Genomic DNA, 64,672 nt, shown 5'->3' on the forward strand with positions numbered 1-64,672 from the left:
GCACCTTCACAGCGCCGCGCGTTGTTATTATTGTATTAATATATCGCATTTGCGCGTATAAATATCTCAAATTAGTTTATCAACGAAATAGTTGTGATAATTAGTTTTTTTATTCGTCGTGAACGCAAACCACCTAATTGCTGATCGATTGGCTTTATCTCGCGGCAACAGCTGTTTAAATCAGTCGCGGTGTATACCCTGTCATCTGTAGTGTTAGTTTGATGACATCTCTTTTTTTTCCTCGAAATTGATATTGATTAACCTCTGGCATGAATAGTGAATAAAATAAAAAAATACAGATTATTTAAAAACCCATTTTATTTTATCGATTGACAGATCATCGAGATATATCGTGATATTATTTATTTGATATCATATACTTAACGAAAAATTTAGAGGAAAGTAATTTAATTATTTCTGCAAAATTATCAGTTTCCTCGTTTTTTGAGTCGCTATATACAATTTGTGAAGACGCAATGCTGTAAATTTCTGCATTGTAGACGATGTTACGTTATTTCGAAAAATGAAATTACGTCTAATGAAGGGGATTTCTCTGCGCAAGGTGCAATTCTCGTGCCGCTTATTCAGAGTAAAAAATGTGTGGATGTGTCTTAAACAGCGAAAGTAAACGGCCCGCGCTCGAGCTCTCGCGAGTTCTCGCGAGTTTTATCGACGTGGAGACGAAAGCGTATCTCGCGTATATAGGAGTAGACGATGACCGCTTGCATGTTACATAATTACATGTAGTAGGAAACTCTCTGATCTGGGCAGTCGAGCGCAATAATGGCGTAAGTCTACTTACATTGTTATTGCATCAAAAGGCCTTTCTAAATTCGAGATTTATTTATCTTCATGCAATTATCCATCTGTTGCTGTTCTCTTTCCAAGAATTACGAAAACCACATGTCATACAAAAGATTTTATTATTTATAGAATAATGATTTATGTATGACAATATTAACCAAACTCTGTGTGTTGAGGACCTAATGCTATTGGCATAGTAAATATTTAAAGGAAGTTAGTCTTCGATCGCTATCTTTATTGCGAAATAGTAACGAAAATCGTTCAATTTAATAAAGTATTAAGATTTATTTAATTATATGTGTGTATGTACACACGATTATTGTGATCCGTTATAAATATTAAAATATGTTATTCCGTATTGTACATAAATTTTGTTCTCATCTGAAAAATAAGAGAGTTGTAAATGTTATCGAAATTACTTACTTTAACGAACTTATTTCTCTCGAAGAAATATCAACTACTCGTATTTTGCATCGCTTAATGATAAATATGACAGTCGCATGTTTCTGACTGTTAAATAATTAATCAGTGATTAACGTCAGCTCTGTATTCTTAATCGCGTGTGCTAAACTACCTATATCTAGCGTGAATTTTACTATGCCAAGTATGCTTATGTTTGACGTAAACGAAGGCTCGGGGCAACCGTGTTTAGCATTAAATCCAAGTCCAGCTCGCGAAGATAAACGTGCGCAAATCGCGGGAAATTTCTGGTGCGTATCGGACAAAGTTTCGATACAGAGGCCGGACAGCCTTATAAATCTGCCATTGTCATCTGTTGTTTTCAGCGAAAATAGCTTAACAGTTAACAGCATCGAAAATGAAACGCGCAATTGCATTATGTGTCCATCGAGGCGCGTCGTGTCCGTTCGAAAAATCACGAAAATAAAGGTGGCGTTTCATTGAATATTATCTTTCAACCGTAAAATGCAATAAATATCCAAATATTCGTGAAATATAAAATTTATTCAATTTATCTACACGTAATCGCATTTATCTAAGCAAGATTATTTCTAAAGTTATATATTTGTTATTTACCTTTATCGAAACTTCGATGCAGTATTGATTTGTTCGAAAAAATGAGATTTTGTTTATAAAGATAATATGAGAAAATTGAAAGAAAAATTTACATTATTTTTTTACTTACTTTAGCTTTATCTGTGCAGTATAAACATTAATTAAAAGATTCCATTATACTAATCACATAATTGACATAATTATTGTGACTCGAGAGGATACACGTGACGGATAGTATCTAGCTGATAAATAACATATGGATAACTTGTGATTACCGTTAAGTCTAAGCTTTTTTTTTTTCATTACGTTGCATAAGTAGATGTAGAGCATAACCTTCTTGACGTGCATTTATCGTGCGCCATTATCAACACGTGCTTGTTAGAAGCTACTGACTTATTAATGTTTTAGAGTAAAGTACCGTTGGTAAGGTCCTTAACTAAATCACTTTTCTCTGCGTATGTTATTACACGGAATGTGATCTGCAAATGTGGTTAGGAGTTCGCACAATGACTATGTTCTACAAGTTTGTCGGTATAACTGTATCACTGCATCTAACGATGATAAATCCTTTCCACTATATATAGCATTTCCCCTTAACATTATATACCGTCATCTCAATCTATCTCGATCAATCGATATTAGAAAGTTAATCGGTAGATTACACCGAGCCTATCATTTACGAAGAGCTGTAGGAAAATATAGCTGTAGGAATCATTCGTAATTAGCTATTTATCAACTACAAAACTATTGTAAGATTAATAAAGAGGAGGGGGAGATTTGTTGTGCTTACGTGAGAACGAGAGTCTCGGATTTAGACGAATGACGTCACGAACATTATGAAAATCACCGGGCTTATCCGCAGTCTCGTGTTCCGTGTATTTCGATACTTTAAGCCTTTCTAATAGTTAATCTTTCACGAGACAGCCTTGCTTTTCGTCGCGAACGCGACACACGAGAGCAATTCAACGCGGATATAGACCCACGCGCGTATATCCGTTGGCGCAAATCGATATTTTAGACGCGGACCAAAAACCGCAAAAAAGGTTAAAAATAAATCATTCTAACGTTGTGTCCTTTAAAATAAATTGTTCACAACTACACGGCTTTGATTAATTTAATTATAGTTTCCGTTTATTTATATATAAATTTATTTATAAACACATTTTGTTTATAAGGAAAACTGATTATTTCAGGCAATACAGACTCACATAAGAATTGATTCCCGCATTTTAATTAAGCGATATTCATATGCGATTATGAAATACCTAAGTGCGGTTGCATAGTTTGTTAAAATGTAACGGAAAGATTGACAGAATAAGAATATTCAGCGATAGATGCGACAACAGCGGCTTTATTTGCTCCATTTTGACGTAATCGTATGCGACTTTTCCACTGTCACTTTTTACACTTTCGCCCGCTGTCGTCGACTCGTGCCATCTCGACAGCTTCTCGATCTCGCGAGAGTGAAATGCCAAAGTGAAAGGGTATGTCTGCCCGTGCGTGCTGTTACCTCACAACTCGTCGCGCCGGCTGTAACTGCGATTCGAGAGGAAGTTGTTAAGCCGCATACACATCGCGTATCCGCCCTGTCGAAATGCTATAGTGCCACAGCACAGCATCTTTCTCGATCTGTTCGGTTTATCACTCGCGTTACTATAAACTTTTGAGAACTGAAGCACTGCAAAGAACATATATCTTAAAGAGATACAAATGCTTTGTAGCTCAAACAATTTGACGTTAAAGAAGGTTGAGTTTTTCTTTAATAATAAATCCGATAATTTTGATTAACGTATTTCTATAACATTCACTAATATATTTTAATGACGAGATATAGGAGCATCTTGCAGAGGAAATGCAACATTTCAAAAAACATTTCTTTCTCTTGCTTTCTCTTGCGCACAGTTGCATAGTATTATGCAACAAGAAGATAAATCATCGTATATCTCAAGCCAGTAGCATAAGAGTTCGTTACGTCTCATTAAAGAGACTTTCGCGTAATTTTATTCAGTTTTTTCAAATTTCTAAAAATAAATATTTTATTTTCCTTGATCCATGATGTCACGTAATAAGCCTTTTGATGACTTCAGGGGTTCGGAATCGCGAAGTTAATGTCACACATAAATTCCATGATGTGCATCGTACAATGCAACTGCGCATAAATGTTAAATGTCGAGAGTTACATAGTTCGTTGATCGGCCTGACTGATCGTCCCTCGCTAGATCGACTCGGCTCGTCTCAGAGTGTTCGTAATATCGCGTGCGCGTTGGCGTGAAAGGGGTCTTGCGTTTAGTCGCCCGTCGAGGGCACGCTGCTCCACGCGTGTTCCACATCGGCCACGTGACGTGTGCGGAGCCGATTCGCTCGGCGCGAGATCGATATCACACGCACGACTCGCGTTTGCATGGCGGTCTTTAACCCTCAGCGGCACGAATCGCTTTAACTAAAAGGTTAATAAAACCGCAGCTTCCGGCGCGACATATAGAACCGCGTGGAATTTGCGAGTGACGTTTTTCTTTTCAAAATTAATATATTTTTAGCAATAACGAGTATTTTTAGTTTTATATTTTTAAGATTAAAACTAACAGTGAGCAATGTAACGCGGAATTTATAAGAAAATGTTCGAGAAATTATGGAGAGAGGAGTATATTTTTCTTTAAAGCTAATTTCAAAACTGAGAGAAATTTCATAAATTATATTACATGCCTATTTTTATTTTAAAAAAACTAGGTTTGAAGCATTCAGTATATTCAGTATGACGCATTTATCGTTCCGCGGACTTTTACGCGGGTATGTGTAGTGTCATAAACGAGTAATTTATCAGACACATACGCGATAAGACTGGAAGAGACTTTACTAATAGCGTGACGAGCGAGATTGCGATGCAACGCTATATCTGTCGTCCAGATATTCTAGGATAGTAACGATAGCTGAATTTATGACGGGGTTGATTCGCGCAGACAAGAACGATCGAAGTGCTTGCCGAGAACGCCTGTCACTTTATTATGTTCACCGTACTTTTTATATGCTACCATTTTCTTAAGCTTTTTATACGCTAATTTCACTTGCCGCACAAATGGACGCAACCTTTTTCGCCTCGCGAAAATATATGCGTAGGTTTTTCGTAAAAACCAAGATTGTGATCGAGTTACTCTAGATGCATCAATAATTACGCAATATGTAAATGTTAACGTTATGCATTTGAATACGTACCGCGCTCTCGAGAGCAACTCTCGATGACTGAGAACACTCTTCAATGAATAGAGTTGAGAATGACTCTCAATGAGAGGATAAAAAAGTTGGAAGTCTATAGAAATAAGAACGACTCTCTTAATGAGTGTACGCTCGAGGATTTTGCCGTGTAAGTATGATTCTTAACAGTGAAATTCTCGAGTGAACACGAAGTTAAGAACTGTCTTCAATAGCTGTGTGCTTTTGAATCGTTGAGAATGGCTGTCAATATATATAGTAGCGGTCTCAAAGGAAACGTCTAGTTTTGTTCTTATTATATTTTTGAGAATTTTATTTTGTAAGTAACTTTTTATAACAATTCTTTCTTTCTTTTTTACAATAGGGAAAGGTCTTAACCATGTCTTTCAATAAACATCTATTTGAAAGTTTATTCTTTAGAAGCAATCCCGTCTTTAAATATACTTTATTATGAAAAAAGGTTATCCGTAAATATATTTGCGTTATTAAAGCAAAGCTTTTTAATTTGTGTAAAGTTTACGCGTATAATTACGTGACGCCCACACTGGTTGACTTTCATTTTTTCCTCGCGTAACTTCGAGATTGGTTAGACAATCCCTGTATAGCAGCAGTAGATGTCAAGAGTGAAAGTATAAAAGGCATTCCAGCCTCCTATGTCTTTCCTTCTTTCAAATTCCTGTAACCGACTTCGCTTTCGTAGATCTACTCTTGGCCGCGACGAGGGATCGTATTATAGTCACTCAATATTTAATTTTAAATACGATCTTCTGTTTAATCTTTAATTTATATTGAAATATTATTTTATATATGTCACATCTTTGGAATCAATATCCAAAATTAGACATCTATCTGCGAGTTTTGTTCTTCAAATGTAGGTATATGATAGGGCGAACTAACAAAATTCTTATGTATGCTACATCTATAAAAGAGTACATGAAAGATCGATGTATCATAGCTATTATCACTGATTTATTAATATTACGCTTTAAAGTGGATCAGGATCTCTTATTAGGAATCTCGGCGAATCTCGAGGAACGACAGATCGCGATTTTATGGTTGCGAAAACTGGGTTAAGAATGAACGCATCGAGAATCGATCAGCTAAGTCAGCCGATTAATCGCGAACCGGTCCTTTTTAGTCGTCCGGCGAGGCCACTGTGGATAAAAGGTGTTCACGCGCGTGTAGGATTTACGCGCTCCATGATCCCATGAATGTATCGCGAGAACTGGAATAGCAGACTATTCCCGAAGACTATCAAACCAGTCAAGCACGGCCCGTCATTTTTAACAGTTAGCGTCTGGAGCAATTTAAATTCTCCGCCGGTTGCCGGGCTAACGTTTTACGCATGTGGAAGAAAAATGGTACCTTGGCCTCTAAAATAAGAAGCTCCGATCGATAGTTATATAGTCTTCTTACAATAAGAGCTTGATTCCCGTAATATGTGTAACGCGGTATTGCTATCTTCGACGGGTAAATAATTTTCTTAATTCTTATCTGATCAATCATAATGAATGAATATACCAAGGATTTTAATAAAACTTTTAATGAATAAATCGCTATCGTGGATATATTTGCTCTCATATTATTAATTATTCTAAAAAGGAGAAATAAATCAGGGAGTTTTAGAACTTGGCACAATTTCATGACATTAAATCAGAATTACGTTTTTATTGAAATACAGGATTCTATTGAAGATATTTAAGTTGAAAAGGATTAAATATCAATAGCACTGAACTACTGCACTAAATTACTGCACCTTAAAATATTAATGAGCTTTAATAAATATCTGTAAAGAGACTGCGTTTGAGCACGATAATGAATGTAATAACAAATATGCAGAGATTGCGTCACTTTTATTCAATATTCCTAAAACTACAAGTATTCTAAATAACGTTTCACTGCACATTGATGTTCTCGGAGAAAAAGTACATTTCTTCTTCCTATCAACTGCTGCTCTACTTTCGAAACGTCAAATATTGTTAAATGCACAAAATACTTTGTCTTCACAGCCGTAGCTTTTCTTCGCGCAGGTAAACGTATGCCAGGAGAATGCGTATCCAATTCTTGATTTGTTGAGAAAGGAACGCGCTTTGTGTTAACAATCTTAATGTAGAACGTTTCTGAAAGGACTCGAGCCAAGGAAACGGAGATTAAAGCGCTCGCGGCATTGTATCTCCTTGCTCTATTTTACTTTGTATATAAAACTTCACTCTTTTACTCCATTCGGGCATTTTTCTTTCCAGTTGTCAAGTGTAAAGGAAGTAAACTATTTTCTTGCAGCAATTTACAGGTTTTGATTTTATATACGGGAGATTCGTAGTAGTTATTCGTTCGCGATTGTCTCGATAGATCATTCGTCACAATACTTGCTAGACCTTCACGCTTCGATATGCGACCTTGACACGCTTTCTCTTTCTCTTATAGAGTATCTGCCCTTTCGCACTTTTCAACCTGAAATGAAATTTCTACTTTAACATATGCTGTTGCATTGAAGATTTAGCATCAAACAATGTCATTTTAACTTTAAAGTAGACAGTCCGAATTTGTGATTTATTTCATTCTTTTATATCATGAAATATCGTACCTATACTGCGCTGTTGTAATATATTATGAAAGGACTTTAATTAAAGCAAATGAAAGTTGAAGGTCGGTAGTTAATTATATAATTTTTGTAAAAACGCGACTTTTTATAATTTATATATACATATAATCAATGATAAAGGAAAAAGTAAATTAATCGGATAAACATCTTTTTTTATTGCACGCATCTACGCTCTCGTAACCGGCCTTTATTTTTCTTTTATTCAATATAGTGCTGTGTATAACAAGTCGTCGAAGTTTGCTTTCATTGATGTTTTTCATCGCTGCCGTTGCTGCTGACGATAAATCGGATGAAGCACAACGACTTTCGGAACAGAAAATAGCAGCGTTGATCAATTTGAAATTATTGCGATACGCGATACGAGTGTTGTTTTAGAATTTTGACGCAGTTGCGACGCACTCTCCCTCACAATACTTGAACACTGGTACCTTTTTTGTTTTATAATATATGTATTTACTATATGTAAATACCGCGTGAAACAAAAGTTTTATCGAACAATCGTGATTTTATACATTGTTTTGCGAAATACAATTCTCATGCATTACAGCTAGTTTTCATGATTGATATTTGCTAGTTCACGTTACATATTATATATAGTATATATGCTTTTTTTCTAGTTTAACTTATTTTAAGCAATTCCATTTATTACATTGCAAATTGGCAAATGTCACTAATTTCTGCAGCAAAGATCACTGAATTTTGTAATCTATTAATTATGTTACATTACATCCTTTTGCAATTTTATATGATTTACGTAATAACTGCACATAATAAAACTTTTATATATATATTAATGATGTTAAGTGTAATATTAAAGTCGCCAATGACATTAAGCAAGAAATTAATTCTCTATAATAAATCAAATGTTGATTATTTGGATAAGTTAAATTCTCTCTCTTCTGACGTCATCGCGTCATAATATTTTTGTTTACTCGAAAATGATCGAAGAGCCCATGCGTCACATATTTCTCATATAATTACAATATGTTGATTTTATCAATAAACAAAATTTTTTTGGAAACAGTTCAAGAGAGAATGACATTTAATTTTTTATTTTTTCCTGTGACATAATTTGATTCTCTTTCTCGAGTACTGCAATAGAGTAATTTTAATATTATCATTGAGAGATACTTAAGAAAAATAACGTTTCAACAAATCTCGAGAGCGATTTTGGCCCGTGTAAGAATCGATAGCAGTTCAATCTCTGTAATAGTGTCCGCGCGCAAAATGCGAAAGGAAACACGATTTGAAAAATGTCCACGAAATGTCAGACACTCGCTTCACCGCGGATGAAAATTTAAACTATCCTGCGGCTGTAACTCGAGGTTACGGACAATTACATGTGGAATTCTCGTTCCACTAACACACACGGAAAGTCTGCGAACACGTCATCACGTCATACTAACAGTGAACGGGTCAACCTCTTACCATACAGCGTGCAATATACAGGGTGTTTCACGCGCCTTTCACTCTCTGCATTGTGTTGCACGATGTGCGGATTCTTCCCACGCAAATATATACTACTACATAAATTTTTAATTCACTTTTTCAACTTTTTTAATTAAATATCTCGATAACGAGACCTAAGATTATAACATTTTTCTAGCATAAAGTCTATAAGGTCCGTATTTATAGTCGGTTCTTGTATTTAAGACCGTCTTAAGTAATGTCTTAAAATGTTAATACGACTCTGTGATTGGTTCATAACACTTTAATATTGTACTTAAGACGGTCTTAAATATAAGATCCGATTATGAATACCGGCCTAAGACTTTCCATGTTATTTCTTTGTTACATCATTGTTTCGCTCGTCAACTATTATTCTTATAGCAACGAAGTATCGACAATTTGGGTTAAAACATATTTTAGTGACATGATGCAGTTGGAAATATAGTAGGGAATATAACATCACGTCTCCTCTCTCTCTCTCTCTCTCTCTTTCCCTCTCTCCCTCTCCCTCTCCCTCTCCATCTTTCGATTCTAAATAGAAAACGCGTGTCGCGTTCATCCGGCGCGACACGCCGCTCCAGGTGGCCGATATATCGACAGAAGTGTCGATTTAATTCCCATCGTTATTCTTTATCTAGCACCACCCCGATAGATAAGAGTGTGTTCGCTCGATACACATTTATCTCTTGTGAGTTTCTTTTTCATCGCAACAAACGATGATCGTTAAAAGTAATAAACCGACACGCCGGCTCTGCGCGCAGTCAGACGCGAATTTATCGCCGGAAATGGCCTCCACATTTCCCGAGTCCTTGAGTGCGGCTTTATCATTTGGGCCACGCACGCAGAGAAAGAACGTTCCTGTCATTTGCCACGCAACACGACTATAAAGTAACCATTATTCAAGCTTATTCTTTAAATTAAAAAGTTTTAATGCGAAAGTCGAGCAGTGATTAGACAAATACTGAAATAAAATTTTATTGTGGGGTACGTATATATGGATAGTATGAGTAATTTAGTATAATGAATAAAATTTTAACATATTTTAATACGCTTTAATATGTTTTAATACGCTCTGAAAATTTTAAATTGATGAAATTGTCTATCTAAAGGGTTTTTAACATTATGATAATATAATAATATATACACTGCACTGAGAAAAAAAAATCGTAGATTCAAAGAAATATTATTTGATTCAACTAAATGCTGCGGTCACGGGCTGTCAAGCTAACATTTGTTAATTCAAAAAATATTATATTTAAATAGATTCAGAATTTCTTGATATTACTCACGTATATTTGATTTAAATATATTAATATTTGCATTAAACAAATTACTACAACTAAACGAGTTTAGTCAAATTTACATTTTTTTCTCAGTGTGAGAGAACAGTATATTAATAGTTAATATACATGCTTTGTCGTTAATGTAAGAATTTTTTATGTCCGTCCCTAATAAATATTTCTGCATAATTAATATATGCTATATTGCGTATCACTGAATATAACTACATTTATCAGTATAAAAATAATATTACTGCATACCTTTATTAATAATAAAGATTATTAGTAATAATATAACATTGACTTTCTTTGTCATAAATAAATGTATGTTTGCGTAAAATATTTTATCAATTTCGACAAATGAAATAATTTATTTGAGATTATTGATTATACTTATATTAATAATTAATATAAATTTGTTAATTACAAAGACATTACATTTAATATACATAAAATTTCATTTAAATTGATGGTATTTTTACTATACAGTTACGTATATTATTATTAAATATTACGAATTTACATTGACATTTGTATATTTCTGACAAAGATATCAAGTCTAAACTCATGGTATATTAATAATTAAAAAAGTATTTTTCTCAGTGTACAAAATGTAGCAATATAGACAGAATTTTGATTATCGCGATTCGGTTACTTCCAACGGCAAGATATGGGAAATTCGTCTGGCTTATAATTCATGTTAGCAGAAAATTGATATTCTCAAAGACGCGCAAAGTCGTAGACGTTACAAAAAATCGACTGTAGGAAATTTTTTACGAGTCTCACGGGACATCGGAATATATCCTTACAACACGGACGTCACGAGATTGGAATTTAAATCGCCACACGAGCGCCTCGATGAGATATTTCGTGTCATGGAGCCGCGAATGTGTGGCGGCTCATTAATGCGGAAGGCCGTAGACGAGTTGATGTCTCGTTTTAACATTCGGAGGATGTTCTCACGTTTCCGGTTAACCAAAAGTGACGACTACCAAACGTTTCCTCGAACAGATAGTGGCCTCTCTGTCCCTTTCATTCTCTCGCTCTTCCTCCTTCGCGCGAGTCGATTGATCGAAGACACACGCGTTCGCTAACGTCATCGAGGACTTGTCCAAGTTTGTACAATTGCAATTTCAACTTCCGTGAACGCGATTACGGTGGAGTTGCGTCTTACGTTTGAAACAATACGTGCTCCGAACATTTAACCTTAGATGCGTTTTGTATCAGTGTGAAGAACATTCTGAATAATTAGCGTTGTTAAACTAAAAACTTTGATATTATTTCTATATTATTATAAAATTAAACTTCCGTTTCTTATTCTTAGTTTTTTTAATGTGCTACATAGACATAATTATTGCCATTTGGCAAAATGATATATTTAAAAGTTTAATTTTCACATTTTGACAGAAATCTAATTTAAAGTTTGATAGCCAGGAAGTTCAGTATTTGAAGATAGACTTTTCGAAAAGATAATAATATATCACTCAATTGTCGTTAGAAGAGAAGCTCACTCGGCACAAAATCTAAGATATGACCGGAAGCGTATTCGCTGATGGTGATGGTAGAATATTAAGACGTAAAACGTGACGATCGGGGACTCTTGGATCTTGTGGTGCAACGAGATGCAATCAGGTCGGGGAGCACGACGCAGATTTCGAAGAACCGGTTGGTCGAATTCCCGACAACCCCAATCGCGATCCTAATCCCTGGTGCACTTCGCTCTTGACGCCGCTCTTGGTCCTCGAGCTGCCATCCTTAATCGAATCTCAACGGAGAGATGCTCTCACAGCCCGTAATCTCTCCGATGGGGCTAGCGCGGCAACGCGTAAACATGAGCGCACTGGCCCGGGATATACCTGCTCTCGAATATGCAATAGTTAGCCCCGCTCGTCGTTACACGCCCGCGTGTTGTATTCGGCTGCCCGTAACAGCCTCCTTGAGATGCCTAACTTCTCCCGGCTCGATAATCGCCGGCAATCCCACTGGTTATCGCGTGTTCGTGGAGAAACCGTCGTACGGCCAATGGCGCGTGAAATAATCCTCGGCAAAAATATTCGTAAAAGAAGTTCAAAATTCGGCATATAAGGGAGGGAAAATTTGTATACTTGAATTGCCCTTCGTCGCATAACCTAGCGATCAAGTTTTCAACCTGAACGTTCCATGATAACAATAACAATTTTGTTCACATACGTAGTTGTAGATAACTATCGTATATTTTATTTATTTTATTAATTAATTTTGTACCTTTATGCGTATTTCTTTTTTCTAACACAAGACATATATAACTTCTTCACATAACAATTAATATATTTTTAATTTTATTGAAGTGATAATAAAGATAACTATAAAGATAAAGAAAAGTTATCATCAACTGAAATTACAGATTTATTTTTGGACTTTTCTGGCGTTTTTATTCGTCGTTTATTAAACAGACTTGAAGCTTGAAGCATTTTATAAATATAACTACAATCGACAAATTATATTTGCTTGAAATTTTGTATTTGTGCAAAGACCCAAATTGTCTTTAAATTCACACATTACTACGTTCCTCTTACCGTTCTTACTAAGAGGCGGTTTCGACTTTACATTCTACTGGGTTTAATCAGTGAATGTGACCCATTGCCGATCGTGAGAACCGAGGTGGAGATCGGCGTTCGCGGCACATGTCGTGCGGTCCTTTCCAACGACTTCTAATTTGTGGCCATAATATATATATATATATATATATACACACTCGTATGGATAAAGTCTTGCATTGCTCAGAAGCAACACCTGTCTGTCGTTCTTTTTCCGTTTTTTTCCTTTTTTTTTTTGAAACCTGGGAAAGAACGAAGTGAAGTAACGGTGCTTTTAAAGCCACTTCCGCTTTACGACATCAGCTGCAAATTTCTTTCTCGTGACGTAACATATAACACAGAAAAAAAACGGGATTAATACAAAAATATGATGAAATGCAACTGTAACTTTGGTAAAAATTATTCGCGAAATTATATTGATATGATAATTCTATGAAAGAGATATGAAAAAGAAAAGATATTCGACAATAACCGCCGCTTGGAAATTAAAACTTTAGGGAACTTGCAGAAAAAGTCCGTAAATAGCTTCGCGTGAATGAAAATTGCGATGATATCTCCTGTACTATATCAGAAACGCCTCTGTTGCCATCGTAAGAATAAGCGAACAAAAGCGGTATAGCGCTCAACGATAATTTCGTACCACTCTAGGACCAAAAGGACTGAAACTTAATGGCATCATAAATTTCAATCTCCGAGAGCGGATGTTGCTATTAAATATCTCTTCTTTTCGAGACATCTCCTTCTTGCGATCGGGAGCACAATTTTGCAGACCTTCTGTACAAGAAGGTTTTTATTTCATCATATTTATATATGATTCTAAACTTAAGGCTCTTTCTGAGAATTTAACTGATGTGTTTTTTTTTTCCCTTTATCTTGGTCGTTCGATGCGATTTCGAATACTGGGTCATTTGCTAAATATCGTGGAAAATCGAAGACTGTGACGATTTGTGGCGCGAATACACACGCAAAGAGACTCGCGTTTCTCTAATGAATGAGGGCGATATTCCCACGTCGCCGGTTATCGCTGTTTCGTTTAGGGGTCGTCCTATCGAGCTGCGAAGGAAAGTCACCGGCGGCATATGATAAGAGTATTGCGAAATCAATGGCAGAAATGGGGGACGGTGAGGAAGGGCGAAAGGGCGCTCACATCGTCGACGTCGAGGTAGGTCGAGAGGTCACTGACTTCGTGAGAATTTTCGCGCGACCGATGCGCGATGCGAGCCGAGATCGCATTGTCGTCGTCTCGAAGAACATAATCGAGCGTGTTTGAGATATTATCCAATCTCCGGCGTGTTGAAATTTACACAATTCTAAGCGCGTCGATTTAATTTACGCTTAGTCGTGAATATAATACATATTACGATGGCAATCTCTAGTTGCAACAATCAAATATACTTTATATTTGGAATCATTGGGGAAATCAGTTAGTGCACTTGGAATTTCACCGTTATTCATTAATATATTTTTAATTAAATTGATTAAGAAAATTCTGTGACAGTTATAAAAAAAAACTATATTGTGTAGAAATCAGTGCAGTTTGGCGTAATTCACAGGCAGCATTTCAGCGAGCGGTGGGATGAAAAAAACATTAGCGCATACAGTTGATCATGAAATTGGAAAGAACTTGATAGATCGGCAAAATGCCGTTCGAGCGACGATACATTTGCCGCATTAATTTCTAACGAAACTGGTGAAAATGATCACGCGAAGGTCAACAGCGCGCGTTAGGCGACAAAAAAAATACAAAAAAAAAGGGGACAAATTTCGCCCTCGTGAATTATTCAGCGGACATGATTTTACGCATTAACTCCCGCTCGTAACTCTCACTAACACGATCGATCGAATTGTCGCTTTTTGTGCTGCTCGATTCTCGAGCGGCGTAAAGCCGACGGCACACCGCACCAGCCTTGTCAAACAATTTGCAGCACGGGATGCGGAATATATTCATGCGTTGCATCGGATCGATGCGGAACGAAAATCGAGTCCTACCTGATCGACATAACTTTTAATTAGCTCGTAATAACAATGACTGATCGCCCATAATATCGCTCGATCGCATGGCTGCTGTCGAGAATGTTGCAGCATATTGCTCGATCTGTTTTTCGTCCGTGTAAGCGTAATCCGCTTGTTACACATTAACGAAATTCTAATTGAATTGGGAGAGCGAGAAAGAGAGAGAGAGAGAGAGAGAGAGAGAGAGGAAGAAAAAGCACGGGAGAGAGAGAGAGTGCGCACGCGCGCATGTCTATGTGTTCGATATCGTGTTAATTATAATATAAACTCTTGTAGCGAAAATTAATTTTGAGAATTGCGTGATGACGTAAATTCTCAAATTTATAGTGAAATTGCATAATTTGCGTAATCAACATTAGCGGGATTGTCGAGCAGTCAGTTCAATGAATAAATACATTTTATAGGTATTAAAAGACGGTCTAATTAAAACGAACATATATTTCTCGAGAAGAAATGATCATTGTCGCTGAATCATCACAATGCGACTTGTTGTTAGAAACTTGCTCATTCTCGTTTAATTTCACGAGACATCCTTGTTACTAAGTACGTTTTAAAAATTTTAATTTTAAATTAAAGAGAACCCAACAGAAGCAGCGTAACTATTTCTCGTATGAAAATTAAGGAATTAAATATATGATTACGTACATAATTTCTTCTTGAAAAAGTGAATTTTGCCATTATTGCAGTAATTTTGGTCGTTTATTTTTTTTTATGCTTTTTATTGCAATTTTTTAAATAGATCTAGGGATTTTGATAATTTTGTTTCTATTCTCGCGGATTCCACAGTGGCATGTGACCTTGGCTTACTGCCAGACCATGTCGCGTCGTTTCTAAATTCCCTATTGAACGATCACGATGCGCGATTGTTGTTTTACGACTGCGATGTACGTCTCCTTTCCTCTCACTCTCTTGTGCCAGGTGCGTCAAGTAAATTGATGGGAATGACGACGATTAACTTACGCAACGTTCCCCCATTTGCTCGCCCTTTCAAAAGTTTCGACTCCACCGTTACACATTCCATCGTAACGATCGACGGTATCGTTCCATTTTGGCTGGGAAAGAATGTCACTCGGTTTGCTCATAAAAACTTTTCTCGCTTGAAAGTATTATATAAGTGTGTGAATAATGGAAGAAATGACAAAATAATGTGGATAATTTATTCCATTGCGCATTATATTTTTAGATTCTGCGGAGAAGGTCTACTATTTTTTGCGCCCTTTTTGTTGATGTTAGTACGTGGCGAGATAATAATATATCGCGGTAGAAAAGTCGCTAAATCACTGCTAAAATTACCGAGAATGGAAATAACAAGAAAGGGGGAGGGGACGCTCGTTAAAATACCGACAAATTGTTTCGTACTCGTTAGTCGTTTGCATAAATGTATTAACATCGGCTCGCGAAGCAATTTTGCACGAATGCGTCGTATTTCTGCCGCGTGTTACTTCACCGCTTAATAGTATCCTCGTCGCGAACGCGTATCGACCGCGGTGAGTTCTTGTGCGGTTTTGTTGCGCACACCGCGTATGCCACATGGGTGTCGGTTTCGCCGGAAGTTTCGCTTCGTTGCGTGTTTCCGGCTATCTGTTGAGATCCGACAATGGGTATTGCGCGATGCAAAACATTTCGTCCCTGTCCCTCCTCCTTATTTCTTTCGCTTTTCGCGCATACATTTAGATCAGAAGTCATTAACGCCGCGGGAAAGGCCAACGAAAGGCGCGAGAAGAAATTAGTTTAGCAATATCAGGAACAATGGTCTTTTTAGAAAAAATAACATTTTTTTATCACTTGAAAAAATTTTTTTACAATTTTTTATATAACTTAGAATTATAGGTTTTTTTTTACAGGCAATAATTTCAACAATATTTCCATTAGTCCGTGAATTCGCAACTTTGCTGTTCTCGTTTCTCATCGCACGCACGACTTCTCCCATGTACAAAACTGTTTTTCTGGCGGCGGGAAAAACCTTATCAATTCGCACCTTTTGCGATTTTATGTCAGAAGATAACGTATTAAATGGAAAAGTTCTTTGAAGGACAAGAAAGCTCATTATACATCCTTTCGGGCGTCATTGATCCAGCCGCCATTGTAACGTCAATCGTGTGTCACGCGGGCATCGATTATTCAACTCTCGTTTTTCGTCTTTGCAATATCTCTTGAAATAGGTATTATGTATTTTTCAGCATGTGTCGGGAAAAATGATATTCGCCAAAAACAAGCATCTTTTCTGATAGAAATTCGTTGTAGATGATTCGTCAATATTTCTCTTTCCCTCGAGCGATTCTTTAGTCATTTGATTATTTTTACACGAGGCATCTTTAACAGCAAGATATTTATTATTCTACTTATCGGGAAAAGTTGCTTGTCTCAAAAACAATTGCTGACAAGTTTACAAAACATTTTATTCTGCAATATTTGCAGAAAAAGGATAACTATGATTTTCCTTATAATTTTATTTCTTATCTCTCTCTTGTTTCTATATTTTTTAAGCACGAAACATTCCGTGTGATAAACGTTACGGTAAACAATGCTGCAATTATTTTGAGATGTACGATATTAAAGCTTCTGTCGCGAATGTTGTTAATCTAGTAATTTATATCTTTGCACTAAACGAAATTTTCTTTTTCTGCTTTCAGGTGAGTATTGTGGTGTCTCGGCAGCGTACCGTGGAGAAGTCATAAATTTTGCGAATACGAGATTACCGAGTATTATACCTAGAAGGTAACGTATAGGCTTTTACGCTACTTGTCAGTACGAGCTTATTCTTTATGACTTTGCATCATAATCTCGAAGAATGTACCACAATTTCTCTAAGAGCAACCTGAGAAAGCTTTATAAACACCATTCTCGTTCTGTACATTGTAATAATGTTTATATTGCGAGATATCTTTGATGTTACAAAAAAAAAATTATTCTTACAATTCTCTCGCAATTCAATATTCCGATTTCGCTTACGTTACAGTCCGATCGTGAGAAATATTTCAATAAAGGAAAGGAAAATATATTCCAGACAAACAACAAGATAAAATTGTCATAATGATCATTGTTTGCTTGTTTGCAAAATATCGTCGCGAGATTATAACACGAGTCAGTAAAGGACAACTAATTACTTAGATTTGCATTGACTTACCACACTTATTGTTCCGCATCCTATGTAAAATGAGAATTTTGTATGTTCTTATAAAAGAAGTTTTCAATCGCGAAGATCTCTCGGACATTTGGAGAGTTTTATACGAAAGTTTATTACTTGTTTCTATAAATCTAGCATTCCATTTTCAAAATTGTGTTATAATTGATAGAATATAGTCGTTAATAGATAATTCTACGGAGATTAAATATAAAAAATATATATAAAAACATTCGTATTTTTATTATAAATACACTCTAAGAAATATGGGTGTGAATTTAACACCAATGGTGTGAATCGTAACACCCATACCGGTGTGTATATAATTCTCACCGTGATGGGGTGAAATCAACACTGTCTGCTTGGTGTGGAAAATTCACATTGTTGCGGTGTGAATTTCCTCACAGAAGACGGTGTGAATCTTGACACTACTGGCGGTGTGATTTTTTCATGAAATATGGCGTTACTTTGTTTGCTAGGCTATTACCATCATTAAAAGAAATTTTACAAAAACAAAATGTACTAGTCAAAAAGCAAATATTAATTTATTAAGCAGTGGAGCGTAAAAATAAATCTGATAGCAAACGAACATAATACAATAAATCTTAGAATATCAGTGATCTTTACTGTTGCAAAATAAAAGAAATGAGATGTTTCTTTATTTGTAATGAAGCAATTAATCTCAGAACCCATACAGCACACATGTCCAAAAGCGGAACGTAAGACGTCCCGATTTCGGACATGGTATGCTGACTAGGAAACATTCAACTGATGTATATCACGTGAAGATTCTGATTGCCATGTTTTTGTGTTACACTGCTTAATATTATTAATATATATTTGTAACTTGAAACACTGTATAACTTTACCTCTAACGATGAATTCTTCTGCTGTATCACTCGTATTTAAGTGGACGAACTTCTTCACGTTATGGTACTTTACCTTAATAAGCATATTGTCGGGCTGATATATCCTCTTCGATAATACACTGATTATTACAAACACTTGAATAATTCGACGAAAAGGAAGTCCTATACACTTTCCCGTATGTAACGATGACGCGAACACGAACTAATAACCTGGTACACGATACACGATAACCTAAACGTGTAGTCGCGTGTCGCCTCGTCACACCGCACGTTGTGAAAACAAAACAATATAGCATCAAAGTTTGACATCGCGTTTTCGGTGTGAAAGATTCTCAACAATTTCGGTGTTAAAATTCACACCGAATTGTTTAACTACATGGGTGTGGTGAAATTTCACACCGATATTTTTTAGAGTGTATGATAGACTTCCAAAGCTACACTTTACAAAAGATTTTATAATAATCACAACTATATATCTAATCCTACTCTGCCTTTCTACTGATATATCTGCACGTCATAGAGGGCAATTAATCTCGCAATTAATACCGCGCACGTTATCCGCCGCAGGGGTTATCCAAGGGGTTATTCTTCAGGAAAATAACGCCGTTAGATAGATCTCTAACGAGCATCTTCGGCGATATGGCAGACAGGGATATGTTAATAAATTCGCTGGCAATACTGTAATCCCGCGCGCGACGTGAGCTTCAAGTAATTTATCGCATCTCTCGAAGTACCTGTAACATGTAGATTTTTATGTATCAAAACGGTCTTTCGAACATTAAGTGTACGGTCGTAATCCAGTTCAACGCATCGAGCTGAAGATTTTATGACGCTCGCTGTGTTTGAGAACCGCCGCGATATAAACGCGGCGCCAATCGAATCGACTACTAATTTAAGAAATCGTAAATGACGGGAGCTGCTGCGATGCTGCCTTTCTACGAGGCGTGTAAGATCGCGGAATAGCGGAATAGCGCTGCCGCTCGTGTTCGACGCGTGTGGTTAGAATCAAGCTATTATTTCCCTCGCAGATCTTCCGGAATCCGAATAACTCCGATCTATTCATCGGGAACCCACCTTTCCGCGAGGCTCGCGCGGCTATACGTATGTATTATAACTTATTACCGATCGGCGTTACTCGAGTGACTCACGCGATCCCTCGCGTCGTCCGGCGATAATTCATCGCTACGAGTTGTCGGTTGCAAGGTGCATGCCTTCTCCCGCAGGCGCATAAATACGTAAATCGCCGCGCTGCTGCAGTATTTCCGGATTAATCTCGCGCTCGACGGTTAATACACGCTTAGGATACCGTGGCGAATGCGGCCCGCGGGCTGTTCTTTACACAAATTATACGATAACGCAGAAAAGTGAATGGAAGAGCTGACGGACGCCCCGAAGATGAAAAACTTCGAAAAGTTTTTTCCTTCTTGCTGTACAAAGACTTACGTGCGAAATAAGAAGAGGCGACTCGGTCGATCTCTTTCGCAATTCGAATCTAGATATTAAAATTTATACATGTCATCGGCTCGTATAATTTGCATGTCATTTTTGTAACGTTTGACAAATTAATTTTATATTACTTAAAAATTATATTACGTGATCCTTTCTTGCTGTGTCTTATTACTTTTAGTTTAGCGAAGAAATTAGATTGCATAACAATGTTTCCTCTCCTTAATATGTCCATCGTTCACCGTTATCGAGTTAAGATAACCAGATGGGACAGGAAATTCGCGCGTGGGTTTCTCAATACGGTAAATTTTCTCACGGCGGTTTTCGTGATCAAGAGGTCCGTAGGCGGGCGGGGAATGAAGAAAATCGAAGGTCGCGTAGGGAGGTGAATATAATGTCTCCGGACACGAGAGTGGCGAGTGTACAGGGAAAGCAGCACCTACGCGATATGTGCCGACGTTCTAAAAATACGGGCTTATTTTAGCGAGGAGAGGGATGTACCCGCGTGAGAACGACATGCAGCGGCCGAGTATACGGGCTGCTGCTTAAGCAGGAAGGTCACAAGAGCGAGCTGCGAGATTGCGCTTTCATCCGAAAGAAAGCACGAACACGAAAGATATTGCCTGTCAATGAAGAGATTACATCTCGTGTAGACTTGACGAGCGCGATGCATCGTAAGCAGGAACGTCACGAGTTTATTAGATGCGCTTCTCTCGCATGTTTGAGGATTTTTGAATGTTATCTTTAAATTTAGAACTTTATCGATTAGCGTGACTTGTCAATCCTTTTCGAGTTATTCAACTAAAAACTAAACAACATTTCCTAATAGAATTATGTTTTATCATTGCAAAGAAACTAATGTCTAGGAGAGATTTCGAGGCTATCACAGCCGCCGGTATCACAACCATCTCTCCGAGTCCGACGATACTCACTGACAATGATATCGATCGTGTGGATCGCGTGCGTTGCGCGATTCTCTTGTCCCCGCGTAGGGTAGGGACATTTGTCAGCGCGTGTGGCGCCGGGCGTCGGGCGCCGCGACGCCCCCTCCGACAGACGATGAAGAAAGAAATAATGGAAAGTAGACGAGCGCGTCGCAGCGTTTAATTATTTCTACCACGGTCCCAGACGTGAGCGACCGCAAAAAATTAAAATTTTCCCCGACAACGCATGGCTGTCCTCTGTAATAAACGTGATAGGCCGAGGGCAAAATTTTCGTTTTCCAACATAATTACATTTCTAGCAATAAGAGAAAGGAGACGTAAGTTTTGCCGAAAAACATTTATGCTGAATTTGCTTATTTGTTTACAAACTTGAAGTTCAACTTAATTAGCTTTATTAAAAGAAGATATTAAAACCTATGTATTATTTTGTTATATATATTCTTGTAATGCAATATATAAATTTTTTTATAGGAAATCTATAAAATCTATTTTTTATTTTTTATTTAGAGACACTTCTTTCACACACGAACCGTTCAATTGCGCAAAGATCGAACTTTTTGAAAGTACGGTATAACTGCTCATCCAATTTTCGATCGTCGGAATCCCGTGCTGTTAACGGACGCTGATCTCGTTTCCGGCTGTTCGGCTTTCTCACCAATCAGTACGTCAAGCTAATTTTAGCCTCTATCGATTCCCACCTGGTAGAATTCGGGCTGGCCTTTCGTCCAAACGCGATGGATGATACCGCATTTAATATTGGCGAATGAATTGTGCATCGCGGAAAATCGGCTAGGGCGAGGAACCTAATTGCATTATGAATACTTCTCTCGAAAATGGAACATTCTCTTGGTAACAGTATCCTTACTGTAAGAATACTGTCGATATATTGATTGACAATTAGAAATTATTGTACGCAAAATTAGCGCACATTATTTTCTGCGGAATACAAGCTTAAGAATGCATGAATTCTCGTCCAATATAACATCAGATGCTGTAAAGAGCAACGTATGCTTACATCTTACAAGTACGAAATTCTAGAATATTAAATCGTAAATAAATCGCGATTGCATCCTGGAGTCTTGGAATTTTCGAATTTTGAAATTTTAATATGAATCTTGTATCTTGTGGAAACTGTAGAACTTTAGAACTTCACAAAAGCTTGGTACTTCAATAGGTTTCAAAGGTTACGGCACTTTGAAACGATGTTCGGGACAATACTAACTTTACAATTTCGAAATTTTCGATATAGCGCATTCCGCGTGTATAACAAAGAAACAAGATGTCTCTTTCGATAGAAGGGATAAATTGCATCATCAATTTTTGTTAAGAAAGTCATCCCAAATTTATTTGAAAATGATATTTTTTTCTTTAGTTTGTAATATACTCGGCGCTGAGAAAAATAATCCAATGTTATCGAATCTTTTTTTAGTAATAAATATTGTGTATAATATAATCAGCATTTCTGCAACGGATTGCGTTAGCGTTAATAGTTGCTTGCGGAAAAGGACGTGTCCGTTGCAGTAACGTCATTTTCACGGTGAAAACCGTCTCGTCGCACGAGCAATCTAGAACATTGCGTAACGTCATAAATAAACAAGCTGGACTCTCGTTTAACATTATAAATATCGTATGTACCCGGTATATCGATCGATGTCTCTGACACAACGTGCGTCGTTGTAAACAACCTCGCAGCAGTGAAACGAGTCAGAAATAATTTCCTCTCTTTTCACGACGCTTTAGAAAGCTGAATATCATAAATAGCACATCAGCGTGTTGCTCACTAATATGTGACTAGTAATGCTTGAATTGCCGATGATTGATCGCAGTGTTGGCGATTGTCGTTGTAATGCGATTTTGTTTTTATGAGATGCCATAAATTAAATTAGTTACAACAAAGCAAAAAAGTTAATTGAAGATAATAATTCTTATTTCAAATAAAATATGTATTGTTCTATGACACGCTTGTCGTTTCCGATGTTTTACCATAGCCTGAAGACAATTTTTTTAGTATCTCTAAGATGAAGCTAAATATAAACTAATCTTGAAAATTTACTTGTGTATACAAAATAGTATCGTAATAAAGATTGTCTTTATTATTCTCTATATATTTAGCGCAAGTCATCTTACAGCAAACTGCATCGACTATAGTACCATTACATGCATAACGATTATACCGCTAATGCATAAATAAGTATAGTTAGACACTTCGATACCTCCCCGTCACGTGAACAAGGTAATTAAGAAAGTTCTAACGGGGAGGTTTCCTGTGTGCTTTAAAATAGCTCCGGGCGCGATCTCCTGTCTTCAATAAGTGGAACGAGCTTCCATAAATTAATAAACCTTTGGAATTCAGCACGAAGAAGCGCAGCGGCGCCGCGCCGTGCGCAGCATGTCTTCTCATTAAAATTGCATCCCATGTTTATGTTCCCGCAACCGTTCGCCCCGTTTCGTTACGTTCCGTTTTACATTGTAGCCGATGGTGTGTAACGTAACACGAAAGTAAATTTCAGGGGCCGCCGGCCATCGCTGAAAGATTGATCGCAAGGCCGAGAGAGCTTCGACGTAGCATTTCCTACTCGCGGCTCGCCGCAGCCATAAATTTCTCACCGCGTTCGCAAAATGCGCCTCGTGTCGTGAAACGAGAAAAATGCTCCGAAATTCTCATCAGTGAGAAATAATACGTGATAAATGTAATAAAAATGCTAATAAATGTGTCTGTCAGTCCTACTAACGGTTGGGACGGAAGAAACAAGAAACTGTCTGAGCGCTTAAAATGGAAAACGTGAATTATAAGAGGGCTAGGAAATGAAAAAGTGAAGTTAATGACGAGAAAATATATGTCTTGTGCAAGGATCTTTTAAGATCATTCTTACCGCATTTAGTCTCTTGTTTTATTTTCAGTCTTCAATTCTTTCTTCTCTCATTTACGCCAACCACTGAAGCTTGAAGCCATTTACTTGTTTTTGCCACATTTAATCGAATTTCTTTATAAGAATTTTTAACTGGAATCGCGTTAAAATATAACCGATTTAAAATAAAAGGGAGAATAGATTGGAATAGAGAAACGGAAAGGGTTTTGCTCGCAACGTTTGGCATATTAATCAAGAAATAATCGATAGACTCTTGTCAAAGGCTTCATTATCGTTTGGCTCGTTTATTCCTTTATGTGGCAAATCGTATAATTCGCGAGTAGTTTATATAAACTACTCCGCCCTTAGGCTTTTCTCGGAACTGGCTGCAGACAGTATAATGCAGGTAATCCTAAATGCGAAGTGTGCGGATCGCTCTTTACTACTTCACCGTGAGAAACTGTTCGCGCAACGAACCGCATTACAATTAGCAATTAACATTGCGGCGGCCGTATGTTAATTGGAGTAATAATCATGATACGCTCGGCTTACTCCGAAGTCCGGAGCACCTTAATCGCGTTTCACGACCCGGAAAAATATGCATGATGATAAAACTTGTTATTGTTATCTTCAGCGAGAGAATTGCTGTTATGGGCGAATATTAAAATTCTCTGCAATTGCATTATAGAATCATGCTGCGCATTACGTAGTATCATTTTTCCTGTCTCTCTCTCTCTCTTTCTCTCTCCCCCGGCTTCCTCTTTTTCTCCCTTTTTCCGCTCTCTCTCTCTCTCCTCACATGTCTATCACTGAACGTGCTGAAATTGTAAAAGCGAGTTTTTAATTGTGTTATAAAATACACAAAGGAAATATGCGATAGAACAAACGTGCATAAAAATATTTTATTCATGATTTTTATTCAGTGATACACGTAGAACACAATATTTAGAAAACATATAATAATTCTTTGAATAAAAAATGTAATTATATTACATGTTCATACACTTACAAACTTTAGGATTATATGAATTTAATTTTATTTGAAAATAGATTACAGATAAAGATGATAAAAGAGATATATCGTACAAATATATTCTTTAAAGTTAAAATTAAAAATAATATTTTAAAGTCATCTCTATACGAATTAGTAGATGCATTGTACGATTAATTTCTTTATATTTAATACAGATTAGCAGAAATGTAAAAACGTATTTATCGTGTTTCGATTATTCTACACTCGGGTTCGTGGTTCTGCTGCGGGTCGCATTGTATAAGATTTTCGAGATTCTCTTCAAGACTCTCGAACACTCTCGATCATATGGTACAAACATAAGATGACGCCGCATGCGGGTGACAGCACAATGTTGCCTGATGCTTCCGTTAGACGTAATTGTTTCTACAGCTATTAAGGAGGCCTCGGGTATCTTCTTCCCTTCTCGTATTTCACGAAGCATTAGAGAGTGGAGCTTAATGTTTCACAGAGATTTCGATGTAAAACATTATAAAGTTATACTAAATTAGAATGATGAAAATTTTATGGAGCCTTAAAGATGTAGTTTTAGTGCGCTATATAAGACGCTTCATTTTATACTTCGAGGAACGAAATTAAATGTATGTAGAAGTGCATCTCATGTAAGCTCTGCAATCTGCATATATTACTTACATAACGATTTGTGATTTTATATATTTTTTTATTACAAGTAGGAAAGACGTTGATGATATATTCAAATTATAGTTTTTATTTTCTAAAACATTAATTAAGTCAATTATGTGTTCTTGCGTGGTACGCAATTCTTATGAATTAATCTTTATTTTGATTGTCTTAGAAATCGATTTAGAATACCATGTATTAACTTGTTCCAGGAACAAATTAATACAACTCATCGTTGTTCAAGACTTCGCGAGTATGGTTAAATCTTTGTCGCTTATAATCATTAGCGTTCTACAGGTGTGCGCTTTTTGCGATGCCTCTTGTGAAGCTTCACATCTCTTATTTGTCCTCTTAAAACGCCTATCCTTGTGTAAAGCTTTCACGTGTTAACACACAACGTCCTAAAATGCCATTATGCCGTAAATTCGCATATGAACGAGTCGAACGACCAAAATTGGAATCCATCTCTGCTGCATCTCTAATATGTACTTTCGGATGGCTATTATTCGTCGTTTATCTCATTCATGACAAATGTCAACGTCGAAATATTTAACGTTATGTGTGTTATCTCAGAAATGATACATGTGTATATATTATTTTTGCTCATCGAAGAATAATTTATAGAAGCTAATTTTAAAGAAATTAAAATTTTAATAACCACGAACTAGTTTGAAAATAGCAGTACCACCTGATTTCTTACATTTGAGAAAGCCTGAAATTCTTTTACGTACATGGCATTTTAATCCTTTTCTAAAAAGGAGATGTGAAGTTTATTGTTGCCGCTTTTCCGCGATGCCGATTGGTTTTCTTGCTGCGCTTACTTCATTTGCAGCTGTCATTGTATATTTTGACAGTTGTGTATAATAGGGTTAATAGTGAAATGTTAAAGATAAATAGCGCGCGCGTAGCGCGCGTCTGTAGTGTCTAGTGTAATTATATTATTGATATATCTATTTTAACATTGTTTATCAAAATTTTATTTACTTTATTTTTAAAAAAGTTACTGCAGCTTTAGCTTTTCACCAATTTTCTATTTCCTTTCGTGTAAACAGCGCGTTGTTTGCATCTATATAAAAACAATGGAAACAAAAACATTCACGTAATTACAATGGCATTTTAAATAATCTTGTTTGGTATATCCAATATAAACAGTTGCTAATTTAATAAGTTTCTCATATATTTAATGGTCGCAGTTTTCTGATCTATCTCGAACACGTGCATCTAATCGTTGTACACATATATCTAGCAACTTAATCGTTGTACACATATATCTAGCGAGCATCGACTTGCGTGCTCCTTGAGAAAGTGTCGCGTATAAAGCAGATATATCCGCCTTTCTTCTTCCTCATTTAAATGGGTGCCGACCCAAGCGTATCGATTCTTCAATTATGACACGATATTATGTAAATAGTTCCGCGTTAAGCGTAAGAATCGTCGATGATTACATGTAACTAATTTCCACGTTCCGTAATGGCACGATGCGTTTTTACAAACGTACTCTAGCTGGTAATTGCGATTGCTTGGAGGGTCAACGAAACGCTACGCGTACAACGGAACTGATTATATATCTGTAAAATGTCCATAGAAAGTAGTGTCTCCTACACATTATTACGCACACCGACGTAGAGACTAATCCTTCCTTAATTAATGCAAATTATTCCACATACCTGAAAATAGGATTCCCGGAACGCCATTTATATAATAAGCTTAAAATGTAGAAATGTATTTTTAAAAAATGATGATGTTTCGTTACCTAATAGCGATATAGTGAACTACGCGACACACTAACCGTTAACCGGTTGAGACCGATCCGAGACTTTTAAAGTAACATTAATTACTTGATGGTCTTAATTGAAATCTTACTTAAGAGGAGAGCACTTCGGGCTTGTTTTTGAAATTAGTAGCTTCCGTTCTCCCACGTCATACGTTCACATATCACCCCAATGTCGTCACAATGATCGATATAGCACTATTGCATGTTTTGGAATGCTTCTTATTCATCGCATGAGTTAGGTCAACAGATAAATCATTCATCGAGACAATCTATCACGTATATCCTAAATATTCCGCAATCTAAAACTCTAAAAGCATCTCGCAGGGACACATATTTCGTAAATTCGTCAATATATACAATGACTTTATTTGTATTATATAAATTATTTCTTCGATAAAAATACGATGACGATCTGATAACGATAATTATAATGATTCAGAGTGAAAAAACTTGGAACTATTATTTATTTCTTTTTTTATTTATGAATTTTTTTAAAATCAAAAGTTTAAAAACTGAGAAGAGGGGGGGGGAACGAACGAATTCTTTTAATCGGTCTGGGAAAGTTTGTGTCCAGTTGTGTTTATATATTGTTAATGATACATCGAAGAAAAGGTTGACCAAAGTTTCAAGAGCAAGGCCATGATCATGGTGAGAAAAATCTCAAGCGCTGTTTCGCCGCGCGCGAAAACAATTTTGCGAATGTAGCTCTCCTTAGACCTACGATTTATCCGACCCACCCACTGCCGTGCGATTTAACGAGCCATCGTGTAACGGTCGCTTAACGATGATTCAGAGACCGGTCAAATGGTGCTTGAACCTCTCTTCCACTCATCCTCCCTTCCGTTCTTTCTCTCTTCGCCTTTAATATACACGTCACTCGCTTGTTTCCACTCTCCGGCCTCCTCTAGGTACACCGCTCTCGAGCGCTGGTCTCACCAACTAAGAACTTCGAGAACGATGCTACTGGCGAGAAATGACTGTAGCAACTTCCTTGCTTTTTCACGTTCGTTAATATAATCAATGTCCTACCGTCACGTCGTTTCTTTTTCAGACATGTTTGCGAATAAATTGAAAATTGATTATTTTATTTATTATTGCCCTTTGACGCACGTTAATACATAGATTTTTTTGTATACAAATATAAGCGGCAGTTGTTTAATTTTTATGTTACTTATAGATATGGAATATAGATAAGTACTGAAATTATTTTTTAAGTAGGATAAAATATTTATCGGAAACATTGCTCTTTAGTATTTTCACGTGACAGATGATATAAAGTTGCTTATGCGTTTTCACAAAAATATTCCTTCACGTTACAAGACCGCTTAATAAATACAATTACGTCATTTCTTATACTGCTGATATAGAATAAGATTAATTTCATACTTGCGCGGAGTACTGACATATTTCCATACTTTGTTCACTTGTCGACATTCTACCTCGCTGTATAATAGCGGTCGTTCACCCTTCTTCATTGTTGCGAGATTTAAGTGCATTTCGCAAATGCATTCTGATGGAATTGTCAGGATGTCAACGCTCATATACAAAATCGATCTCACGATTCGCGCGACCTTCTGCCGACGAGAGGTTGGGTTCGCAAGTGCAGTGACCTCCTCCTACGTATTCCGCATGCGGAACGGAACGTCGTCCGCGTGGCGTCATAACCACTCCGCGCTCGTAAACCACCGGCGGCGAAACGACCGGCACTTCCGGAAAGCGTGACGCTGATGCACTTTAACGTTCAAAACGCACCGGCGGATTTAAGTCGCGACAGCGAAGAGGATTCGACGCTTCCACTCGTCAAAAGTACTCCCTCGATTTAACATTTAACAGAAATATAATTGAGCACAAACACACATTCCACTTTGTGAATTGCTGACAAATCGAAGCCGTAAAATGTCGGACGAGACCTCGGACGAGACACAACCAATGTAATTTATTTTTTCAGCATTATATGAATTATTGATGTCGCATGTGTTTCCATCAATGCGTGTGTATGTTTGTCATGTATTATTAATTTCAATAACATTAGTTGATGAATTACAAAGCTTAATAGATTAATACTGTTTTATAAATTATCAATTATACGAAGAGATATAGATTCTTTTATTATATAATTTTATTAGATACCTATTATATTTAATCTTGAAATATTACATATTAGTGATGGTAGCTAAAAAGTTGCAATGTTTTTTTTTACATTAAAGATTAAAAATAAAAATTGTATGAAAATCCATTCGTCAGAATCTTAAAACGAAAATTTTTCATTCGTTAGAAATTCTTCGGCGTATTGGGACCTAAACGATCTCGTTACAACCATTTTCGTTTCCTTTGTCGATGCCGGCACGCAGACGCGATCGATCTGACGTCTGGCAGGCTTCCGTTTCACTCTATATCCTTCTCTCGAGTCTAGAATATTTTCTCCCTTTAGGAATAAAATATTTTATTCTGTTTAAAGTACACACACATACACGTACACGCACACACATGAAAACTTTATATATCTTTTGTATATTTTTTATATGTTACACACATATATAATTTATATTATAATTTTGATTATTTTGTTATAAGTATTTTGTGCTTTTCTTTTATTTATACATATATTTGATATTGTTAACTTACTGTTTTGACTGAGGTCAAAATAATCAATAGTCAACACACATCCGCGCACGCGTGTTGTCTCTCTCTCTCTCTCCCCCTATATATATATATATATATATATATATATATATATATATATATATACTATATAATTAAAAGAGTAGAAATTAAATAAAAAGCAAAAAATTAGACACTAACAATGAGAGTCGATTTGCGTTGTCAAATGAAAATGCCCTCATTCCGAAGCCGGGAGTATCAGCGGGAGACGAACGTTTGGACATAAAACGAATATATCCGTGTCTGTATTTCTTTGGTTGTGTCGTGTGCATCGCGCGTTAATATTGTTAAATATATATAGATATATAGCCTGGGGAGTCTCGGGGCTTCAAGGTATAATAAATTTCTCCCTTCCTATCCGTCCATCACGCTCGCTTCGCGTTCGCTCGCCTACCTTTCCCATAACCGCAGCGGCGCAGCCGTTACCAATCCGTCTGCGGCGCAGGCCGATGGCCTTTTCGCTCGGCTCCGTCTGTCTCATCTCGTTTCTCGTTCCTTGTTCCTCGGCTCGCAAACGTGACTACACCGCCGCCGCCGCCACCGCTACCGCCACCGCCGCGCCGTGTATCGATCGCGGTCGATGCTCGCCCGTCGAGCAAAATAACGTTAATCAAACGAGAGAGGGTGGAGGGGGCAGGTGGCGACCGCTCCCCTCGTTTGGGGCTGAAGAAACATCCGGCAGTGACATTGAAATTACCGGCCGGAGTACATACACGCGAGAATGTACGGCCCGCGTTGTACATTCGATGCGAATCTTGCTGATATTACGGACATCTTTGACATTTAATGTTTTGTGAGCGTAGATTTTCGATTGGCGTGAATAGTACGATTAATTTGAAAGCGATTTTTTAAAAATGTTCATCGAGACTATGTTCTAAAGTTTTAAGAAGAGTTAAGCTCTTGGAATATTAAAGTCGAGAGAGAAGAGAGCGCCACTCTCAAACTTGTAAATAAATTTACGAAGCATTACTTATTAAGTTGCCATCGAGAAACGATCCAACAAAAAAAATCTGTAAAAGTGTACATTGTTCGGCAAGCGCTGTAGAATGCTTTTACAAAGAATATTACAACTCCGCAATCTTTAAATTATCGATAATCGATATATACATCGTAAAATCTTGATTGTATCAATAATTATTGCCGTGGGAAATCGAAAAACTTTAGCAAAGTCCTCTTTTTCTAATCGTATTTCGCGATTACTCCCGTATATCCTGGGAAGGTTCTTTTCGATCACCCCGTAGAGAAGCACGCACTACCGCTGCGTCGAAGGGCGATGCACCAACGGTTACCGTTCCCGAAGGGCGGTTGCCATCCCCCTTGGTTCCCGCCGCACCACCGTCGTTACTACCACCACCATCACGAGCGGCAACGGACTCGACCCTCGTCGGAACAACTCCGGTTCGAAGGGTTGGGGCGGTCGATGCAGCGTTACTATGGAAACCAGACGCGCCGTCCGCCATCCCTTCCCACGGTGCATTCAACCGTGGGGTTGCGATCCGCGTTCGCGAAAATGCAACAGTGGGGTTGCAGTGCTTCGATAACGGGAATTATCCTCGCCAAGGACACGTTCCTGCATCCGTTTCTCCCTGCGATCCCCGTCGCATTTTTTATTCAGACGCTTCATTTCCCTCGCGGGCGAGAAAGAATTAACTCCTCCCTCTTCCTCCCTCGTTATATCCCGTCGCGATTTGTCATATGTATACGATTGTTGGAAACGTTCTCTATTCTTTCCTCAACGATTCCCGACAATTGAGGAGTGCATATTCAAAGACAGATGATAAGATGAAATGAAGGAGAGAACTGCGTAACGCATAAAGTAATAAATTCTTATATACAAAGTCATAAATTTTTCTACGTATTTCAGATTTTATTTCAAAAACCAAACACAAATGAATAAACGGGAAACGTGATCGTTATTTTCATAGCTCACCAGTTTCAGTTATATATAATGGCTATTGAGTTGCATTCAATATATAATATACGAACAGATTTAACTTCAATATTTCATAAAATATTTTAACAATTTGCCTCTTTCATCGTATACTTCACATTGGCTTCTGACCAAAGTTATCCATGATTATTTCTGTTAATAAAATTGTATCTTGATCGATGAATCTTGTCTAAAATCTACTTCTATCTTGCAGCTTCAATGGAAAGTTAAAAGAGCTGACTGTGTACATCAACGCAAATAATTTGTCTTATAAAATACGCGTATTTAGGACATTCTTGGCGTGAAGTTATTTTATTCAGCTGGAAGATATACATATACATACATATATTGTGTCTATATGTATGTGTATGTACACATACACACGATTTTTATACGTAAACTTCACAATGGCGTGAATTCTCGCTTTCGGTGAGTTCACCACGCGTTCCCCGCGACTTCCTTGGTCTCGGTATGTTAAACACAGCTTTCCGGCGACCTCGGGCTCCACGGACACTTCCCTCAGGAGCGTTCACCTTTTATCTCGGGAGTTAATCGAAATTCTTGCACGAAGACGGCGCGGCGCGCCCGGTCGCGCTAGCGAGCGAGGACTCGCTCTCTGGTGCAGTAACTTCAGAAGCATTTCCTGGAGCGCGCGAGCAGATGCTCTTTGTTCTCTTCGCCTCTGCGGTTTCTTCTCTCTCTTTCTCTCTTACTATGCGGCTTTACTATCTCGTTTCTATTCTCCCACGTTGGGTCATTTCTAATGATGTCATTTAGTTTTTGATTACTCATTTAAATTAAGAAATATGAAACAACCCGAATAAAGGCGATTTTAAAGGAAAAGAAAATCTCTAACGTCATTTTCTTTATTAAATCTTTCTGCGTCGATGGAACAGGATAATGTCAGCCGGTTGAAGCATGAAGCTTCTGAAAAATGATATTTTCACTTAGCACGTTAAAAGACTTTCTTCCTCTTTCTCTTTTTCTATTCGTTCTCTCTTTTTCTTCCTCGACGTTACCTTTTACTCTTTGCTCCTCCTCTTCCATCTCCTCCTTCCGAGCGTGGAAAAGCGAGTGTCGTCGCACGGTATCCGATAAATTTGCTCGACCGGGTGGGAGAGAAGTACGATAACCTTCGCATTCATGACCTTGGACTCGCGGTCTATACCAGTCCTCCCTCGTTCTTCCTTTTCCTTTGCCGCCGGCGCGCGTCGTTCCCTTTCCTCCGGCCGATCTCTCTCCTCTTCTGACTGCCAGGTGAAACATGGCCGTCCGGCTCGAGCGATTTAATTAGAGGGACCGAAGCCTCCTGCTCGTCGCGCGAGCCGCGCGAATAACCGCTGCGCCTCGGGGGTGCAGAGGAGAAAAGGTGGAGAGATAGCCAGACGTGCGCGTGGGAATCGCAATAAAAGAGACCTTTAAGATAGGAAACGCCGTAATAACGATTAATCGCTACGACAACGGCGGCTCTCTCGAGGAACAGCCGAGGAGAGCGCGTGATAGTTGAACGTTACGACATTATTATATTATACTGTTATTACAGTAGATACTATTACCAATGAGACGCATAATGTTATGATATTCTTTCGTTATCACGAACTCTATCGTGGAAGATATAGAAATGTACGTATAAATTCGCTTATTACTTTTAACAAAGCGCCATTATTAAAATTTCATTTTATGTAAGCGTGCTTTACATAATAGAAAAAAATATGGCTATATTGATTATATCATTATGTTGATGCGGTGTTAATAATTAATAATATTTTAATAAGGGTTAATCATCAATTTGGTGGAAAATTATAAGTTATAAGAAAAAGAGTCACATAAACGTGAGTAGAAAAATATTTATTTAAAGTGAACACATAATTGTCGAAATCTTTCAAATAGCAACAGTGAATTTTTATTGTTGAAAAAATAATTTACAATGTTACGACGTTCTATGAAACAAAATGTAGTAATACATGATATAAATATTAGTTATTTTCTGCTTGCAGGGATGCCGGTTGATTGAAGATGGCCTCGCCGACACCCTCATTGGAATCGCGCGCAAATTCCCTCGGGTCCCCGGTTTCGCTGTCCCCAGTAACGGTGAGCGGCAGCTCGCCGCCTGCTAGCGACTCGGCGATCTGCGACGTCGACAGCTGCGACTTGTGCCTCGACGCACCAAAGTCGGGCGAAGATCCGTGCCCGCGCTGCCGGCTAGGTAGCACGAGTGGCACTCCCATTCACATCCGTTGCACCGGCTGCAAATCCGCTGAAGGCGTTGTAGCTGGCGCTGTATCGCGTTGTTACGATTGTGATCAGTTTCTCTGTCCAAATTGCGTGATGGCACATCAATACATGCTCTGTTTCGAAGGCCACCGGTTATTAAACTTGGCCGACTCCAAGCTGGAGACCGTCGGCAGCGGTGGTGGCGGCGGCGGCGGTGGCGGCGGAAATGGTGGTGGTGGAGGAGGAGGTGGCGGCGGTAACACGATCACCGCGACGACGGAACTGCCCAAAAGCGCCTGTAACGGTAGCAGCGGCGGCGGCGGAGGTGGCAACAATCTGGTTATCAACGGCACCGGGAACAGCAACAACGGAGGAAACGGGGAGAAGATACACTTTTGTGGACGACACAAGCAGGAGATAATCAAGTATTTCTGCCGGAGCTGCAATGTGCCGATTTGCAAGGAGTGCACGTTGACAGAACACGCAGGACCGCTACATGACTGTGCCCACGTCTCGGAGGTAGGCACACAACAACTGGAGGCGTTGTCGCGGATCGTTCAGGAGTGCCGCTCGAAAGCGGCGGACGCGCGTGCGGCGGTCAAAGCTACAGACCATAACACCGCGATACTACAGGTGCAGTATCACAAGGCGCAAAATGAGATCAACGATACCTTCCAGTTCTATCGATCGATGCTAGATGAGCGCAAACAGGAGCTGCTGAAAGAACTCGACTCAGTGTTCTCGACGAAGCAAATCTCCTTGAACGTGCTCTCCCAACGAGCCAACGAGATGGCGGACAAGATGATGCAGACCTGCGATTTTGTCGAGCGTGTAACCAAGGTCACCACCATTACTGATTTCCTCATGGTCAAGAAGATCCTTGAGGCAAAACTTCAAACGTTGCTCAGTAACATACCAAACACGGATATAGCCAGTCAGACCGCGGATCTCGAATTCGTCAGCAATTACCAGGCGATACAGGTCGGAGTGAGAAACACCTTCGGCTACGTTCGGAGTAACAGCAACAGCGAAAACAACGCCGGTTCGATCGGCAAGCAGCCACCTATCGCACGACCTACCGCTCTGTCGAGCAACGGCATTGGCAGCGGCGGCGGCAGCAACATGAGCAACGGACTCGGAAGCGGAGCTGGTCCTTTGGGCGGTCTTCTCTTAGAACGGACTTACAGTAACGGCCTGATCTCCTCCAGTATGAATTGCGGCTCGTCGTCATCACCTTCCTCGATCGACACTGTCAGCAGCGTGATCTCAAAACGTTTCAGTTCAGCTAACAGTCTCGGCCCGTTTTCCACGACGATCAGCGACGTGAATCTGAATGGCATGAATGCCAATCCGTACGAGAAATGGAGCAACGGCGGTAGTGACACTTATCCGGTCGTGACGACGAATGATCATTTCGCGATGCCGTCGGTAGCCGTAGCGACGAACGCCGCACCGGGCGATTCCGTCCTTGACTTGACTTCGAAACTGATGTCCGCCACCGCGATATTCCCGCCCAAGTCGCAGATCAAACGGCAAAAGATGATTTACCATTGTAAGTTTGGCGAGTTTGGCGTGATGGAGGGACAGTTCACCGAACCATCTGGCGTCGCGGTGAACGCGCAGAACGACATCATCGTTGCCGACACGAACAATCATCGCATCCAGATCTTCGACAAGGAAGGCAGGTTCAAGTTTCAATTCGGCGAGTGCGGCAAACGCGACGGCCAATTGCTCTATCCAAACCGCGTCGCCGTCGTGAAGACGTCCGGTGACATTATCGTTACGGAACGTTCGCCGACCCATCAGATACAGATTTACAATCAATACGGTCAATTTGTACGCAAGTTCGGCGCAAACATCCTCCAGCATCCACGCGGCGTCACCGTCGACTCGAAGGGACGGATCGTTGTCGTGGAGTGCAAAGTGATGCGCGTCATCATCTTCGATCAGACCGGCAACGTTCTACAAAAGTTCGGCTGCTCGAAACACCTCGAGTTCCCGAACGGCGTAGTGGTGAACGATAAGCAGGAGATCTTCATCAGCGACAATCGCGCCCATTGTGTCAAGGTTTTTAACTACGAGGGCGCTTATTTACGGCAGATAGGCGGTGAGGGTATCACCAATTATCCGATCGGCGTGGGCATCAATACGCATGGCGAGATACTAATAGCGGACAATCATAATAATTTCAATCTGACCATCTTCACGCAGGATGGCCAATTGGTCTCGGCTCTTGAGAGCAAGGTGAAGCACGCGCAGTGTTTCGATGTGGCGCTAATGGACGACGGTTCGGTCGTATTGGCCAGTAAGGATTATCGGCTGTACATATACCGCTATGTACAGGTACCGCCGATCGGCATGTAGAGCAGCGACGCGTCACGACGACGACGATGATCGTCGTGCGCCAAGTGTCAACATTTTTCATCGTGTCATTATCGCCATCATCATTGCCGCTCTTCGTCGTGCGACGATCGCGGGACCACCGCGATCTCATCGATCTTTTCTCTCACCTACGTTCGCCTGTCTTCTATCGCTTCACCGCCAACGCTCGCGCGCTCAACTCACCACCTCCGTCATCATCAACTCATCACCTTCTTCGCTCGCCCCACCTATGAGACGTTTCACGGAGAACCGCCGACCATGAGAAAAGAAGCGCACCATTTATTGCTCCATACACGACTCTCAAAGAGATCGACACCCGAGCGAGTGTCGTTCACGCGGCAAGAATTTGGGAGTCCCCTCGCCGGAACTTTCCCGAGGCGCTCCTCTTGTGGATTCTGCCGAACGACGGATATCATCGACGGTATGCGAGAAAGCACGCGCGCGCTTCCCTCGATAATCCTCCTTGCGTTTCCGCGAGCTGCCCTCTTCGTCCCGCGTAGACGAGCGGAAAGAAAGAGGAGAAACGCGTGATGCTTTGTGTGTATGGCCCTCGCGACGCTGGGCTGTCGAGGACCCGTAAACAAGAGAAAGAGAGTGAGAGAGGGAGAGAAAGAGAATGAGAGAGGACGTAAATCAACCCTGCCCCGACAAATTCGCGCGCGCTCCTTTCTTCGCGCGTACGCGCCGTATATACGCGTGCGCGTACACGATAACTTACTTGTTAATGTTGTTATAATACTGAAAATACTGTTGTTGTTGTTTAGTTGTAGAGCTCGCCGCCGCTAGTCACTTCCCCCTCGCCTTCCACCCTCCGCTCCTATTCCTTCACGCCCGTTACCACTTTCCTACTCCCTCATTCCCATTGTCCACACTAACCAACGGTCCTCTCTGAGACCTCGTCCGACGATCACATCAGGAAACGTGTTTCCACTCGTCACGACGACATATGGTCTACACTTAACTAACACAATGCATCGGGTCGTTACGCGTGCCCAAATTCACGCGCGTTCACCACATTTTCGTTACTCTCTTCGACGGTGGTCGATTGCGGCCGTCGCGCTCGGGTCACTTCCGGTCATCGCGCTTCAAAATATCTCCCTCCAAATGCCGTGCGAGGTTCGCGAGGAAGGTCCGTTTCGTTGAATAACTCGTGAGAGGATCCATTTCGAGATCCACGCGAAATCCAACGATTTTGCGCAAATTGCCTTCAACAGGTTTGATCTTGTCCCACGGGACTCGAGACTGATTACCGTGAGTATTATATGGGCTTATTACTCCGGTAAGCTTCGAACTAGTTCGTACATTGTCAACACATCTTATCTGCGGTCTTCGTTAAACGATTTTGTTTCCCAAATTGTTTGTATTTTATAGATCTCTATGGACAATTATTTGATCTTACTGCATAAGACGTCAGATTGATCCATGTGTTGTCAATGCGTTTGCAGAAATGGTTTCAGAAATTGTTGGAGAAATTAGTAATTTCGTCATTATATTTCGATACAATGTAATATAATACGTCGACATATTTGGGTAACAGACTCGCCGAAGATTGTTGAGGCATGTATATGGGCGCACTTGGGACTGTGCTGATTATCCGAGATCAATTGATCCAATATCATTCGTGAAACGCGAGAATCGTCCCGCGGATTCTAAGTCACCGGACGACAGGACATTTTATATGTTGCGGATAGATCGGATACCGTTGTTGAATTTGTCCTTCGATTCCGTTTCTCCCCTTCGTTTTGTAACGATTATCGACAATTCCTACGGAAACTCATTCTGAGGTGCATTTAGTATTGTAATTATGACGGCGTTTCGTTGAACGGTCATCGGGCGCGTTTATTTTTTTTGTCTCTTTAATTATATTATTATTGATTAGTTTTACTTAATTAATTTCCGCACCTCTCTCCCAGGACATTCGTCTCACTCATTTTGTCGCTAAATCGCGTCGACCCATGTTAACTTTTCGGTCGTTACAGCAAAATTACTTTTCTCACTCGATTTACGTGGATAAATTTAATTACCACCTTTATCGGCGAGTATGTGCTGAGTGCTTATCGACGGTATCGTTATTCATTATGTTTAAATATAATGTCGCGATATGTTTTGGAGTATTAGCGAGGAACCATTGTACCAAGTAACGTTAACGCTTAAATACGAGATAAATTCATTTATAGATAACGCAAATAATTCTAATAGGGATTAAAGATTGTTTCACTCACGGAGACACGCAAGAGAATCGCAAGAGAATTTATAAAGACCTGAATATAGTATTATAAGAGATGAATCTCAAGAAAAAAAAATAGGACGCTTAGCGTTTGATCCATGCGTAAAAAAAGCCGATTGCGTATATCGGTGTGTTAAGATCGTCGAAGCTAATTCTCGGCTTTCATAGCAAAATAACGCAATCGTTTTAACGTAACCACTATCCTCATCAACGATTACGAAAGCAGAGGACGAATTTTGTCATCGTCTTCTCTAATTTTCCATTTTACGGCAAAAACCCTCTTCCTTTTTCTTTCTATTAGCGTAGTTAGTATTGTAGCGCATATAGTAGTTATTAGCCGTTTTTAGCGATCGTATAAGACTTTCCTTTTTGCTCTGTATCTCGTTCTCTCGATAGTTACGTTGTCACAGCCTGATGCAACTTTTGTTCTTTTCTCTTCTTCATTTGTGTCGCTGCGCTTAAAAAAAACAAAACAGAATGCGTTGTTGCTGCTGCTTACATTCTTATAGATTTTGACGAAACCACCGTCTATCCCAACCACCAGCGATGAGAATCATCACCACTACCATCACCCTCCGATTTCCACCCGACTGCCACGCTGCCGTTTTAGGTTTGCGCGGGCGTCTTTTTCACTCGAAACAAAAAACTTATAGTATTAATAATATATTTTGTTGGATGGATCGTCAATTGCGGAAGTCGTCACAAGTCTCCGCCGCGCGACTCCGTGCATGTTTGCTATTATTATATTTTTTATTAATATTATTCTATTATTATTCTATTATATATTATTAACGTGTTGCGACTTTCGATTGTCGATGCGAGACGTCATCCAACGCCCCCCGTATTGTGAAGAGAAAAAGGCTAGCTGGCATACCCTAACGACCCTGATTACTACGGTCACGAAGATTCGTGGATTATGTCAGGATCTTCGGTCGTCGATTGCTTCGCTCGCGCGAACATCAATTCGATTCTAGAAACGCCTTGGGCTGATTTAGTTTTCTCGCGCTCAATCGCTCGGGAAAAAAAATTATCACGCTACTTGGAGAATATTACGAGTTTTACATATGAAATAATTAGTAAAATTCTTTTAAAGATTGATTCTCCACGATTTGATCGAGTATTGAATATTATTTCAACTCAATGACAAATTTTTAAATAAAATAGTAAATTAAGGTAGTAGTATAATGATCGATCAACAGTTGACTTTCTGCAATTCTATTGGACAAGTGATAACTAAAATTCAATATTTCCGCATCTTCGAACAGTTTCGTCATCGATCGTAATCGAAGATCCTGGGATAATTCGCGATGATTGCTTGATTTGGTAGTCGAATCTAATTGCACGTTTAGTTCAGCAACGTGCTGACATTTTACAAAGTCGGATTGAAGATTCATGACATCTGATTAAGGACTTTATTTGATTTGAATATTTTTGATCCTTCGATCAATCTACTGTGAATTAAGTGTTCGAGAAACACGAATTGCGATCTAAACATTTTGTATCTTCTGCAGTTCGTTGTTAAGAAATATAAAATGCGAAAAGAGAAAGGGAGGTGTAATCAAAAAGTTTCCATGACGTTCATGTGAATGTTGCGAATCTTATAACCGACGTTTGTAAATTAGTGAGTATTTAGGTAGAGACACGCGAATTATGATGCACGAAAAACGCTCTGTATCATTCGACAAGTGTGTTATAATTTGACAGATACGGGCACTAAAATAAATGTTGAATCGTGAATCCTTTAATTTTTGCGCGGTTAAAGAGTTGCAATTAAAGACTACTGAACTGCAGGCGATCGTCGTTGAATTACGTCCTTGTTCGTCCGAGGTAATTCCATAGACATTCCGTAAACATTTCCGATCTTCGAGTCGCGCAAACGCTCTCAGAATCATATCACGGACCAGTTATGCGCACATGTCGTTTGCCGTCTCGAATAGAGGATTCGATATTATTTTTTACCACAAATTCTGGACATTTTCCGATTGGAATGTCCTCGTTACGAAGACAAACTCTAAGGACGGACAAGGAGGATGGAAATTTAATTCTAACAGGGTACCCGGAATAAAAATAAACACAGCTCACCGAGAATTATTTGGATCATTCTCATTTTTTTTCATATCGCGGTTTTGTTTCGATGTTTTTGTTTTAATCTTTCGATTAAGCGCCATTCCCGCATCGACTCGGGCAAACCGTCAAGCTTTTTTTTTTCAACTTCTTGATTCGTCAAGCTATTTCAACTTTAATCGATCGCGCTTCCGCGCCTTTAATCTTTTAAATAACTTGACAAAGACGGAATGCCAAAAGAACGACGTGAATGGATTATTTGTAAAAATTCGAAATCTTCTCTAGGAAGGGGGGGGGGGGGGGGTATTAATTTGGGGAGAGAAAGGGGGTGCACGAAGAAAGTTGCACCGTCGAGACGGCATCACAAGGTATCTGTCCATTAGTATTTATATCACATAAGCATGTGTTGATCCCTAATTAACATTACTGTCATTATTATCATTATTATTGCTATTATTAATTAGTTATTATTGATATTTAGTTACTATTATTATTATTACAATATTCTTATTAATCAGTTATTATATCGTTATTGTATCGTATTAACGCGTTTGACGCGAGAACCGAGGAGAGACGATGCGCCGCCTTGCCAGCTAGCCATCACTACCACTTCGCCGCTCTCATTGTCAATAATAATCGGCCGTGAGGCGCGCGCACACAAGACAAGAGATTAAATTCCATTCCTACGCATTACTCCCAAAGTAAAAGCCCGCGAGATGTATGTACATGCGTGTGTGTATGTGTATATGTTACTACTGTGCCTGCGTGTGTTTTATATATGCGTGCGCGCTCGCATTGCTCGCGTTATCACCGAGAATGAGACGCTCCGCGATGCGCGCGAGAGATGAGAACGAAATACCGTTTCGACACTGTCACTTTTTTTCTCGCTGTCAGCCACTCTTTTTTCCTCTTTTTTTGTACTGGTTTGTTATGTTATTATTATTAATATTATTATAATATTATTGTATTATTATTTTTAGATGATACAACTCGATTGTTCTTAATTTAATTGTAAATCGTATTTTTGTTTGTTTTTTAGTTATTTTTTGTTGTAAAATGCTTTTTAATAATATTTTCAGTTCACATTACGAATGAGCCGCTGGTCTTATTTTTATTTTCTACATCTCTTGCCTGCTGTTCCCCGACAACGATGGCCCGGTTCGGAAAATCAATATCTCCCTTTTGAGGAAAGTCCATTTTGAAGCATCGAATCTAAATGCAACTTTTAAGAAAAGTCCACTGTCAAATGGAAATGTAATTACTGATATACAAAATTTCGGAACTTTACTATTTTTTCTTGTTACACACAGATTAAACATTTTTCGCATCCTCGTATCACAATACGACGGTGCGAATTGAGATTTAATTTTTATTATTTATTATATAAATGATAAAGAAATAATAATATTTTTAAAACACTGGTATGGCAATCGAAATAATATAAATTTGATTATTCATTGTTCCAATGATTTTTCTTGGTTTTTTCTTATCAAATGTTAACATTATCTCGAATCAACATTTTTCGAACCGGTTTGTCGATATTTTTTGCCGAGTAATCGGATTTTCATTTACGATCCTTATAGGCGTATCATATGCGCGCTTTAACGCAAGTATAATCGACGAGAGAACCTGCCCCCAATGAAGCTTCCTCGCCGAAGGTGATCAGTACATTCCACTATAACGTGTGCGTTACGTAGCACTATGTTCCTGTTTGATTATAGATGATGCAGTATAGTCTCTATAGATCTCTTAGCGTAGCTAGTTGTTTGTTGTCCACCAACACACGGTGTCCTCGTTACGTAGCGTAACCGCTGGGCTTTCTCAAGCAATTTAAAATTATTACATGAAAACAGGAAACGCTGTTAAAAACAATCGAAATTTTATATATTTTTTAAATCAACTATTTGAATTATTTTATGTACTATTTCTTGATTTGTATTAATTGTTAAGAATTATTAACTGATTACTAATTAATTTATATTATTTTACAGTGATTTTCAGTATGTTATTTCTTCAATTTGGCCTGTAAAAAAAGTAGGTGCTTATGTTTTTTTCTTTTCATTTTTAATATTTTTTTTTTTTAATTCAAAAATTGTTTGAGAAAGATAAAATTATTCTATATTGTGACAAATGCCAAAGATGATAAGCAGAAGTGATGTTGACAAGTGATGAATGAATAGGAATCTTGAAAAGAACATTTAGCCAACACCTTATCGATCGATATATTCAAGTCGAGGAATGACCAAGCCAATTGTATTCTCTCGAGTTGTTAAATTTTACTTAACTTGTTCCTAGCACACATATTCCTCTTGATATCTTAAGTGCGAAAATGTAACGTGAGACAAAAAACTCGATCAGTTCTTGACCTAATCCCCGGTATCGAGTATCCAGGCTTTTCCCGACAGTTCCCTTTCCGCGCGACGATCTCCTTGTGACGGACGATCAGCAAGATAAAGAAACGAAATTGAGAACGACGAAACGAGGTCTCGCGAACGGGGAAATTCCCGCGGGCGAGCGCAAGACCCTTCAGCGGTACTCGGCGTGATGTCGTGATCGCCGGTGAATTAATAATAATGAGGAAAAAAAAGAGAGACGAGTTTTTAGAAACCTATAGCGGATTATAGATGTCACATATATATTTTTGTACGTTCGCAACGCGCGTTAATTGTGTGCCGACCACGCCGAGCGCCGCCGACGAAACGCATGCAGAACACTTGTTTTCTTTGAATCGAGAACACGAGGAGGGATGGGCCTGCCATAAATCACCTTGGCTTGCCGCAATTTTTGCGGCAACGTGAAATCATCTGTGTTGCGAGTAATTCGATCTCCGGTCGAGGGTCAGAGGAAACTTTCCCCATGTGGAAGAAGAGGAGAGGAGACGAGATCGAAAGCTTAACGACAAAAACGATATCCGTGCATTTCGAAAGGAGGGGGAACCTTTTTTTAACTATCCACACGACGCCACACACTTGAGACACAAAAGCAAAGACAGCGGCGCGCGGCGACTCTGTGTAACTTTCGCGAGAAAGGGAGAGAGCGAGAGAGAGAAAAAAAAGAAGAAGAAAAGTTACATTCTTCCCGGGCCCAAGTAATGTTACTTAACGAGTAAACAAAAAAAGAGCAACTGTGAAAGTGAGATGATGAGAGAGTGTGAGAGAGAGAGAGAGAGAAAGACACTTTGGGGAGAAAGAGTATGAGAGGAGGGGAGAAAGAGAGATTGAATGGCTGATCGCTATTTTTAACTCGAGAAAAAAAATACCACTCCAAGTATTGTTGCATGCCTAGTTATATATTGTACTTGCTGCCGAGCTGCAGTCTCTCTGACACCACACGACGGATATTACGATGCTGTAAACGAAACGCCGTGGAGAATCGGCGCGTCGCAACATCGGGCTCGGTAGCACCGAATCGGCTGGCTCCGGTCGATCGTACTTTCGTCCTCTGCACAGCTAGGTTATTGTAATTTAGCGAGGCCGCCGGATCGCGCTGACCGGAGTCGATCGTGGTGCGACCGTGGGCCCTTGGGCGACATACGCGATCGCGAATTTCCTAGTCCGTAAGCGATATACGCGAATTAATTATTATCGTACGCATATATCACTAGCATGATTAAACGTGGTGTATACGTATCCGCGCGTGACGTGCGCCAATCGACGACGATACGGATTACAAGGAAGTCCACGAATCGAAAACGAGCGTGCGCTATTAACCATTAAGTTTCGAATTTCTTCGAAGATCGAGAAATTCGAAGGGGAGAAATTCACGAGATCATTAACGTTATCGAGATAAATTCAGCTCGAGAAACTCGGTCACGTGTTTGGTGCTCGAGTCTCTCAACATGATCTCATTGTTCTCGACTATGCAACTCTGGAAAAGTACGGTTCGAAGAAAAAGATTACGAGAAAGTGTCGTTAAAAAATCCATTTCAAAACATTTTCCGATAAAAAGAAAATTATTACAGGGGACTCGCCTGCCGTTGACCGTCCTTATGAAATCAATTCAAGTCTTGGTTTTGCAATCGTGATCAAAACGGTGATCTGGAAATGAGAGAGTAGCGAAGTACGCAAGCGCGGAAAATGACGCGAATTGCTCCATAATGCGAGTTATAGGTATGAAGAAAAGGGGTACGGGGAGAGGAAAAAAGGAAGTTGATGCGTACGTTCGAAGTACAAAGATGGCGAAAGGTTCTTTATTATTATAGCCTGATCGACGAACAAATTATCAGGCCGGTCGCGTCGTTCTCCTCTGGAATTTAAGTAGATCTTAAGACGTTACTCGATGTTGAATGGCTAGTTATCGTTAATCGTTGAACCGCCCTTGCTGCTTACTTACCTTGGGAAAAGTTTTTAATGGATTGTCCGTATGTTGAAGCGTGAAGGTGAAACGACGCGACCGGCACTCCGCGTTTCCATTAAGAGTATCTCTTCACGTCTTTTTTCTCCTTGAAGAATCGCTATTCCGATCTTCCGATACGCCACTCAAGTCTTCTCTTTTTTTTACCCTGAGTTCTATGTATAAGATTTTTAAATCTGCGTTATCAAGCCCTTTGTTCTTTCCATATGGAATCTTTATCTTTACTCTTATGTACATACTGCTCATTCGATATCATTTTATCCGTTTTGTAACATGCGATTTAGAACCGAGATGTCATTTCTAATTCAATTCTTATTAGATTACCGAAAACAAATTAATTGATGTCAAATAATAGCACAATCTTAAATTGAATCTTTCATAAGCACGTGTCCCAATTCGTCGTACTTCGTGGTATTTTCAGAGTTGCGAGTTCCGTAATAAAATGGTACACAATCGCGGAACGCAGAATCAATTTTCAGCCCTCATTTCGATCAGGGAGAAAAGAAAACACTCGTGAATTTCGACGTACTTTAATGCCTTCCGGTGAAGAGATGTAATCGGAAAGTATCGTATAATTGTAAGTGCGACGCAGATTTCGCGTGGACCCACTTGTACGATTAACTAATACATTCCATTACGAGGAGCTTATCAGAAGGGGCGCGCGGCCCAACCGTACCGGTTTCCTTTTCTCAACGAACCGCCACTTTTTGCGGGAAAAGGAAGGAAGAAAAGGAGGTGAGAGAGGCGGGAGGAGTGAAAATGATCGAACTGTAATCGATCAGCTGACAGCCGTTGATTGGGCACAGCACGTGGTACGGTATGTGTTGTAATTTAAGATACGTTTTTCTAGACTTAGCTCTCGCGTGTTTTTAAGGTTTAACTCTAGCGAACGAAAATAAGAGAGAGAAAGAGAAGGGTGTACATGCATGTGGGCGAGATAGTAAGGTTTTTGCTATGTGGTGTATAGATAAGAAGCCTCCAGTATTCCAGAATGTCTGTCATGTAATCGTGAATCGTTTACTCTTAATTTTTACCGTCGAGCGAGAGAAGGTGGGAGAAAAGGAGCGCCGAGCATCTCCTTGAAGCGACGAAGGAGTTAAATACTGAAAGTAAGATAGCGCGTTAAATGAAGTGGACGAGAGAGAGGAGAGGGGAGGAGGAACAGAGAGGGTGTGAGGGTGAAGAGACAGGGGAGACGGGTGAGCAGAACTTATATGTATATTACGTGTATGGGATATATTAATTAAGTCGAGTGTGTTTTATTCGTCGGCCATTTTTCCGGTGCCGCCCGCCATCTTGTTATTACTATTGTAAGTCGTATGACAAGAAACTTATACGATTGAATGTCTAGTCATGGCCTCTCGATAACCTTTGCTACTTTGCATCGCGTGTAAAGCAAGTTAAACACTCAGCGTATATAATAATTAACACTATTAGCCGGTAAGGTAACACGTACACGCACGTATATATAAATATATACGTACGAGACACGGAGACACGCGCATGACACACACGTACACTCGAGGAAGGACACGTGCGCGGAGCACAGGGATAATTACTATTATTATCGCTATTACTATTATAATTATTACATTATTATTATTACTATTATCATTCTATTATTATTGCTATTATTATATTTATTATTAAAAGGGGGATTTAATAAGGCTTTCCTACATTTTCTACTCGTACTCGTCGTCGTGATGTCAGTCACATTATTATTATCATTGATTACTATTGGCATACGACAATTATTTATCCCCGCCATCGAATCTGTTGCCAAATGCGCGCGTTCGTCATTTATTATCGAATCATTACGACACTATGCCATTTTACATTTGCTTTGTGGAATTATATATATGTATATTTTGGCGTCTATTCGTTATTGCGGTTTATCGAATTTATCGAATATTATTTATGATCGCCGACTCTTTTATCATTGTCTTTGCACAAGCATCGCGGCACAACTCTAGTCGCCAATTATTAATCTCCGCGATGCGATTTTACTATTGCAATCGCTATTTATTATTAATCGATTATTATTTATTATTACCATTACCATTATTATTATTAGTCTAATATTATTTTTATTATTATGATTATGATTATTATTGTCATTATTATTGATAAATGATTGCCCAACCTAACATTACGCATCATTATATTCCATATAAATCCTATTCATATCTCTATATTCGCTAATCGAGCATAGTACAGACACATAATATACGCATAATACATTACATTATAAATATATATGACGTATATATATGCATATATATTTAAATTAACTATTATTATTACTTAGATTGGTAGGATTTTATTAAGGAAGTTAACACGAGCAAAGAAAAAGAGAGAAAGAGAGAGAGAAAGGGAAGCACGGAGCGGGAGAAGCGTTATTTGACAAGTTGAACAAAAAGAAAAAAAAAGAAAGAGAGACTAAGAAAAGTAAATAGTTAGACCGCGCCCGTTGCGATGCGCGTGTCTGGTTGAGAGTATATATGTATTTTTTTAAATTTTGAAATTAACAAAGAACACAAAAAATTGTGTGTGCATGAGTGTGAGAGGGAGGCGCGATGAATAAATAAATCTGGGAACAGTACTCTACTTGTAGGTTATTAATTAACGACTATATATTTAGCCGTGCGACGTCACGGTGACACTCGCGTTAATAACGCGCCGTTGATAACGACGGGAGGCGATGGGAAAACGTAGAGAGATACGGAAGATAAAGGGTGACAATGAGGCACGGGGGAATGGTGGGAGGAGGAGAAATAAACTGAGATTCGGTGGAGCGGGCTTGGATGGACTCCTCTTTTCGTTTAGACGATAGCATATTAGCTCGTTATCGACGTAATTGTATGTTCGCGAATTATCGAGTAACACTTCCGCGTAATTTCGCGACTCTTCTCTCTCGTAGCTATGTACGTATACGTACGCGGCACTTGGACTTTTCTCTCGCAACGATCCCGGATTACGGTAATCGATAGCTCGTAACACTCTTCCGGCGAACGCGGATCTAGAACGAACAAACGAACGAACGAATAAAACGAACTCGCACAGATTTCACGCGCGATAAAGTGTTACAATAACGACTGGAAATTTGCGGAAAAATCCGCAATGACGCTTGACACTCCGCGTGTCTCAATTCTTGTACTTTCAGAGCCAGATGAGCATCGCAATACTTTCTAGGCCGAATATCTTATCTATCACAAATTTTTACGGATATTGAACTAAGAGTTTTTCTTTAGGTAGATACTAACTACAATGGTATTTAAAAAGCCAGTAAATTTCTGATTGTGGATCAGCTTCCACTCTGGAGCAAGCACCTCTCTTGGATATTCTGGTAGTACAATAATTAAGAAACAATATAACAGAAAGGGGGAGGAATATTTCAAGTCTTTCTTTAACACGTACACATAGACACCGCGATCGTTGTTGTCTTCTTTTTCAAAATGTTTACTTGTGGGACAGGACAGGGGAGAGTTGGTGGAAATGATATGCGGAGGATTCGAGTCACATCCGTTAAAAAAGAAAAAAGAAAACTACTTTTGTAAAATATATATATATATACTATTGTTTGTTATATCTGTCGTCGGCAGCTTGAATATGATAATATTTTAAATATCGATGAACAAGAGTGTAATATCAAGTATATTAATTTTTGTCTCTTCGTTCTATCCACTCTCCTCTCCACACGAGCTAATCGATAACGCGAATTGGAAGAGACGGCGTTTAGAGGTGGAAATTTTATATATCTCCGGAAGCTTGTTGCCTCCCACGATAAAAATTTCTCTTTTTATATTTTATTAAAAAATAATAATCCTTTTAATATCGATGGAGAAATATACGCAATTTCTCAAATACTTTGTATGATTTTTCGTCGCGTTAAGGATATAAAGAAATCGAGGATTTTGTGGACCAGTATAAGGTTTCATCCTTTCTTGCAAAATATTCAAGACGTATTAAGCCTGATCATTTTATAGCCGAACTTCTTGCCACGGTTCATCTTTCCCCTTTTTCTTTTCACGTTGGAGAGAAAAGGAGACAAGATGAACTCTGTGCAAGAAGTTCAGCTAAAACGAACAGGCCTATTTGATGATTCTGTATCAACGCTTTTCACAATGTCGATTTCTATCGCTGGGCGAGCGCATCGAGTCGCGAGAAAACGGAATTGAGTGAGAAACAAAAAGAGGGGGAAGAAGTTGAGCCGTTCAGCGGAAAAGAGATATAAACTATAAGTATCTTCACATGTCAATTACTCTAGGGAACATCAAAGCCACGGGTGAAACGTAACCTTTGCGAACCATCAAAGGAACTTTTTATCCCGCGAAAATCTTTTTTCTACCATCCTAACGTATGTACTTTTTAATGGTTATCGACCGATTCGTCCACCGCTTCCGCTTCTTCTTGACACACCGTTCAATTTCGATGCACTCTGATGCGAGAGGAACAAACAAAACGTATGAACAAAAGAAGAGCGGAACCACACTGACCACGCGAAAGGCACCATTCGCAGCTTGGAATCCGCGATTCACACGAAATAAAAAAAAAAAAAACTGAAAGAGAGAGGGAAATAGAGAAAAACTCGAACAGGTTTCGGACGGGACGTCCGATTCTTTCTCGGAAATTATGGCAACGGCACCCCGAAGGTTGTTTTGAAGGTGTATCGTTACGACATACACTTTTGCATGAGATAAAAGAGAAAAAAGTAGAGATGAGGAAGGAATGAAGAAGAGCGCGAAGTGTCGTATTCTCGCTGGCTTGATCAGTGAACGATTGATAGCGCTCAGTTGACAAATGCCGACGATCGTTGATCGAGAATATCAGAGTTGTTCTTTGGAAATTTTATTTTTGCAAGGCAAACCGATAATGTAGATCTGCTATATAGAATATAGCGACTGCCAAGAGAAAGGTGACAGTCTAATAAGATACGTATTATTCGTATTGTTATAATTCCCAATACAAAAGAATAAACGTTCCCTCCGAGCTGATCGACAGACTAAATAAAAAAAAGGAAAGAAAAGAAGCGTAAGGGAGTCAAACGAGATAAATGGGAAAAAACGTGGAAGAGCAAGGCGATCAGTTTTTCACAGACAACACACGCGAACTTTTATACGACTTACAATTAATCCTTTTTCAGGGCACTTTTTTACCACATTGACTAAAAGCATATCTTTCATTAATACATCTGTAAAGTTATTCTCCTACATTAAAAATTGTTATTATTTAATAAATGAAAGGCAAAAAGGGGAAAATAAGTTTTACATATCGATTTCGAAAAGTTCTTTAACTTTACTTTCCGAAATAATCTCCTCGCCAATACTTTTCTATGAGAACCTTTATAGAATTCAATCCCGAGCCTCAAAACCTATTTTCAGACACAAATTCTTCGAAAATCTTGAAAGGCTGAAAGATCTTCGTAGCCGCGATCACGAAAAGCAGCGAATACTCAATTTGAAAACTGTCGACTAAATTTTTCAACCGGACGGTTGAATCGAAACCGGACTGTGACGCGCGAGGGAATTCATTCAACAAGTCTGATTGTTATAGGTGTTTTAAAGTTAAACGAATGGAGTTTACAATCATTACAATTACGTTGTTGGCGCATGACACTTTTATCGACTAATTCCATTTCGATAATCATATGTAGATTCGTTAGAATTAGAAATTAGTTATATTTTTAACGTGACAACGTAGAGACCAGACTGTACAATTGTTTGAAGAATTATAGAACAACGCGGAAAGGAATTTTTTATAGAATGCAGAGGACGCAGTATCGATCGTTGACGCAAAGATGGATGTTTTTTATTGTTACCTAGGGGAAAGCCTCGAGCACATGTGATTCTGTTTTCGATTGGGGAAGCGTTCTGATAGATTAAACGATGATTAATTTACAGACAATCTTGTTTTTAACTACAATAGTAAGATAACAGTATCGATTTTCGTGTACTGAGATATTATTCTCCCGAAGTGGACATTCGAAGTGGACATTAGTGTACATTCGATAAAGATAATAGATTAATGTTTCATACGAATGTGTGTAAAACAAAAAAAAATAATCTCACATCGAATTATTGATAAATTTAGATCGAGACTTTGCTTGCTCGTGATATTCTCCTTCACGTTCCGCACTTATAAATAATCTTTTGCGCGATGAACTCGCGAGATTTCTACACCAAGTGCTCAAAGAAAACTCGTTTCGTTCGAATCGGAGAAAAAAAATTCGCGGAACGTATTTCTCTAACGAGTAAATCTTCCATTTTGTCGCAAACAAAGTTAAAAACAAAAGAAGCCTATTCTCTATACTGTTTATTATTCTTCGCGAGTTTAACATTTTACAAATCGAATCATAATCTGGAGCGATTGTTAATTATTTTGGTCAAATTTCTTTCCGCTAACCGCTAACGAATGCGAAACGTGCGCAAATTTTTGTCACGATCAGTCACTTCATCCTATAGAACTATGTGTTTCGTGATTCAAAGAGAAGTTACAAACGAACTACTTGATTTTATCGTTCAGTGTTCTCATTGCTCGACCAGGCATGATCTGGATCCGGCCTACGATATCGATATATCGATGGATTTAAGCTCCATCTCCACGTGATGCGATAGCATGGTTTTATTAATCTCCGGTGTTGGATATTTATTCGATGTTCGTTGAATTTGGCCGCGTGGGGACGGATCTTAAGCAGATTGATAGAGAGGATGTCTCGCTCGCTCAAACAAATTGAATCCCTCCTGAGGATGTAGTTCGCCAGGGACCGAGTCGTTGAATCGTTAAAAGAGATGACCGATAGACTTTAAAAGAAATACGCGCAGCGAGAGAAAGAGGAAGGAATGGGAAAGAGTGGGGAGAGAAAGATTTTTAGAGTATTATTTTGTCATGGTAGGGTTTATCATATTTATAGGTATATACATACGCATTAGAGAGCCAATGTATCGATTAATAGTTAACAATATACGCGCATATTTAACGTACATATACGTATAGCTATTTTAGAAAACGCACTATGGCTAATTATCGAACTATATGATATTAACGATTTATCGGATATGTTATATAACATGTTTGTACGTAATTTTTAATTATTGATTAACTGCGTTTTGCTCATGTTGCGGGGGGAATTTTCACCGTATGAAACATTCGTATTATCGTATTCGCAGATACGTATGGGGGCGAAGTGTGAAAAGTCGCACGGTTTCTGGACGCGTTCTGGATAATTTTATAAACATTTGAGTGCGGTACTTTTTTAATAGTTTATACTTTTAGTGGTCCCTTCTGACACCACGTTTTCTCGAAAGGCACTTACAATATTCGCGATCCAGCGAATGCACGTGGAAATCATTTCAAACTCACTTTTATTTCTAAACAGAAAGAATCCGTTTTAGGATATTCCAAAAAATACAGAACGCCGCGTTAACAGAAACGACATAAGTGATTTTTAGAATCCAGAAGAGAGCGACGATGAGTATCCATAAATGAAGCGGTGTTGTTAACAGCCTAAGAAGAAAAGAAAGAGGAAGTAAATGAAGCTAGTCTACTGCGAACGGTTATTGATAATAGTACGACTGTACTATTTGTACAATTACGATCATTGGCACGATTGCTATTAAATCGCTATGACATTATTATTACGACAGTTACTATTACGACGCATAATATCACTATAATGTATATGTATACCATCACTGTTAGTACCATCGATCTCGATGTTCTTTGATTCCCGATCGAGCGCTCGGTCGAGCGACGTACATACCTCGATCGTCCGCGCGATCGAGCGCTCGGTCGCTTGATTAACATCACGTAGAAAGTAACTAATCGGACCTTATAGGTATTCTTATCGACGAAGGGGTCCCGTGTAAATATGGGCCGTGTGTATGTACGACGTTACAAATCGTACACCACAGGACCGTCGTTTGTACTAATGACCGTACGTTGTGCTAATTCCCCATTCTATCTACGCAAAGTAATGCCGCTACCTATTTAAGTATCACGGCGTTAAGCGCTTGCCAGGTTGTTATAATGTATAGTTCGCTTTGCTAACTAACCTCCCGCGAGCGAGAACATACGGAAAAGTAACGATAAACTGTAACTGAACACCAATAACAATATCAAAATCCCCACCCCCCCCCCCACTCCCTTTTAACCGCGTTAGAGTTAACCCCTATCCTCCCTCCCCCGTTTCTATACGCCCCAAACTTATCGAATTAATTAACCTTCGAGACTGTAGCGTGGCTTTAATTGGCCTGTGTTACGCAATCGAACGACATTCTGTCGATCGGATTTCGCATGAACGTCGAGAAGAGAAGACTCCGCGTTTTCCGCAAAATCCTATGGTATCGTTTTACTCGATTCGTGGCAAATATGTATATTAATTTTGCATTTCGCGTTACACTCGAATTGAGAGCTTTGAACGTAGACGATTAACCGTAACGATCATACGGGCGGTGAATAATCAAAGAATAATCCGTGATGTTTTGCTGAATATTGCATAAAAGCACTGCATATTGCTATTTTTCATCGTAACAATAATCCGCTGTTATTGTTGCGAGACGGACAAACTACATTATCTTTAATAACTTACAAATCAAAGATTAATATTGCATATTTGAAACAAACAGTCGTGGATTATGTAATTATATATATAATTTCCACAAAAGGAGCCAATATCAATTATAATTTTCTTTAATTTGACTGTATAATTCGCGTAACGTGATATTATCGCAATTGAAACAGTCTCATGCGAAGGTTTTGTGTGATTCTATTTCCGAAGGAAATCTTTGATCACGTTTCAAATACCTTTAAAAGCGGTATTACATTGCACGTACATGAGAGATATACTTGCGTGAGCTTAAACGTTGCTAACGCGTTTTGCTCGTACATTGTTAGTCCAACGATATGTATTAATCCTTTTCTGCGGGAATGGCCTCCTATTAAAGTTCATAGATAAGCAGAGGTCTCTTTACTAAACGAGTTTATTACAATCTCTACTGCTTTTCTAAACGTTGGCTGTTGAGGTATCTTTCTCATAACGAAATTTTACGGTCTTATCTTATTTTACCAGAATTTCGCTGCTCATTATGCCTAGATATACGGCACCGCTTTATCGCGGTAATGTCAATAGATCGATACCGGCAATCGGCTCAAAGCATATTTTGCGTGTTTATATTAGGCGTTCGATAGCGTGCATATGTTGTCTTCAATTTCCGCAAATCCCCGAAATCCGTAATATTGCAATTAATGTGTAACATGTGACTATATATAACGTGCAGTCTCTCTCTAACTAACTAACCCTCTAATTTAACGTGCATCGTGAATGGTGGCCCATTCACGATGACCTGACGAAGTAATATCCGCAATTTTACACGTATTTGCCTCACGCAATTACCAAATTGTGCGTGTACGTGCAATGTGCCTGCTAAATCGTTCAAAAATACATTAAACGTGTTTTGCTTCATTTCCGAAGTACGAAAAGCTTACGGTCATTGCGGAAGAAGAGTAATCGTAACGCTCGCGTGCAATAATTCGTGCCCTCGATCGCTATGTATACGCGAGAGAGGAATGGCGGAATTAAATCTCTCGCGTATAGCTCGAGGTAGATCTCTTTTGAAAAAAGGCATAAATCCCGATACGATTTCGCGATGAGTTGAGAATTTTGTTCAAACGGTCCAAGCACAGAACTCGGTAACGGAAAGCACGGAAGAGATTCTTCTGAGCAAAATATTTCTTCCTCGCGTTTACGCTGGTTAGGCGATTTACCTATGTAGTATCTCGTATTTTTTATCGACATCGAAACTTTTCAGAGACTGTTTTTTAATCCGTCGTAATGTTTGAACATTAGACAAGCGGCGATATCCATTTGTTGCAAGTTATCGCCGGTGTGCTGTTACAAGTTGCTTTGTACAGTAATCGACTGTGAATCGAGAAGGCAACATGTTTCGATATAATCTTATCGATACGCTGATAGCCGTGCTGTTCAATAGAAGAGTGTGTTATTGAAACCGCGATATGAAGCAACGTGTTGACAGCCGTAGGCTGTCGCAGGCAACACGGAAAAAGTGTACTATTTGTTGCTGAAATGTTTATTGTCCTCTATTAAGCGATAATTATTAACGTGCGGCGCGTAAAGCGTGTGCCCTTGTAAAAATTCGTTGATTATTCCCCTGACTAGAATATTTTTCTGCAACACAAATTATTTTTTTACCGGGAGAATACGGGAGAGTTAAGGGATTAACGCGCGATGACGCGAGTGCTGACTAATCGAGTTAAATGTTGCGTGATCACCGTTTTACCGATAGTTATCTCGGACATTGTTCGATCAATACATATATATTCGTCGTTTCTCGTTTTTTAATCTTGCCACGCACAATAAACATTTATATCGTACGGCATATAGCACTAGTAGAGGTAACTTTGTCTTATAACATATAGGGAAAAAGAAAACAAGATACCAATGCGATCAATCGATATCAAAAGAAGTAATCGACAAATAATATCACGCCAGTGTCCAAATTGGAATCAATTGCTTTGATGTTAAATAATATTACAATCCTTGTATTTACCGAAAGTGCGAAGTTATCTCCGCTGGCTTATACGATCTAATATTATTTCGCCCTAGTTTGGGGGGTGTAGAATTAACTCGTGCAAGACTTCGCGATTCGCCAAGAAGTCTAATGCGATTTGCAATCGGGATCTAAATGTCTCTCGAGAAAATACAGCGCTCTGTGTTTTCTTCGCCGTGTTTTAGCGCTGTATGCGGCTTCTAATCTAAGTTTCATTTGTTTACTAACGTATAAGGATTCACGTTCAAAATTAGCAAGACAAAAGAATCAAACGGTATAACTGTGCGATGAGAATGCTAAATGCAACACCATCCAATGACATGGAAAAAGAACTCGGAAAAAATACTCTTTCCGAATAAGCTATCGAAAATTAAGTATTCGCAAATAAGCTTTAATAATGAAATTCTTGTAATTAAACTTTGTTTTCTTAAGCTTAGTAAAATATTTAACGGAAGTTAACGAGCGAATAAATGAATAAGTGATAATTAACAAAATTAATAATTTCGCAAGCTTGGAGCCGTCGGCAAATTTAAGTCTTCTACGCAGGGAGAATCGAACGGCCGAGTGTATTTAGCGCTAAAAGGCGTGCCGAGAACGCGGGGCTGTTATCTTGTAACAACGCGATCGAATCGATAACTATTTTCCTTCGGCGACGTTATACGATCGCGCGTACACCTTCGTATAGGATTTAGGCCAGTCGTGTTAGTAAATCGCGCTCGTAGTAAGCCACACGTAGTCGAGTACTCCGCGCCAGGGAGTACCCGTTGTAGAGATCTCTTTATTAAGTAAGGACTTTAAGGTAGCCACTCGGTTTTTCTCTTCTTGTCGCTAGGTATTATAGGCGGGGTCCACCTCAGGGTCGACCGCAGTCACGCGTGTAGATTAGCAATAGTGAGTCGTAGCGTAGCGATTATTTCGACGCACCTATTATTATAACCCTTCGCGCGCGGATATGAGAGAAAGAGAGAGAGAGAGAATGGCCCTCTGGATTCAAAGCGTGGATACGTATCGTTCCCCGCGTATACACCCCTCTCGTTCGGTCGTGAGTCCCTCGTCAAAGGTGGTCGCCGAAGGGCCAACGGAGAGAAAAGGGGTCTCGTATTTTTGTCTCGTTGAACGTTGGTCTTACCGGTACGCGGGTTGCTGCTTAACGCGCGCCTAATATTTCAGGGATGATTTTGGAACCCAAACACGAGAGCGGAATATGTCCATATGAACCGCGTTTTTATCCTACTTTTTTTTTATTCGACAAAAAACATGGATTATATCTGACATCTGGTGATATATAAATATTTTATTAAATGTAATACGGACGTGACCGAAGGTCGTTTCGCAACGGTTCGTACGCAATACCGGGAACATAAAATGTTATGAGGAGAATTGTTATGAGCGATAAAAGGAAATAATTAAATTGACCCTGCAGTAATGGCACGTGTTAAGAAACACCTCGTAGTATCATCATTATTAAACGTTTGAGAAAATTTATTTTTCTACTGACATACATCGCGCGTCATCGTGTCGCACAACAGCGAGCACATCTTCGTTTTGCGGATTCTCTCGTGATTCTCGCGATGGTTTTCGAGCCGCGGTTCGGGAGATCGAAGATTGTTAACACTAGAACACCCGGAGGTGGACAGTCTGTTCACCGACGATTTCATTTAACTTGGCATATCTCGGGGAGAGATTATTGTAAAAGTAATACGTGTCTCTCAGCGCTAAGTGTGTATTTCTTTGTAGATGTATTCGGAGGCAAATTGAGCATCCTCTGTCGGAAACTCCATGTGCAAAAGCGTCGCTTTCATCCTCGATCTTGAGAGAAAACTTCTTTTTCCTCTTTTTCTTTTTTTGCATACGGCGGATTTTGAGGGAACACGTCACGTGTGCAGCGGTGTACATAGCATCCACGAATGTGGCGCGTGTCAAGCCGCGAAGTTGTTGCTCTTTCCTATACATTATTCAGCACTCGCGACTCGGTTTCCGATTTGATTGCGTACGGCGAGTTTCTGGAAGAGCCGCGGCGTTCGATCGAGGAGAGAGAGACGAGAAGAAAGGGAAGAAAGAGGGAGGGAGGGACGGAGTAATCAGACATTTCTCTCCGACATTTAGACCGAGGACTCGCGACAACGCACACATATTTTACGCACACGAGAACAGAGGGCGGATGAAAAAGGGAGGGCGGGGGGGAAAGAGAGAGAGAAAGGATTAACATAAGCATCAGCACATAACAGTGAAAGAAACGCGTACACGTACACGTATCGATTATGCTATACGCGCACAACATTCAACACGATCACACGTTTATAACCGTTGTATAAAGAAATCGCCGTTAGCGTAACTTACTACCTTCGCAGGGAGATTGTGTAAAGAACATTTCGCATGCACATTGTCACACGCACCGTTCATACTCTCCCCGCGGCATTAGTATTCCTCTTTTGCGTCTCTGCGCTCTTCGCCATTATCACCAGATGAGAATAATCGACGGGGGGAGTTACTGACAAAACGATTGTGATCGGAAAGAGAAAGAGAGAGAGAGAGAGAGAGAGAAATCGTACGCTTCCTCGAAGAAAATAGATTCACCTCGCGAGAACTTGGTCGCGCGAGAGTTACTTTTCTTGTATAATTTTGTATCCAAAAATATCCATCGGATATTCATACGAGGTGATATATCTGCGAAAGTTAGTACTGGTACAAAGAAATGTCGCTTCGGGCGAGAGAGAGAGAGAGAGAGAGAGAGAGAGAGAGAGAGAGAAATGAAAAAAAAAGGGAAAATTTGAGAGAATCGTCGTGGGGAAGGTCGCATCTCTTGGGAATCGCACAACCATCTTGCACGTCTTCTTATCCATCCTTTAAGACTGAATGATTCTTCATATGTACTCGCGTGACTTCTGAAAGAGACGTGACAAGCGTACAGGATTCTCGTTTCTTAAGAAAAAGAGAGGAGACACGAGGAAATTGTGTTTCATGAGGATATGTGCGCACGAGGCGAACAGATACGTGAGGAATGCTACGCGCGAACGAGATGGAGATGATTGGACGACAGAAAACGGTGTGGAGAATCTGTACATTTTTTCAAATACAATATGCCACTCGAGTGCAGTGTTTTTCGTCGCGTGAGTTTGACGCTTCGGCGTAAGGGCCGAGTGTGCGCAGCCGAGAGAGTTTTGCCTTCGCGAGGAGAAGTGAGTTTTCCTCTCGTAGGGACGTACGTTCGAAAGTTTACTCGCAGAAAGTAAAACTCCCGGAAAGTGAACGTTATACGAGAAATGGACGGGAAAGGGCGCGGGACGGAGAGTTGGGATATTATCGAGGCGCAATCGATAAAAAAAAGGTGGGGGAAAAAAGAAAAAAAGACATAATAATGATTGATTCTAACTCTATCTCTATATTCTTCTACCAATTATATTTTTCTAATTATATTTGTACGTTGACTCGTAAGCTAATCGACCAAGCGATGTTTCGTGCTTGTGGTAGAACGAGGAGGAGATAAAACGCGACAAAATTATAAAAAAAAGGAAAAAGAGGAAAAAAAGATATGGAAAACGTAAGAGGAAGATAGAGACGCGCGCGTTGCTGGGGGTTAAAAGGGAGAGCGGGATGAAAGCAGCGAGGCTCGCATATTGCACTTCGTGATGACTACGTATACCTACGATAAACTGCGCCGCTCGTTTTTGCGTAGACGATTCGGTCTATCTTTTTTATTCCCTATGATCGGCCCTTTATTCTTACCGCTGTGGTCTACAAGACTATATACACGCGATAAAACACCCGCGGGATTTCGAATCAATGTAATTTCGGTAAGTTCGAATCCCGGCGTTTTTCACGGAAAAAGCGGAAAGCAACCCCTTACGCTCGTTCGTCGCAATGGAAACGACGAGGGCGAGGCATCTTCTTCCCTTAGCCACGATATCTAAGAAATTGAACTTATCGAAATTATGCGGATTTCAATTTTTCGCGCACATACCACTTCGGGTCGCGTTTCAAGAAGAATTTAATATCGTTCTCGCGATAATATTCCATTCGCAGGCAGAGCTGGGCTTGCTTCGACGTCAAAAATACAAGGATAATCGGCTACCCATTTTGCGAAATTTATCGTCCGTACAATTGAGAAATAAAAAGAGAGAAATAAAAAGAAAGAAAATTGTCGTTCGAGTGAAATGAAGCTAATTGCGCTTGTTAATCGAGATTCGCTCGGAAATCTCCAAGAAAGACAGAAGCTTCATCGTAAACTCACAAAGACGACCTCTTCTTTCAAGCTTTGTACCGTTCGTTCATTAGCTTGAATAAGCGAAAGGGAAAAATTCGCATTGCGTTTGAAACTCCCTTTTCAAGCTATACGTGTTGTAATGTGTAATGTATTCCTTTGCGTTTCGCTCAGCTCTGCGCGCAAAAAAATGTGGATGCACTTAAAAACTTTAGAATACGTGTGCACAAAAATCCGTATCAGATCGAATTTATTAAGCCGATTTCACGCTCGTATACCGCGCCTGGTCCCCAATAACAGCCTTTCGGTTGAAAAGAGAGAAAAAAATAAAAAAAGAATGGGAGAGAGGAGAGAGGTACGTCTGTTCGATCTGACTCGGTATCGGCTCTACAGAAATATTTTATCGCGATCTCCAAAAGCGCTATTCGGAATTTTTCGTGCGGTACGGCGAAGAAATTTCACTAAGACTAAAGCAATCTATTAGAATTTATTTTTATACTGCAAAAGAATCCTTGTTCGATGCGAAATATTGCATTGTCGCATTCTTCGTACGAATGTCAAGCGGATCATTAAACTCTATCAGGTTTTCCTACGGACCTTCCGCGTCAAACAAGGTCAGTCCGATCGGACGACGGTGAACTAATACTTACTTACTACCAAGCTGCTACATACAATAAAATGTTATGATAATTAATAAATTCTTACTAACAATATTGTAATGCGACCACGGTTTCCGCCGAGCGGTATTTAGGCTGGATTTATACGGTGGATTAAACGATCCCCGTGGCTTTCATCGCGATCAAGATGATGTTTGCTCTCATTAAATCAAAAATAAACAAGTCTCTCTCTGCGAATCCACACAGAAGTTCGTCTTTTTGTGTATAATAGAGCGAGATGGTGCACACCGCCGCGTTCTCCACAGAGCCATGGCACTTGTTACGACTAATTTCGCACGAGACACACGTACAGTGATTCGCGAGGAGGGGGGAGGGTGGAGTGAGAGAAGGGAAGAAAGGGGGAGCGCAGTGGCTCGAGATCGCGCGGGAAAACAAAACGGGGGTGGGGGTGGAGGGGGCGAGAGCGACGTCGGGCCCGGGGCGCGGCACTCTTTCTTCGTGAGCGGGGCGCACCAGACACAAAAAGAAAAAAAACTTGATTATTAATCAATGTGCAAAATAATAAACTTGAAGTTCAGTCTCGAACGGCGCGGACAGTTCTTTTATATCGCGTTTATCCGGCGTTGTTAAGTCTTAGCATTAATGATTGGCCAAAGGAAATGCACACCAACACGCGACGTGGCATACACGCGTGTATATGAAAACACACACACCCACGTACACATGTACACACGCATAAAAGTACACGATACACAAGTAAGCGCGACATTTCGTTCGTTAGAAACAACATACGCGTTACATATACACACAAGGGAACTCCTTATTTTCTCACCGCTCTTTCCGGGTGTAGAAACAACGAGAGTCGAAAAGACACACTATAGCTTCATTTGCCATCGGCGATCGGCCGTTCGCACACATCGATCGAGCGACTGAGAGCCGCCGATGTCCTGCACACAACAATACAACTAACCCATACTCACAACACACGTACACACATACGCGTACGAATCTCGCGAGGATCCGCGAGTTCGTACGAATAGTATTTGCATAATTAATTGCGTACGTATATACACGTATATTAATCACGAACACGAATATCTATACGTACACGTTTGTAATATGTATATACATGTATTATCAAAAGAGGTGAAGTAGAACGTAAGCTGATCGCGGCTACTTCGAGAAATCAAATTTGCGTGTGCGCGGACGATGTTGTAAGGAACGTGTGAGGAACCGAGAGAATGAGAGCGAGAGAGCGGAGGGGGAGGAAAAATGATGAAGATAAGATAAATAATAATAATTGACGATGACTGTAAACGGTTAAACAAGCGCCGCGGGGGGCGCGGGGTGTGCGCGCGTGGTCGATATCCTTGAATGTTCGTGCGTGAGGGAACGAGGATGGGGGAATCGAGGGTACAGCGTTTATCGGAGTGGGCTCGATAATGGGTGAGCTGATAAATGTAATTTTCCCTAACGATAATTATATATAATCGACATACTGAATCCGATGCAACTAATTGCGACGCGCTAAAGTCACAAAGTTCGCAAGTAAGCACGAAAACTGAAAAATGTACCCGGCCTTTTATAACTTTTTATTTTGCAACAGCATTTTTTGGGTAAAACATTCTTTAACAAATTGAAGGAACTCAATTCGTAATTGGTAAAAATTTGCAAAAATTTGCGGAGACATTTTAACAAAAATTACGACTTTATGCAAAGATGCATCTTGCGGTATATGCATTTCGCGGATAGTGCTTTTACGTAAAGTACACGAGAAGACTGTTGTCTCTTTTTTTTTACTGGAAATACGAGACGACAATGCGTTTATCCCATTACAATCACTCCGATGAAGCTCGTGACGATAACGTCGGTGCTCCTTCGGCGAGCTTCCTGTTTGATAACGTCATAAATGGGGAAACGGTATTCGTGATTACACCGGCTTTATAAATCGCGAAGCAGCGTTACGTCTCGTTCTGCATAATAAATCGATGAAAAAACGGCTGTAAATCTGTATAAAGGGTTTTCCAGTTGAAATAATTATTTTATTAACTTGGTCGTTTGTACGTGTGCGGTTTTTGCGGTGTAACGAGGAGAGAGTAATATATTCGGGGGCTATAATATATATGTATACGTGTACGTGCGCGCTTGGAATTGGCTCAATTCTTCCTCAATCGCGAGATCGACCGCCCTCAAATGTATTTTTGTTACTGACGATGTTAGGCGTACACCTGAGAGAGAAAGAGAGAGGTAGAGAGAAAGAAAGTGAGAGCCTATAAATATATATTTTTCTCTCCAAGAGGTAAAACTCTCTGCGTGGTCGCTTTCGATAATTATGTCGGGCAATTTTGATGCGTGAAAGAGACCTTTGTTGAGATTCAATTTTACGCCGACTGAGAACTTTCAATACTAGAGAGAAGCAGCTATCGGAGATTAAAAAACGCTGCGAATCTTCGCCAAAGATTACTCTGAATCTCGTATCTATCAGGACATAAGAAATTTCTCTCTCTAAAAAAAAAACAAGAAAGAAAAAACAAGAAGCAAAAAAACAAAACTCTCAAGTGTACGTTTGCTCGTGCATGCGACGGTGACGTTGTTGGTAGAACGGATTCGCATTACGGTACGTGCTCGCGTGTACGATTTTGAACGAGAAGAGGAAACAGATTTTCGATATCGCGGATACGGCACGTCGAGAAGGTTGAGAAGGGTATTTCGTGACGGTGACGCAAAACGGATCGGCGCAACGTCCGCAACCCCTCGTTCGCAAAGCCCCCTCCCCCCCTCGGTCGCCGATTCACGTTTGTTTGGTTTTTATTGTCAGAAGTTTCTATTTTTCCATAATATGATAAGGGACGATAATATTTACTACTGATATATATGTATGTGTGTATATGCGTGTATGAGTGTAAGCGGCAGCGTCCGGTCGAGAAAACGTAAGAGAGAAAGAGACAGAGAGAGAGAGAGAGAGAGAGATAGAGAGAGAGAGAGAGAGAGAGAGCGCAACCAGATCGAAGCAAGTTTTATAATGACACGGTTTGTTAAGTATTGAAAGGAGGCCACACATGTTTGCGGAAGGTACTTTAACAGTGCCCATCATCGGGGCTCGACAATCGCGTTTTATATTAAAAGGGAGTTGTTGCTATTAAGAGAAGTTTAATTGAAACCGATAAGATTTCTAAGGAAAAATAAAAGTTCAAGATCGTATCTCTTGTTTGATTGCTTTTTTTCTTTCTTCCTTTTTTTTATGATTTTCGAGCCCCGTATCTGTTATTACCTGTGACGAAAGATACGAGAGAGGTGTAGCAGTGAGAAGATAAAGCAAGAAATATTGCAAAGTTACCCGAGTTGAAGCGATAAAGATACGATAAGGGGGACAACGGAGTGAAGGCGAATCGGATACGAGTGAGTGCGAGCAAGAGGGAGAGATAATTTTTTTCTTGTTATGAACTAAGTGTGCCTAGTCAATAGAGAATATATCTCGTCAATTTTAATATTATATATATTATATATATTATATATATATTACTACGATTATATGATTTAAACTTGATACTCTCTGTAATATTAACGATGTGAAAACCTATCGGTCGTGTGAGAGAAAAAGGGGAGAAAACGAAAAAAAAGGAGAAAAAAAAACGTAATGAGATGCGACAATGATTGTGCTGTGTTGTACTACGAAATGTTGGCCTGTGACTTATATTTGTAGCGATTATACGTACGTACCCGTACCCCCGCATAAAATGAAAAAAAAAAAGGAGAGACGGTAACAACCAGAATACAAAACAATGAGGTAATAACGATACGCAAGTCACATACACACACACACACACACACACACACACACACACACACACACACA

General features: G+C 39.5%; 1 protein-coding gene across 1 annotated transcript; it reads left to right on the forward strand.

Annotated features, from left to right (window-relative positions):
• Positions 1 to 17,608: 17,608 nt before the first annotated feature.
• Positions 17,609 to 42,026, forward strand: LOC112463859 (brain tumor protein-like). The gene is made up of 2 exons (XM_025030505.1): positions 17,609 to 17,663; positions 34,191 to 42,026. The coding sequence occupies exon 2, from the start codon at positions 34,210 to 34,212 to the stop codon at positions 36,769 to 36,771; it is 2,562 nt and encodes an 853-aa protein (XP_024886273.1). The 5' UTR covers positions 17,609 to 17,663; positions 34,191 to 34,209; the 3' UTR covers positions 36,772 to 42,026.
• The last annotated feature ends 22,646 nt before the right edge of the window (positions 42,027 to 64,672 follow it).

The sequence above is a fragment of the Temnothorax curvispinosus genome, unplaced genomic scaffold (genome assembly GCF_003070985.1).
Source record: "Temnothorax curvispinosus isolate PA1 unplaced genomic scaffold, ASM307098v1 QBEX01013717.1, whole genome shotgun sequence".
Lineage (NCBI taxonomy): Eukaryota > Metazoa > Arthropoda > Insecta > Hymenoptera > Formicidae > Temnothorax > Temnothorax curvispinosus.

Excerpts from the sequence above, each read along its gene's own strand:
- LOC112463859 (XM_025030505.1), top strand. The coding sequence starts at position 34,210 with ATGGCCTCGCCGACACCCTCATTGGAATCGCGCGCAAATTCCCTCGGG.